Below are 51,409 nucleotides of genomic sequence, written 5' to 3'. Positions count from 1 at the left end.
CTCTGCTGTGCATCCACAGCGCAGCGCAGACCCACCTCCAACCTACCGCATGGGAACAGCTGTACAATTTCACACACTCAAGTATTCATCCAAGCAAGAACTTGTAGGCATTAATCCTTATCCAAAGATCGGGGAATTTCCACTCTGAAATTCTGCTATTACCACCTAGTTATGCAGAGCTGACAAGGCCTCAGCCCTGCTGTGTGACTTCTCACTTGGTCACCGCACGACAGAAGCATCACTGGCTCAGCAGAGGTGATCTGACAGCAGAAGCAAGTAAATACCTGCTCACTCCCTTCACTAAGCATCTGTCACTTACAAGGACTAACCCACCTGCCTGACAAGTTCCATTTTCCTCTCAAGCACAAACTGACAGTAATTTGTCTTAACGAACCTGGGAACCGACAGTGAAAAACTGAACCTTGTGTCCCATGGCACCAGCCCTATTTCACTACCAGCTGTGCATGAAACAAACTGGCAGCCTCTAGACCTCTCTACATAGAGAGAAGACAATGAGGAAGAATGGAGGGGACAAAAGGAAACAGAAGGTAACTTCTACCAGCACCACCTTTTGGAACGGCCCAGCGTCTGTTGTGCCAACCCCACTCCTGCTGGGGGTCTGTGCTCCTCCTGCTTCCTGTGACAGCCCAGCCTGCAAACAGCAGTCAGTAGGAACACGCACAGGGGACCAGACACAAGGACACGTGGGTCTTTTTTCCCCAAAGAAATTTTATTTGAAAAACAAACAAACAAACAAAAAGATCAAAAAATCCCCCAACCAAGCAGTCATTACAAGGTCAGTCCCAAAGAGCCCCCCACAGCCGTTCCCCACAACCACACCAGCACAGTGAGGATCAATGCGCAGCACTGCAACGATGGTACCGTAACAGTCAGCTGGGGAACTTAAGGCTTCACCACCGTCTTCGAGAAAAAGGTATCTTTGTGTTGTGCTGAGGACGGGGAGGGATGTGATCGTCAATCAGGGAGGGGAAGCCCCTCGTGTGGCTCATCTTTTCAGCTCGTAGAAAAACAAAAATCAAAAACCAGACCGAAAGGCTTCAAACTGTAAGACCCAAAGCTACCTCCAAACGACTTGTAATTCAGACCTGTGGCTTCGCTGCTCATCTGCACTGTAACAGCTTCCAAAACTGTGCAAGGATAGTGCACATAGGAAGGAAAATAGGAGGAAAAGGGAGAGGAGCGGACTTGGATTCCTAACGTGGATTTATTAAAAAAACACTAAAAGCAATAGAAGCACTTGCCAGTAGATCTAACAACTCCAGGATCTCAGCCGGGGCAAAGAGGTGATGAAGCACTGACTTATTCAGACGCCTGTATGTCATCTTTTCACCCTCTTTCCCACAGCTTCACCCTGCACAACTGTTTCTCTCCTGGTAATCGATCAGATTCAAGTTATAAATCGTGAATGCTTTTTTGTTTTTGCTTTTTCCTTTTTAAAACGTGGTAAGCTGGGCCCAGGGCTGCGATAACCTTTTGCCATGCCAGAAGGGTTGAGGCACCTGAGACCAAAAGCTGCGCTGCCAAACCGTTTGCTCTGAAGGAATGAAGTGAAGGCTTAAGAGCTTTTAATCAGTGCCTAAAAGCTGCAGCACGCAAGTCCAGGAAGTTAACCTGCCTGTTTTTCCTCAGCCTTGCTTGTTCAACGTAAGTGCATCTGGACAGCTGAGAAGCTACGAATGGCTGCGTGCTCTCACTGCGGTACCACAGGGAGTAACAGCTGTGCAGAGGGCACAGTTCAGACACCCCTCAGATGCACCATTAACGTATTCCCACTCTGCACTGCTTTTCAAGTTCATTCACGTCCTTCCAACAACTCCTCTGCCAACCTGCAAAGCTACCCTTGCATCCTCAGACCTTAAAGCAGGGTATAGGCCTTTATGCTGCACAACAGTGACAACAGCCCACCTTGCTTTGATGTCTCAGAAAATGAGGCTCAGTCACCTGCCTGCTGAATAAATGTTATACTGCTGGATGAGAAAAGTCTCCGGCTCAATTTAAGATCGAGTTTCTTATCATAACCTGCTCCAATCTGCTCTGTGACTGTATCTAACTGAGGCTTCTTCCCTGCACAAAAGGTCACCAGTGATCACAGCTTTCAGAAAAACTGCCACATCGTTTTGGAACAAGAGAGGCAAAACCAACACAAACACATGGAATAAGGACAGGACCAAGGCCGGACTGACAATTTGAGCAAAGCAGACTTCTCCTTTCCAAGCTCAAACACGTTACTAAGCCCTCCTTCCAAGGCACCCCTTCCTCCAGACTCAGTTATCACATGCTTAAGTGCCTCGGCCCACCAGCATAAAAATTCCAGCTCCCACAGAAAGAAACACCGATGTCCATGACAGGGACCAAACCCTGGACCTTCCTCCAACCTCAGACCCTGCTGGAATGATGAACCTATTGTTTTACACTCACCTTTATCTGCAGGAGGCTCAGATCTCAGCTGGTCAGAACAGGGAATCCCCAGCAATGCCCTGGTGCTAGCTGCAGGGCACCTAATGCGCTCAGCTGGATCAGGTGGCTCAAAGTAACACTACAGTCACAGACAGATGGGAGACATCACCAAGCCAAGATTATAAGAGGAGAACAGACAGTGCAAGAGCTCGCTGCAGCTGTCATAGAAAAATCATTTTTATTTAATCGCTGCCCCAGGAACCCCCAACCCATCACAAGCTCCCCCACCCTTAATATCCAACAGGATTTCTGAAGTCCCCAGTTGCTTCCAATATTTACGCTCCCCTCCCCTTTTTGGGTTCAAGTTCCTGCAGAATAGCTCCAGTCAGTAGGTGTCATCTGTGAGATGGCTCTGGGAGGATGCGGCTGGGTTCCAGCGGTGTCCAGCTGGGGCTGTGAAGAGGGGGAGGAGGACTTGTTCCTTTATTCAATCAGTTTCTTGGCCTTGAAGAAACGACGCAGATAGAATACCTGCCAGGTGGCCAGTCCAATGAGACAACACATGGAGAAGATGCTGAAGTACAGAACCCGGGTGTTTGTTGATTCTGAAACACACAAAGAAGCCATCACGTGGGAGTCTGACATCATTAAACGCTCTCTAGGAGGGCAACATTCCCAGGATTTTCCCTCCCCACCTCTGCAAACCTTCAGAGACAAGATATCGAATGACGTAAAGTCACAGTTTCCCAAGCACCAGCAATACGCGAGAACAAATGCAGAGGGAACAAGGTAAAATTATGGTTAAAGGGCAACACTTAATAGTACAGAATAATTCACATTATGAACAAAGAAAAAAAGACAAGCTTTCTAGAAGTGGGCCACACAGGACTAGGTGACTGCTTCAGGAGAAATATCACAGCATTTTTCCTTACTAGAAACAAAATAGGCAGAGACCACTGTAATTGCTTGGATTCCAAATGCTATCCGTGTAACACATTCAGTGGAAGTGAGGGTCTTAGAGCTCCAGCTCTCTGAAGGAACACACTGGCTCTTACCATTCGTGTCCCTCATTTCCTCTTCTCGTTTCTTCATATAGGCAAAGTCATTAACAATGGACTCTGAAAGATCCTCCAGGCGTCTCAGTTCTACTTCTAGAGGCTTCAACTTCTCCACTTTAGCAATCTAGAAAACAAGATAGTCAGACAGTCACTAAGCCAAAAACGAAAACTCCCACATGAGCTCTCACTGCCAGTTTGAACCACTCCTTCTCACATACTCCAGATCTGGGGCATCCTTCCCCTTAGGGTAACACCTCTGTGAGCCAGAAACTACCATTGCATAAAACACTACCACTTCTCCCACCTGTTCTTAAGAGCACACTTAGGTCTACCCCTCCTACTCAATGGAGGAGCACAGTACGCATACATGCACGTTGCTTCCTTATTCAGCCTACAGTTATTCACAGTTTGTTTTTGATGAGTGGGTAGAAGAGCCTGCCACATGGCTAAACCTCTAGTGAACAGAACACACAGACCAAGATACAAGTGACTGTCACTTGCATGCGTGTGCAGCATAGTTACACGTGCACGCTGCATATTAGCAGTGCCAAAGTCAGGGCAGCCTGACTCCTGACAGCAGCGGTTCGATTACATCCACAGGCACTGAGGGCTTTTGTAGTTTATCCTGTTAGCCTCCAGGCCAGCAGCATACACCCTGAGCAGAGATCAGGCAACCACAATGTACTCCGCCAGATGACGCTGTTGGAATACGTACGAGATGGGCTCCATTTAAGCCAGTTAAAAAAACTAAAAAGCTTCCCCTCATAAAATCTGGTTTTATAGGACATTGTATTTGTGCAGATCACGCAACCTGCAAGTTACAGACTCATATCTAAGAGAAAAATCAACAGGAAATTCAATCAGCACAGCCCACAACAGTACCTATTTGAAATGTAATGTGTAAGTTCATCTCTGTCCCAGTCGTGGCCATCGCCTGACTAAACCTTAGGTAAAAGTGGTGACACAAGCACAGCACAAAGAGCAGCTAACTGCAGACCCTGAAACTGCTACAATGTCTGCTTTGGATAACCCTGTTTTTTGTGTAGAATTTGTCACTACTTATGGATGCCCCCACCGTGTCATAACATAACACAGTGCAAGAAAGACAGGCTACAGAAAATGAACGAAGTACGTTTGGATCAGACTGGCTCTGAAGCACTGGTCTCACCACCACGACTCAGAAATGAGGCCAGGATGGCATCTCTCAGTGGTGCAGACACTCGCAGGCAGGCAATAGATGGCGCTCAGGGAGCAGGCATCCCAAAACGTTGCTGCTGGAAACAGTCCCAGGCTTCAGAACCGATCTGAAGAGACACTCACCACCAGGACACTGCGAGCTAATCAGACACTCCACTGAAGGGTCTACAAATGACACATGGAACTTGGGAAGCAGCAGGCCCTCAAGCAGTCATCTGAGTATTTTTATGCTGAGGTGAGCCATATATTACAGTTCTGCCAGCTCAGCAGTATCAATTTGGAGTGCATGTATGAGGAAGTAGTAAGAAATGGTAGGTTAAAATCCTCCTAATCCTGTTCTCAAGTCAAGAGGCTGTACAGATAAAACTCTGTGGCCTGGATTCATATCTGTTAGCCGAAGTTTGTTTAAGAGCCAGCACTCGCAGAAGGATGCCTATGGCCTAGACTCTGCTGACACAGCTCTAGCAGCAGGCCTGCAGTATCCAGAAGGCCTCAGGCATCACTGCTGACAAAGTCAAGAGTGGACTGGCTCTGTTTTCATCTCAGATGTTGCTCTTCCATGTTCACAGAAGGCTAGAAAGGCCCACTGGGAGAAACACGGCTTATGTGTTCATCCTGCATTCCCTTCAGCTACTCCTAATATATATAGGTAGAAACACTGGATAGCTAATTTCGGTACTCTCAGATACAGCCAATGTGCATGCACAGCTGCTCCAAGAGTTTGTAAGAAGCCCCCCAAGCCCTGTGATGGTGAAACACCACCCAGGAAGGCACAAGAACATCTGAGCCAGCGTAACAACTGAGGCAACAATGCCACCGAGCTTCTCAGTGGGGCCACTTAAATATGCAAAGTCTAGCTCTTTCCCTAGTGTAGACAGAAACCATAGGCAAGTATCAGCAACAAGTTGCAGACCTGCAAAAGAACCTCAATCCCCAGGCATTCCTGGTGTTCTCTTAAGAGACCTTTCACTTTTTCCTACCCTCATTTCTACATACTGAATGGAGAAGATTATGTTTCCTTATCCCAGAGAGCTAAGGTCTGGCACTGTCATGCAGCAGGTCATTAAGATTTCCTAACCTTAACATCTCCAAGTTGCTTTGCCCCAAGAGTATCTCCACCTATAAAAGCTTATGAAGCCAGAGTGGGACACTATCCCTCCTCCCACTGCCTATATCCATACACAAGCAGGTCAGCATTGCTGACCCTCAATCAACTCTTCATCAACTCTTCTTGTTGCAGTTCAGCAAGAGGAACTGAAGGGGAAGGCAGATCACTGGCACGTTAATGGACACAAACATCATAAGCAAGAGGCCCCAGAAAGACAGCAATTCCAGGAAAGAACTTTGGGCAACAGTCCTCCCCGAAACCTTATAACAACCTGTCAAGTTAAAAAGCACAGACACTACAGCAGCCTGGGGGGGGGCAGAGGATGAGACAAACACACTGCATAACAGTGTGACTACATCAGTAGCAGTTATACAAACACTAGATGAGTCTGAGTCCCTCGCAGACACACTGCTCAACAAGGCTTGGGACAGTCTGTCACCCAAAGGTCCTCAAAAATCAAGAATGTGTGCTAGCAACGTCTAGACCTGACATCAATTGGGACTGCAAATCTAAATTCTTCTTTTCCCATGTTTGTCCCTGGACCTTTACCTTTGGTATAATTACACTGGAAACAAGCGTAACGCACACTTGCTTTTACGCAAAGACAGTTTTATCAGTATAGCCAGTAAGTTGTACTGAGTTGTTCCAAAGAAAACCATTCTGAGTTGGAACAATGCTTCTAGGTAACACTCCTCCTCCTTAATGAGGACTGCCCTAATGTACCTCAAGAGGTACGTTACACCACCTTAATGTAACTCAAGAGTATGCCGCAGGGTTGATTTAAAGAGATTCTGTAAATGCAGTCACCAGAATCTTCCCAGTTACTCTCAGGGGTCACCCTGTAAGATTTCAACATCTTATAATACTTCAACAGCTGGTTTAGCCAGGCAGCTGGCCCAATGATTACTGTGCTCTTTCCTGACCCCAAGCAGTTTTTATTCTTCATGTAGGATGGGCTCCAACCATGGGTGACCAGCTACTCCAAAACACAAAAGGATATAAAAACTCCTGCACGACCATCTGAGAAATCCATTCATTTTCTAATGGTTCCCATATGCAGCCTCCTTTGCTACCAGCTTTCTTCTCTTAAACATCTCTCAGGCTGTTTTAAGCACTGAGCATAGCGATCATTCGCAGGAACTTCTCTCCACTAACAAACAACTCTAATTTCCTCAGGCACAGGCTCTTCTGGAAGCTTATTGACCCCAAATTCCAGCAAGCAAAAAACACAGCAGCAGTCATCAAAATTCAGCATCCAAACCAGCCAGAGACTGTCCCAGCCATAAAGCAATTGCTATTCTGCACAGCTGCTCCTGAGTCTAAGAAAGCTATGTCCTGCTAAGATGGAAACATTTCAGTTCTTATGCCTGTTCCCAATGTCACACCTTCAAACCAAACACCCATCTCACACCAACTACTGCTCTGCCAAATACCTTCACATTGATGCACTGCCAGTTCTTACAGATGCACGAGTATCACTTCAGGGCTGTCAAGCCAGTACATCTTACAGCGAGGAAGGTAACGACAGTAACAAAGCAACCTGACCTTTAAGAGGATCTGATATTAACCTAAAATGCTCTCCGATGCTGGGGCAGGGAACACTGCACTGCACATCTCAGTATCTCATTGCTTCTAAACCTATGCCCAGAAGCTGGGTCACACTGTCCTGGCAAAAATATTCACATATCAGGCTCCAGTTCACAGAGCACTGAACGAATTTTAGCTGATGTTTGTCTTTTTTTTTTCCTCTTCCTCTTGCACACAAAGCTTCACTAGAACAGTAGGTTGTAGACAAGCTTTCATCACCGCTGGGAAAACAGCTTCCCATCATGAGCCCCAGAGCCACAAATAGCACCACATGAGTGCTGGGAAAGGGGAGTTTGAAGAGCAGGCAGCCAGGGGACATACCTCCTCGTAGTTCTTTGCTTCAACTCCATGCTTCATATCCAGAATCACGAGCTGGTCCGGCATCCTCCCTGTTCCTGGAAGCATAATGAAAGGATTCATTGTGCGAAACAGTCTGCCTGCCAGGAAATCACCAGCTCTCCCCAGCGCTGAGAAAGGACTCTCAACATCCCGCCCCTCCATGTCTGCAACTAACTGCGGAGGCAGCACAGTCCAGCCTAAAAATACAGAGACTTCAGAATAAATCCTGGCAGAAAGAGAGCCTCCCAAAGATAATGGGAACAAGCTGTAACCAAAAGTGCTAAGTATGTGTAGGACGCAGGTTGCTGTAAAAACTGCAGAGGATTAGAAGAGCAATATCAGCTGCTATGAGACAGCCTGGTTAAAGGTAAGTCACTGGGGGACTGATATCCAGCTGGGAAGCCCACGTTCTTCCTTGCAGGAAGTGCACCAATAACTTATCAAGGTTACTGGAGTTGTAAATGATTTTACATTTAGACCAGAAGGAAGAAAGCTTCTTTAATGGAGGAACGTGGCATATGAGGACTACTGACCTCCTCATGCTGCAGCATTGCAGAGATTAAGGCAGTATCTTTTCCAAAATGTCTTTTCAGGAAAAGAACTGACTAGATGTCTTAAGATCCACATTGCTAATGCAAATCCCAAGATGTCAGGAGACTAATTAGGGTTGCAGTCAACAGCACAACAGGTTAACTTTTGAGGCTGGGGAAGCCTATATCTAATAGCTTTTTTCTTTGTTTAAATGTCTACAAACCATAGTATCTGAGAATACTCACAGGAAAGAAAAATAGAAGAGAGGCTATGCATTGAAGATACTCTAAAGAATGTAGCACATCAGCTGACCTGAGAATCATATTCCACTATACCACCCACCTAGGAAACGTCTGTACATAACACATTCCCAAATCCTAGCACTTTGAGGTATATGGTTGTCCTCAGTTAGCTGTCAGAACAGCACAATGTGCGAATTCACTCACACTACAAACTTCAGAGCCCTTATCCAGGAGCACATCCAATACCCACACTGCCTCAGGTGACTGCCAGGTGGCAAATCTCTCAGTTCACAAACAAATTCAAAGTACAAGTTACACAGGGTCACTTCAGTCAGAGCCAGGAACGTATCCCAGACCTTCAGTACAGCACCTCTACTCACTAAACAGCTCTTCCGACACCAGAGTGGAATCACCTCCATGTTCTACCACTACCAGCACATGGAATAATCTCCCAGCAACATGGCCCATATCAACTACAAACTATTTCTTAGATTTCCTAAGGGATACCGCAACCCAAAAGTCAAACTCAGCTACATAAGAGACTAATGGATAAACTAGGAGTAGGATGGAACTTTCCGGTTTTCTTATTCAAGGTCAGTTACTGCAAGAACAAACCTAAAACCCAGCACTGTTCTTTAGCAGACACGTTGACTACAACCACCCAGCGCTCCTCTCCAGCCAACAAGCTTTGACTACCTATGCCTTATATCAGCATGCCTGGAGTCTGGTAGGCAGGGTGGCCAACAGTAGCTGCAGAAAAAAAATGCAAAGCACACAGTTCAGTGAGAGGGGGTTTTTTTATGTTTAAATTACAGCAACTTGAGTGAACAGCTGGAGCTTCCAGGAAGGGATGAGAAAGATTAAAAGGGCAGCAAGCAGGAGAACAGAACTGGAAGGGTTCAGTTGTCAGGCTGGAAGGCAGAGATGCCAAGAGGCAGAAAGAAAGCAGATAAAATGAGAGCTGCTGGGTGCAAAGGGATGGAAAGGAGACATTCTGCATTGTCAGGGATTGTCCTGGAAAAACTGAGGCTGCACTTCTAGAAGTGCTCTGAGTATAAGGCACAAGAAGAAGCTTCCTTTAAGCTCATCAGATCGTCAGTAACTCCCTGCTCCTCCTGCAGCTGGACCTCACCAGAGCAAAGCAGAATCAGGAGCAAAGGAAAAACAAACAGTAACTATCAGAGATCTTGAACTAAACTATCCAGCTGATACCCACATCTCCCACTTCAGGGTCCTCAAGAGGCCATCTCAAACAAGCACAGAACTGTTTCCTGGGAGACTAAGGCAGTTCCTAATGTACCCAGTCGAAGGATAAACAAGATAGTCGAACTGGATGTAAAAAATGTTTTGCAGAGAAATGGCAGAAATAAGTCATAACTGCGAGGTTGGGAAGCTAAGGATTACAGAATGAACAAAAAATTAAAGATGGAGAAGGCCTCTTTACCCTGAAGCGTAGTGACAGGACAAGGAGTAACGGCTTTGAACCAGAAGAGGGTAAGTTTGGATTCAAGAAACACCCTAAGACCTCCTGCACTCTCATAATATGTGCCATCTATGCAGCATCTCCTTCTCACTTCCTCTTCCTTATTTCTGTGGTTAAGGATTGAGTAATCCCAGTTGCTTAGATCCCTCAGGGCCCAACGGCTCCAGGCTTCCTCTATCAACAGTTCTCTTCCAGTACTCCACCAACATCCTCCTTAGCTGGAGCACTAAAATCCTGATTGCCTACTTGAAGAAACTATGAAAAAATAAAAGCTTTTGAAGAGAAACATGGGGAGAAGAGACATCTCAGTCAGCCGCCTCATTCCCTTGCTCACATTGTAAAGGAACAAGGTACTTCTTGTAACACGGCCACTTCCTCCTCCTAATCAACTTAAACGTCCTGCAGATGGTCAGGCCTTACTGTGCCACCACACTCACTTCAACATTTTTGTTATATCCAACACAGGCATGGAAAATCTGGAGATCTCTGTCATGCAGTATGTATCATTAGCAAGGATTATGGCCTCCCCCAGGTCCAAAAAAGAAACCAGTAGCTCAGAGGGACCTAAAGAGAAAGCCTTTGGAACAGGATCCAGCTGCTGAACTGAACAGCTCTAGATTCTGGTACTCTGATCCCCCAGTGGTCACCAAGTAGAAGGTGGACTTAGAAATATTTTATCCTCATTGGTGCCAACAGCTTTAATATAAACTTGCAACAAGACAAGGGAGCCAAAGAACAAACATTCCATAGAATCAAAAGAGCCGTTAAGAAGCTCAGTCTAGGCAAGAAACCCCTGGTTACAAACACTGAAATAAAAGAGTCTAGACACAGCTAAAGAAAGAAGCTTTTCCCACTTCATTGTGTGATTACACAGAAGCAAGAAAGGATTTATTGGTCCATCCGGAGACCTCCCAAACACCCAGGTGTAGGACAATACAGAGCAGAAGTGACTCTCCCACATGAGTCACTAGTACCTGCATGTCTTGATGTGTTAAGGAGCATTCAGAAGCCCTACCTTCACAGTGAAATAGAAGCAGAACCCTGAGCATTTAGAGTCACTGTTTTATCTGAAAAACATGATAGAAGAGGTGCTACAAGCCAGATGCCTCTTAATAAAGATACGTTTCTGTTTCTGAGAAGTTCTCTTCAGTTTGCAAACTATTTGCATATTATAAATGGAGCACAACAGCAAAATAGATAATGCATTTCAAGAGTTAGGAGGAATGCTGCTAATGACTGCTCCATAAAGAACTTTGAGATCTTCCAAGGTAAGACATGGAAGAAGTGGCTCCAGGAAGCAGAACTCTGACAGTTACTGTGAGAAGATGCAAGCACCTAAAACTTGCACTGGAGCCTATGTCAGCTGCTTTCAGCACATCTGTCCTGAAGTTGAGCCCAGCCACTCAAAGAAGCACATGTGTCACGCTCAAAGGAAACGAGCCTCAGTGCTCGTTAGGCAACCATCCCTGCAGCACAAAGGCAATACTGACGTCCTGCTCATTTCCTCTTCCCTTTATTGACCACTCGGCAGTTATGGGTGCAAACTAAGGCCATGCTCTTTTGTACACACACAGGAACTCCAGAAAACAGTTGCTATCCTAACAGGACCGCTGCAAAGTACTCATTCTATTGAGATTACATTCCACCAAAGGAGGGGAGTGGGTCAACAGGACAGAAAAGCTATGTCCTGGAGATGAGGGTATTCTGCTTTGTCTTTGCTTGACTGCAGGATGGCAAGAACCATGAAAAGAACAAGAGAGGTGCGTTTTGCTCCTTGCTACCACCATTCATAGCAACTGTGGTAACCTGTGTAGGAGGAACACACAATTCCTCTTTCTTCTGCCTGTAACAGAAGAAACCTGAGCACTCTATACAACAGCCACAGAGGAATACTTAACTTCCAAATGCAACACAGACAGCAGATATTCTGCACTGCAGAAAATACACACAAACTCATGAAACACGGCTTTAGAAACCAAGATGTTCTGCAGACTATGCTCAGAATGACTTCACACATACCACTAATTCAAACATCCACATCTACACAAACTTCATCAGAAGGTGAAGGCAACCAATGGTTCTTTCACTTACCCACAGGAAGCTTGCTCTCAAAGCAGGCCTCAAACATGTCATAGTCTTCAGTGGTGAAGGCAAACTTGCCCTTGGTGGCATCCTCTTTAGCATACAGGATGTGTCCCGCTGAGTCAGTTATCTGTAAGAGAGATAACAAGGGTAAGATATGCAGGGTTTCACTGCTGTAGGTTCACACTACTGAGTTTAGGCAGCACGAGAAGAGTTCTCTTAGCCTCCCTTTTGGATCAGATACTTTGCTTTTCACAGTTTTCCTCCTTCCTGGCAACTACATCAAATCCTCTCCTACTCATCCTCAGTGAGCTGACAAAGTCAGAGTGCCTCTCAGGCAATCACTGACTGTTACGTTAAAACAAATATAGAAAACAGACAAAAAGAAACATAACCAAAAAAAGAAAACCAACCCCAAACTGAAAACCACACTAATTTCTTTTTCTCTTATGACATCTGAATACAGACAACATTTAGGAACTCTAGATGTATGACGTGTCAACTACTGCCTTCGTTTTGCAAGCAAAATGTATAAATTTCCATAGTAACAAATACAGAGAAGCCCTATGGGACAAGAAAGACTAATTCCCCACAAGATGAGATGGAGGAAGGCACATCTACCTCTCTAGAAATGAATGAGCAGTGCAGCCCTGAGTTACGCAAGGTCTGGGTGCCAACATCCATCAAAGTGGCCACTTCCAGGACAATCCAGGACAATTCAGACTGCACAGACAGAATAATGACTGCTCTGCACCACGTCTATGAAACTACTAAGAACAGGTACAAACAGCAGGTCTACAAAAACGCTTCAACCAAGAGTAAAAAAAAGACACACATTACATGGCACAGGATCGAGAATTATTGCGCTCAATTAGAAGGTCGAATCAGTTGAAATACACTGACCAAAAAGTTGGGTCAAAAAAATGAAGGTATTACAAAACTGTGTGAAAATCAACAGCACGTTTTCCACTGGAATGGATCCCAGTTTCCCCAGACAGATACGGTTGAAAAGCCTGGAAGTCATTTCCAAAGTACTGAAGACAGAGGCACACGAAGTATTGTGTGTACAAGGAAGATAGGTCGGCCATTCTCCTTCCCTCCACCTTAAGCAGAAAAATAACCATGCAATCTAACATCTTGTTTGCCCACAAGGAAGAAGATAAAACCAAACCATACAGAAAGGCTACATACCTAACATGATTTTCAGGAAACGCTCCTGTTTTCCTATCCGAGCACCTAATTAACTCCCCAGAGGATCCCACTGAGGCCTACCACCTACGAGGATGCAGAACCTTCTGATGGATAATGAGAGCTGCTACACCAGACAAAAAAAAAACAAAAAATAGATATAAACCCTCAAGCCTTTGGGTATAACACAGTAGGACAAAACTTCCTTTACATACAGAGTATTCTATATTTGTCTGTTACGGGTTTTGCTGTAGCTTCCCCTGCACCATGTGGTATTTGTCAGCACCTAAGAACACGGAGCACTGCTGTGCTGCAATACTGCAGTTCCTTTCCAGAGCTCTACCCGTATTGAAGCAGTATGCAGATACACATCCACCCAATGCAGGTAGGCACAGGCAGCTGTGCTGCTGCTCTCCCTGCAGCTGGACACGGGCCGTATCCTATTTGGAAGCCGCCAAACTACTAGAAGCATTCAGTTCCAGTGAGCAGGTTCTGCTGCAGTGCAGGACTGCCTGCATTTGGCCATGGCAAGAGAGCTTGGATTTGGTCACTGCACAGCGCTCAGCAGTGTAGTCCCGATTAACCATGATACTGATGGTGCATCTGGGCTGATACTGTATCATCTGCACATTGGGTTCTCAGTCCCAAGAAAGGGCAACAAGGACACAGTAAAGAAAGCTTTCAAATGACCCCATTATGTTGCTCCCCTGGGGCTTTCTATGAACCAGAGCTAATCTTTAGCTAGAGGATATTGCGCAGCTTGATCAGTTTCTGTCCCTTATAGGTCCAGCAGCAGTCTGTTCATAAACAGAATTTCAGATAGCCAAAGCTCTGCTATCTGCTTCCATCAATACTGAATGCCGTTACCCAAATCATCCAAATGCCCATTGAGCTGGGTGTGCGGGGGTGCGAGAAGCTGCTAATAGCCCAGCCAGAACACTTGAGGGGGAGAGGCTGACCTGAATAGGATTGTTCATGATATTCAAACGTTATTTACAGTAACACAACCCTCCACAGACACGGCATTGTTCGCCCTTGACAAACAGCCCAGCAATTCCCCAAGCCACCAGTCCCAACAATGGGACTGACGCACGTGACCGGGCCTGAGCGAGACGTCAGCCACCCATGGGCCTCCCTCCTGGAGCCAGCTGGCAGATTGCGCAGATTCCTCCCAAACAGAGGGTGCCACTGTTAGTGTTGGAGCATCACAAACACAAAGCTCAGCCCATGGACAGGAACCGTACCGAGCACAGCCAAAATTAACTACCAGCCTCCTACGCTCCATGGCCAATCCAGAGACTGCAGACAGCTGTACAGTGTGGGGGGAGCAAGACCACCTGCAAGTAGGATGCCCACAGCTAACCTTCCCACAGGACAAAGACAAAGCAGCTACCCCAGGGACTGCAGTACTTCCAGCTGGCCCAGTGTGCAGGGAGCCATCACAGACATACCTGAGCCATAAGAAGGGGAGCAGGAATAGCATGGACCCCTATTTCTCCTTTGTAGCTTTCTGGAATAGTGCAGGACATCTATTTATTTTACATCAAATTGATTTTAGAACTCCTTTTGTGAGCACTATTTGGATACCTGCTTCAGCAGCAAAGCCAGACCCCAGTGCAGAATTAACTGCCTTGCCACCTGCCAAGATCTTAACAGGTAAACATTAGAGCAAGGTTGTAAAGCATTACAGCTGCACGACTGGCTATACACAGATTTCCTCTTACAAATGATGTAAGATGCAGAAAAGTACTTTTTCTTTTTTAAAAGGCTTCCGAAGTGGCCTGCTCTGTCCATAATCAAGCACAGCAGCCAACCTCGCAATGCCTCCAAGCATCTGAGTGCAATGCTGAAGAGGCAGCCTGATTTCAGCAGCTCTCCCACTCTCACCGTGTAACACCCACACTTCTGGGCCCTGAGCAGCCCACCCTGTCACCGAGTGCTGTGTGCTAACTTCTAAGGCTTTGGGAGCTTTGACAAAGACGAAAGGCAGACAGAGAGCTGTTAACAACCGATGAGGGAGCAACAGGCCTCACACAACTAGCTGGGAAATCTGAAGAAATGCAGATTGAAGGCAGCAAATACTCAAGGTGTGTTTCAGTAGCTGCATGTCACATCGACAGGCACATTCCCAATGCTACCCCCCCCTACGCTGTAGAAGGGTTCTTCAGGCTGTACCCGGGTACCTCCTTCCGCCGTGCCACAGTACGTCACTAAGCGCCGTGAGCCACCAGGATAAGCTCAGCACAGCCTCACATAAGGCGTTCCAGACCCCCTCCCCGCTGCTCCCTGCCCACGCAGCACAGCACGAGGCAGCTCCGCGAGAGCCACGTCACTGCAGTCCTTCCCTCCGCCTGGTGCCAATCAGTGCCGGCCCGGCAAGGCCTAGCGCAGCACACAGCGCAGCACACACACAGCGCAGCACTCAGCCCCGCGGCCCGGCCCGGGCCCCGCTCGCGCCACGCCGCCGCCCCGGGAGCGAAGCGCTGTCCGGACAAGGCCTCCCCGCCGCCCCAAACCAGCGTGTCAGCGCAGCGCGCCCGGCCCGGCCCGGCGGATCGGGGCGGAGCCTCCACGCCGCCCTCCGCCCGCCCGTCCCGCCCGCCCCCGGCCCGCTCCCTCGGGCGTCGCCGCGGCCGCACCTTGAGGTTGGCGGAGGGGCCGCTGGAGGAGCCCGGCGGGGCGCCGATCTCGTACTCGCCCGTGACCAGCGTGTCGCGGTGGATCTCCTCTCGCAGGCACTTCCGCGCCTTGCCGGGCAGCTGGAAGGAGATGGGCCGCGCCGGGCCCGCCAGAAGCAGCAGCGCCAGCAGCGGGGCCAGCCTGAGGCGGGGGCGGCCGGGCGGCGGCAGAGGCATGGCGGCGGCTCCGGGTGCGACGGGCCGGCCTCCGCCACACGTGACCGCGCCGCCCGTGCGTCACGGCGGAGGCGCGCGGCGCGGGGCGGGGCCGGGCGGCCGTTGGCGTTCGAATCTGCCCCGCGCGTGAACGCTGAGGCGCTGTGGGGGGGTCGGGGTCCGGCGCTCGGGCACGAGTCCCGTCAGCGGCGGTGTGGGGACATCGCGGTTCCGTGCTGACTTGCGGAACCAAACTGCATAGCCATCACGTAATTATAAAGCAGGTGTGTTTGTGAGTGATGCGCATACCATACAGTGATGATTTTCAAATGACTTGGAGGTTCTTTTCCTCCCTCTCCAGCATAAGGTCGGTCCTACTCTTATTATTCTGATGTCATGTAGGCAGCACTAGGTAACCCAGCAGCTGCACTAGGCCGAGCCCACAGCTTTGGGCTGCTGCTCCCCTCCCCCAGCACCCCCTGCACACTGGCACCTCGGGAAGGAAGAAATGAATAGTTGGTTGCTAGGAATTAAACAGACAAAACTCGCTTATTTCTATTCACTTGACTAAGGAAAAAAATACAGGTTTGTTTTTTACTTCTGTATCCTAAATGTTGCTTCTTCCTCTCTGAGCAGAATTTGTCTTTAGCAACAAGCAGTAATCAAGAATCACTGCAAATCTCAATCTTAAGAGGCTTAAACCAGTGGACTGCATGCCTCAGTGTTTACATGCAGATCAGGATAAGCCAAGCCTTGCCCACAGTGTTTTAAAGAACAGCTCCGCTCTCTTGCATCCATAGGCTCCTGTTTACTGAGGCAGTACGATGAAGCTCTCCATGTGATGAAATGGAACTGCAGATAGTGCAGTATTAGCAATAGCAAACAGAACCCTCATGAATAGCCTCTCTTAAGCTTCATTTAAACAGTATTTTAGGGGAACACAATTTTTCCTTAGCATAGGACGTATCTTTTATGTGAAGATGGGCTGTGCTCAAATATTCAGTCCATTACTTCATGATCAAGAAATGGGATCTCTGGTTATTTGTTGCACATTTCAATACATCACTGTTTCTTTTAATCAGTTTGCAAACCTTTCCCAACTTGGACAGTTGCATTAGTTTGAAGTTCAACTTACAAATAAAGAAATGTTTAGCTGTTTCTGCAGTATGTCAAAGTATCTTTGCACAATGAAAACATTCCTTCCATTGCAGCACTCGAGGCAGAAATAGATACTATTTCACAAGCTTTAAGAAATAGAGACTACTAGAATCTGGAGATATGAAATGTTGTAATGTGTTACCCCCAAATTCCCAATGAGACGCACGCAGCACAACAAATCTCTCCGTGCTGAACATTCCTTATACCAATGGTATGCCCACAGCCTTCTAGCAAGTTTAAAACGTTCAATAACATCTTACTTGCTGGGGCAAATACTGGGGAAATTGTCTCATTCATGTTGAAGTAACCTCATTTTCTAAAGCCAAAATGTGAAGTCAGCTACTGACGAGAAAATATTTAACAATCCCTTCCTATTGTGTCCATTTCATCATGGCACATTTTTAGATGAGTTACATCTATGACTGACAAATTTCTCATCGTTTCTGTTTGAGCTTCTCACGTATTAATGCATTATGTTTTATAGTGCCATATACACATTCAGTTCTAATTATAAAAGCATATCATATGTGGTTTAGTGCATTAGCATGTTGCGAAAGTAGTCCCTGTTCCTTGCAGGGGAGTTGGACTAGATGACCTTTAAGGGTCCCTTCCAGTACAGTTGTATGATTCTATGAACTGTTGAAAGTCTCTTTAAAATCCCCACTTCCTCACCCTCTAACTGCTTAAAAATGCAGTGGGGCAATCTTCAGTTTGTGCGCAAAGTAACTTATAGCAGATGGAAAGCATTTTAAGATCCTTTCAGCTACAGGTTTAGAAATAACAGTCTTGCAGGGACATGCCTTAACATTTCCACATATTCGAAGCTGGCAAAATGTAATACTTCCTGTAATTCTGAAACACTTAACAGATGAAAAGAAGAGATTGATAACTCATTACACAACCTTCAGGATGAAGCGATGACCTATTTTAGTGCAATTTGCTGTGTTACACATTGTATGAGCTCGGCAATTATGTAAAAGCAGGTATCATTTCTCACTACCATTCACCTATAGACAAATGAGTGTAAACCCAAAGAAAGCATTACCTTATTGTCTACCAACATGACATAGTGACAAAACTGAAACCATATTTTTATGGTATTCCTTTTACATTTTTAAATATCCCTAATACTGCTTCATTGCTGTCTTGGAAGGAATTAAGAAAGCAATGAATTATTTGGCTTTCAACCCTGAACTCACAAAGAAGTATTGGGAGAAAATCAGCATTTCTGTAGTTTGAAGGTTAGTGAGAAAATACAGCATTTCCCACAACATTTGTAATTGTTCTCTCAGCTGAAAAAGAAGTTAACAGATTGTTGGCAATAAGCTTATTATTATTATTATTATTATTATTATTATTATTACTACTATTACTATTATTATTATTATTATTTTGCCGTAATTAAATATTCTTTTATCCATGGTGAACTGCAGTTGCAATGTGCACAAATGAGGCAATTAGTCTTTTTTTCCTGCTCTGTGTCGGCTGCTTTGGCATCTCAGCATTATTTTGTTTTTCACAGTGAGAAGTCAAGTTTTCTTCTTAAAAACTACTCTACACTTGTACACTCTTGCATTCTACCTTGCACCCAGCAACCTACCACCAGCTACTGAGAAACTTCTGTAAACCATTCCGTGTTTTAGTTAAACATGCAAAATTGTTCACTCACTTCTGGAAAGTGCAAGGCTTCTTCCTTTAAGGGGCCGTATTTGAATCCAGTGCCAAGATGTAACCATCACAGGCACCATCATGGTCACAATCCAGATAGCGACATAATCCAATCAACTAAAAATAAAGCAGCAGCTAAACAGCCATAAATCTCCACTGCACTGCTCTGCCTGCCCAGTAATCTGTCCCACAGGCTTCAAATACGGTGCCCGGATCTTATAGCTAAAGAAATAACATTTTGATGAGAGGCATGGGGAAAAATAACCATTAGACGTCAGTAGGAGGAGCACATGTGGTAATTCTAGCTGCATTTTGTATGAAGATACAAGCTATTGTTACAACATATTTATACACATCTGTTTCCATTTCACTGACTTTTGCTTGAAATAATCGATGTGAGACTTAATCTAAAACACGAGTTTGTTTGCGGAAGTGAAACATCCTTCATCAAAGATAGTGCAGATTCAATCACGCACCAACCACTTTGAGGAACCAAGCACTCACAGTACTTCTCATTTGCTCCCTGCTCCTAGCTGGCTCCAGTCAGGTTTCCAGCAATAGCTGCAGCACGGGCCTGTGAGGCTCCTTCTGGGCTTTTTGAGGAAATCCTCACTTTACTTCCTGGGAACTTTGACCCACTGCCCTCCTGAAGTTCAGTACTGTTCCTCTTTCCATTTCCAAGCCCCGTTTCTCCAGCCACCTCAGCACAGGAGCTTACAGGCAGCACCAGCTTCAGGGGAAACTTCTGCAGAACCAATGTGCAGCCCACCTAGAGGACTCCACGCTCTCCAGGCCTGGTTCTGTCCTCCTTTATCCTGTACAAGGAACGTGCCTGCTGCTCAGGAGGGAGTGAAACTGCTGTTTACAGAGACTTTTAAGAAGCTGTACAAAGCATTGCATGCAATTCAGTTACGTAAGCCTCAACTCTGAAAAACGAGAGGCTTGGGGTACCGTCACGTTTTAGCAGGCAAACCCTCTAGTGTTATGTCACACACTAATTTTGTTTCATTTGTGGAGTCTGGTGCAGTCTCAGGACAAGAGCCCTACTTTTTCTTTAAAATCTAGAGCTGAGTTTTTTCTGGTCTCTGTATGTGATGGAGCCTGAGGCTGTAGCCCCCTTCCAAGAGATGGAGATAAAGATTTTATTCTGGATACGAGAATCTCACCCTGACCCAGACATCTAAAACTGAAGGGAATAAATACCACCTTAGGCTTCTTCAAACCAAACTTATGCTGAAAACAAAGTTTGATCAACTCTTTTATTTCGTGCTGCTGCTCTGCACAAATTGGAGCAGTATCCTCAGCCATGAAACAAAGGAGTGGAATAAAAACACCCCACGTCTCAACAGCACCTTAAATAAGGTGGTGGGTTGTTGGCTGTGCTAGTTGGGCACAAAACTTGCCCTTCAGTTGTTCCTGATGGGAACGCTGCCAAAAGTGCACTCAAGGAAGATGGCTGTCCAAGGTGTGGGGAAACAGCAACCGACAGGAATACATGAGCAGGTACGAGGAAAGGCTCGTGTCTGAGTGTGTTTAAAAATACCTCTTCCCAAATGATCCCCAACTAAGACAAGCTGTGACTTGAGTAGTATTCTTAAAAGAACAGTTCTGAATGGAATTGTTCACATAGCCTCCCAGAGAAACAATCGCGTCAAAAGGATCGTAAAAAATAGCCAGAACTTAAGAAATAAATATTCTTGTGTAGGCTTTGCACATGAGAGCAGTAAACATTTACTGTGTAGGAAGCTTGAAGTCTTTATTCTATTATGGTGATGATTAAATGTCAAAAAAAGTTTGTTAACAGAGGCTGTACTTCTTCAAGGGCTGACTTTGATAATTCTTAGCTTCTCAGCTATTTAACATTTGCATCTGATTGTTCTCAGATCTTTCCTCCTTATATGTAGCAAGTGAGCGCAAGAACGTTGGGAAAGAAACACCAAGATAGGAGAGAGCATGAAGCCCTATTTTAGACACAGAACTAATCTCGGCTCTAACTATGGAGCCACTGTTTCTCAATGATAATATCCCTGTATCACCTGGTAACAATAAACAGAGGACATTTATACACAGGGCTGCTATATATTTTAAATATATTTTCACACTTGGGACAAATGAGGTGCAGTGGACAACACCAATCCTGGCCCTCAACCTAATGAATTCTTCCAGACTGACATGATCTCTTCATGGTCAGAGCAGCCTTGCTGGTTATTTGAAGATTACATGAAGAAAATGCAATTCATGTAAGTGATCAGCATCTAACTGAGGGTTTAAAAAACAGTCAAATATATCAACAGTAGAACAGTTGAATGCCACTCAAATCACCAGAGCTTGGAAACAGGCTTGGCAGCAAAGAAGGCAGTTAGATGGGATGTTTATTGGATGGCTTCCATCAGCTGCACTGTGTGGTGGCTTGAGTGCTGGATTATAAATATTTCCCCTTGTGAAAAGGAGAAGCTGGCTGGATGAACACTGAATCAGCAGGACATATTCTTATCCTCGGCAGAGATTGGTTTGTAAGAAAGCAGGAATGGGAAGCATTGAATTAGGCCTGGGAAGTCCCTTCTCTCCACAGGCACATGAGAAGAGCACTTATCCTTGGAAGCTAGTCAGCATGGCACGTGGGCAATGGGAATATTAATAACTTCTAAGGCAAGACTTCTGTGGAGCAGGATGGCTCACCAAAACCACAACCTCTGTAGCCACTTGGTGCAGATGGGCAACTTCTGCATTGCAGAGTTCCTTTTGTGAGGCCAAGTTGGGCAACCAGACTGGATGTGGGTGCACGAGGCATCTCAAAACCAAGGTGGGAGATACCTCAAGGGTACTGATTTTCTCACAGATTTACACAGGCAAAAAGTCCCTCCTAAAGGTTACACCAAAAACTGATGGGCCTTGCTAGCCCTGTCAGTGGGCTGGGCTTAGTGAGCCCCGAAGACATCGATGACCATTGCGTGCAGCACCTGAGATGGAAAAAGACTGTTCACATATAGGCCTTTTGGTGAGCAGTGCAAGGCCTTCCGGCCAGAGGGAAGAGAAAACCAGGTGACTTAGATGGATAGGAAGTGCAGGATAGTTCTCATCCATGCTGCAGCATGGCTGGGGATAACTGATAAGGGTCAAGTGAGGGAGCAGTGGAAATTTCCTTTGCCCTGCAGTGTGCATGAGAAGACCCCCCAGCAGCTTCCTATGAGGAGTGGGATACAGGAGAGATGTCAGGTTGTGGGACAGTTCTGGTACTGGTGCTACTTTTGTGCAAGTGGCTGTGAGTCACCACGGCAATTCTGGACCAGGGGAGTTTCCAGGAGCCCAAGGCTGAAATCCCCAAGGATGTAAGTCTAGACAGGGTGCTCTTCCCTTTGACCTCATTGGGGGCATCAGCTTCCTCTTTATGCAAGTAACACCAACTACCAGGACAGGTTATTTTGAGCTACAGAACAGTTATGAAAGAGCATTGTGCTGAAGGTTTGAGGGAAAAGATGCTCTTGCTGTAAGCATCCTTTTCAGACCACTTTTGTGCTAGGCTGTTCCTTGCCACTGCTAGGAAAGAATCTGTATTCCTAAAAGTCTTCTAAGGAGACTCAAATAGCCAGAGAAAGGCTCCTTGACTGACGCCAGGCAAGAGCTCGTTAAATAAACTCTAATTCCCTCAGGATAACTGGAGGGAAATCCCATCATTAAGTATTCCATCAAGTGACGTAAAAAGGATTGCAAATTAATCCTGCTCCCCATTCATCTGATTGCAGCTGAAAGCATAGCAATAAATACCAGCCCCCTGAGCAGCTCTGGGGGAATCCCAGTCCCTATTGCCTGCTCTCCCGGTCTTTTTAACTAGTGCCAGGATACTCGGTGTTCACATGTTACTTCTCTTGTCTCTCAAGAGCTGGTGTGCAGGTTGAGGCATGGACAAGCGGAGGAGTGCAGTGGGAGCTACAGCTGAAAACATCGCATGCATCCTGCGTTCACTCTTTTGAATCAAGGGGCTGTGGGTGCTGCAGAAGTAACACGGACTTCAGCACCAACCCACAGAAGGTGGGATTTGGTATACAGTCACATGAAGGCTCTTGATTCCCAGGCACCCCTTTTGAACTGCTTCAGTGTACACAAAGATGTCCCGTGCCGCTTCTTAAACCCCAGTGTGCCTGTGCACATGCATACTTCCCTTGGTCTTACACGAGCCAAAGGAGAAACAGATAAGAGAGCAGAGAGCAATGTGCTGATTGTTTTGCATGGCCTTGTTTGACCCCTGGATTCCAGCATAATTCCTCAGAGAGCCCAGCTATCAGTGAGATAAGATAACAGGCATAAGCACAGAGACTTAGCAAAGAATGTCCCTGAGAAAACCAAGCAGCTCCCAGGTGGGCTTGGCAGTCCTGTCGGCAGTCCCCAGACAGGACGGTGTGAAGAAGGATCCACCATGTAGAACAGGTACCCTCCTCTCATCTCACTATTTCTCCCTTTGTTTCCACTGAGATGTTCAACTCCAGGAGCTCATGTGGAAGATGAGCAGATTTCATTTGCTCTGTGTGTGCCTTGGGGTATTTTTGATCCCAGAGCGAGGAGCTGCTGCTGTTGCTGCCTGACTTGCTCCTTGCTGAGCTGCTATTTATAACTGCAAGGCCTGCCTTGAGAAGCTGGCTGGGATCGGAGGCACCTCTCTGAGCAGAGGTACCCAGTGTGCTGTGTGATAGAGCTGGGGGGGAAGGACTCCAGAGGACAGGGTGTAAATTAACTTCATGAGTGGGCCAGGAATTTTAAACCTTTGTCCTTTTTTGTTGTCGTTTCCCCGTAAATAATATTTAACACAGAGACTTTCTCCAGAGCTGACGTTGTCTTCAGAGTGTCCAACAAATATCAACTAACCCACCTTCCCAAATCCTTCCCCTGTCAGCTGGAGGAGGATGAAATTAGCCCCGAGAGTGGGATTCTAAAGCATCCACACGAACATCAGGGAAAGATGTGCCCAAGGTCACAGACTGGGTGGGCAATGTCTCTGCGGGGCAGACAGCTGCGTTCCTGGCTCCCTTCCCTGCTTTCAAATCAGTAAACCAAACAAGAAAAGTCTCAATTGCAGTTTCTCTTGTGATGGGTGAAGGGCTCAGGCCTTATCTGGGTATGCAAGCTCAGATGTTGGCAGTAGTTTTGCAGGCTCTCACCTAGCTTTTTGGCTTGGTTCTTTTTTCAGGTTCATTTCTCAGAGGACCTGAGCCTCCAGGCACGTTTTCTGAATCAGCACTACAGAGCCGGGGGGCTCCCCGGAGCTGCACAGCCTCCAGAGGCACAGCACGGCCGGCCCATGCAGGTCACCCTCAGGGAACAGCAGCTCTGACTGCTGGCTCTCCAAGGAACGTGAAAAGCTCTCAGAGAAGTGCCCCTGCTGCAGCACCCCCTACTTAGGGTCAGCCTGTGTCCAGGCGTTTGGGCTGCCCTAAAAGGGGTGAGGCATGAAGCCAGGCCCTTGCCACCACCTCCGCATCCATACATCTGTCCCTGCAGCCAACCCGGTGGGTGGATTTTACTTGAAAGCTCTGGCAGCCCGTGCCACTGATGGCAGAGCCCTGAGCCGTCTCCCTCTGTCTCCCTGGAGTCCCTGTGCAGACGTAGGCACACGTCACCGCCTGCTCTAATTTTATCCACGTTTGATGGAAGAGACTAACTGAGCAGTGGGGAGGCAGCTATTTTGGTTTTCTCTGTGGCTCTGGGTTATATAAAGCATCCTGCCATGACCTGCATTGCTCGGGAGCTGCTTTTCTTTCCCCACCGCAGCTGCCACCAAACATCAGCTCGGGTGCTCCCCTCAGTTCCCACGGCACCCATGCACGGGGCATGCAGCTGTGCATGTGTACAGCATCCAGATGTGCCACACACGTGGCATCCAGCTGTCACACGCGTGGCACCCAGCTGTGTCCCACGCGTGCAGAGGGAGCCTGTGGCAGTGAGATTCACATCTGCAGGAGGAGATGGGCTGTTTGCTCTTCTGTGTGGCTTTCACAAGTGTGACGTGCACTCGGGTCCCCCTGTGCTGACGCCTGCGGTACAGGCAGTACCCACACAGCAGCACTCTGTGTGGGCACCACCATCGTCCCCCCACGTGGTGTGGGAGCAGCTCCGTTAGGTAGCGGCAGCAGCGGCACCTCCAATGTGCAATCCCCAGGGCTTTTCCAGTAGCTTGGTTCCCCTACGTCATGCGTGGTGTGGGGGGATCCCGGCACTCACAGCAGCACCTGGCCCCACGCAGAGGCTGTTTCCCAACCGCAGGGAGCCAAGCGTGGTTTTGTCAGTGATGCTCCGGTGCCTGAGGCTGGGAGGAAGCAGAGGGGGCAGGAGGCTTGCTGGGTTTGGAATTTTTGGAAGGAAGCAACGTGACTGGGACTCCCTTCTCCTCCCTTCTCTGGCACAGGCAGGTCTGCCAACATCTGGGTTATGCGCTGGAGGGAGTGTTGGGGAATGCCTCTTGTTTTTGTTTCTTGCGCAATCAGCAAATTTAATAGCACAATGCAGAATTGGAAGCTAAAGTAAATATGATGTGTCACGATGCAGTTGCAAACAGCCCATTAGCCGTCACTCGTGCCCTTCCCCAGCTCCAAATATGCCCCCTGATCCCATTCCCCCCTGAAAACAGCTGAGCTCTGCTTTCCTCAGTGAGCTCCCCGAAGTTTTGTGCTCCCCTCTGCAGCTACTTTGCCTCCAACTACCTTCTCCTTAATGACCCCTGAGCTCAGGCCGTGGCACCCCTTGCTCCCACACAGTTCCCGCACTGCCGGACGCGCTCACTTCCTAAAGAGTCACCTCCTGGAAGGCAGCCGAGCCTCCGCGCCTGACACAGTCACTGCCGGGGCAAGTCAACCTGCAGGGCGTGGGGCTGTGCCACCCCCATCACACCACGTACCCATGGAGAGATGACAGCAGAGCTGCCCTGTTGGGCACTGGGACCCGTGTCCACCTTGCATGTCCCTCATCCACGCTGGTGGCAGCAGCTCATCAGCTTCGAGGTCACTTCCCTCTGGCACGTGCTCCCTGGGCAGTATCTCCAGTGGCCCAGGGAAACCACCGGGGGCCACAGCCACCACCAGGCGTGCATGTGGCAGCGTGCATGTGTGCACGTCAGCAAGGAGGAGGGAAGGATCTGAGTGCTGCAGGCACTGTGAGTGGCCAGTACGGGCTGGCAGGCAGGGATGCCGCTCCAGTAAGGAAGTACAGCTGTTTCACAGTAGTCACAACAGTGCAGAGTCCCCTTAATGGGGTGGGGCGGAGGGAGAGAAAAGTTGAAGCAAGAAGGATGGGTGCTGCCCAGCCTGCAAGGTGGGTGGCTTGGCTGCGTGAGCTCATGGCCAGGTAGTGTCACCTCGGGTGAAGCTGCTGTGCACCATGTAGGGGTCACTGAAAACACCAGAACCAGCACTGAGTGAACAGGAGCTGCTCAAAAATAACCACCTAAAATGCTCCAGGAAGTGAAAATATTACAGGATCTGGATAAACGTGAATAGGAGAACAGCCGGTCACTGTCCCCTGTCAGCTCTGTCTGCCACTGTCAGTGTGCCCAGATATGCAGAAGGGAGAGGAAAACAGCGCCGTGCCCCCCACTACCTCATATCCAGCACTCAGTAACATCTGTCACAGCAAGGCAGTTCAGCACAGAATAGCACCAGGCGTGGACTAACAAAGGCTCCGCATATAATTCGAGACCCATTAACTTGCAGCTTCTGTGTGGCCATGGTTACACCATTTTGGTGCTCTTTGAAGTGGTCAGAGAGATCCTAACTCCTCAGCACTCATTCACGCCCTCCCCACGGTGCTGGCTCAAGAGCTCATGTACCTGTGTGGCAAGCTAGTTCCTGGAGCTGATGAAGCAGAAAAGGGACTGGGTTCTGTTGCTGTAGAGCTGCACTCCTGCAGGAGCAGCTCACCACTGGGCTGCGGGGCACTGCCACACTCCCCAGCTCCTCCCTGACCTGCGGCAGCTGATGTGGGCCCAGGCAGCTACCAGCACCTTGGTGGCCCAGGGCTGGCTGCTGCAGGCGCGCTCATTCCAGCACTTTGGCACGGCACCCTGCCACCTCCTGACGTCGCTGTGAGCCGTTTCACCTTTCTCAAATGGCAAGGTGCTAACTGACAGCAGCAAGGGGTTTTCTGCTGAGGTGGCACAACGGAGCAACTTTGTGTGGGGAGCGCTGGAGGCTGGGCCAGAGAAGGGACTCTCGCAGCTGCCCTTGCTGGCAAGTAACTTGGCAAAAGACTGTGTTCAGTTTTCAGCCAGGCAGCAACTTGTCCTCCTGTGGGCAGCACAAGGAAGGGGTGGAAATACACAGCTCGGGCAGGAGGGCTGCAGGGGGACACTAGGCTGCAAGGCTGAATCAGAGCTGTGGGGCGCCCCGTCCCCCTGAGCCTCTCTCTACACGTCACAGCCCAGCTGGCCCACATGCTGCAGGGCAGGGTGAGCCCAGGAGCCAGCAGCCAGGGCAGGGCTGGGCTTGAAGTGGCACTGCAAGGTGAGCCCCGTTCTTTGCCCTGGGTGAGGCCCTGTGGCTGAGAGGGCTGCAACATGGCAGCTACGTGGGGTCACCAACGGACAGAGGGCACAGCGCGGCTACGCAGCTGACAGGGATGGGGCTCGAGGCAATGCGCACCGAGCTGATTGGCCTCTCCGGCAAGCACCTATGCTGACAGCCGCATTGCCTGCACGCCAATCCTGCTGCATTAACTGCAGGCCACCTCAGTGCCGCTCCTGCCTTTGGCCACCCACCCTCTGCATTTCCACATGGCGGCCATGACCACGCGGAGCTCTTCGCACGCACAGCACTGGCCTGACGGAAGGCAGCACCACGGGCCTGCCCCTGGGAAGCAAACACTAATTGCAGCCCCACCCTTTCCTGCCCCGGGCGGCAAGGCGAGGGGATCCTCAATGTACACCGTGTTCACAGACACGGGCGTGGGACAGGAACCAGAGCTCATAAAATGGCTGGGGTTGAACCCGCTGCCCTCCACCTGCCAAAACAAACAGAGCTGATGCAAAGCCAACAGCGGTGACAGCAGCCTGGCTGCTAGCGAGGGCTGGGCCGACAACTGCCTTCCAGTTTGCTGGCCTCAGCAGATCAGGGCAGGAGCGGGTGCTGGGAGTTCCCAGCCCCGGGGGTGCCCGCTGCCGTGGTCGGGCAGCCCAGCGGTTCCCTCCTACAGCTTTCCTTGTGCAACACCCGGCGCCGACGCAGCACTCGGGCCTCAGGGCAGACCCTAACTGGCGTCAGCGCCCGCCTGGCCCAGGTGCTCGGGGAAATGCCTGTGGGCGGGCGTCCCCGGCGCGGGGCTTCACCTCTCAGGGCTTCGGTTGCTGTGCGGTGTAGGGGAGGAAGCTGATGTCAGAGGGAAGGGCAGCTGGCACCCTGCGGCTGGGAGGGGGCTGCCGGGACCGCTCAGTGCCCGGGAAGGAGCCTGGGCTCCGGTGGGCACCTGCACAACACCCGGAGCAACACCGCACCGGGGTGCTGAGCAAAGCGTGCCTGGCAGCTGTGGAGGCTTTGCAGGGGGCAGCACGAGGAGGGCAGGGAAGGGAGATCTACCCCTCAGGATCAGACAGGGCTGTCGTGAGTCATAGGGCACGGTCTGGTTTCCCCCTTTCACTTTGTGGCTGTTTCTGGGGTTCTCTTGGCCACATAGCTCACACCCGCGCAGCACAGGCTGGGTGATGGGTACCGCCGAGCTGCTGCAGCCCGCCGCCAGGCCGAACACCTCACCCGGCTTAAAAATAAACACGGTTTTTCAGCAGGATTATTTTCACCCCGGGCCCGTTTCCCCCGACGCGGCCGTTCAGGCTAAGGGTGAACTCCCCGCCCGTGCACGCACCGGCCCCAGGCGGCCGAGGCACCGCGGTTCTCCCGCCCCGGGGCCGAGCCAAGCGGGGGGAAAGCCCTGCCGGGAGCCGAGGACCGCCCGGGCAGAGCGCCCGTTGGAGCCCAGGCCGCCGCGAGCTGCCGCCCGGCCCCGGCCGCCGCCTCCCAAACAAACAACAGCCGCTCCCGCCGCCATGGCGACCGAACCTCTCCCTCCCCCGCTGCCATGGCGACGCGGCTCCGCCCCTCCCGCAGCGGCTGACGCCGCCGTCTGCGTCGCCCGCGAGCTTCGGCGGGGGGGGGCCGAGGGCTCGATGACGTCCCCGGTCCGTTACTACGGAAACCACGCACCGACGTCAACAGGTTTGTGTGTTTTCAACGTTCCGCCGTCTCCCGGGCAACGTCAGGCGGTCGGCGCGGCCCCAGCAACAGGGCCGGGATTGGCCGGGAGGAGCGACGGGCGGGGCCGGAGCGGCGGTCCCGCCCCCTCCCTTGGCGGCCCCGGGCCTGCGGGCGGGTGCCCGGCGCCAGGCGGGGCGGGGCCGAGGCGGCGGGCGGCTCGTCGGGTCGCGCTGCCGTCCGACCGCCGCTGCGCCGCGGCCTGGGTGGGCCTCGGGGAGGGCGGCCGAGTGCGAGGCCTCGTGCCCGAGGCGGAGCGACCGCGGCTCTCCCCGCGGGGTCGCTCGGTGCCCCCGGACCGACGGGAGTCCCCCGGTTCCCGGAGGAAGGCCGGGGAAGCCCTGTGCCTTGGAAGCGCGGCGGCGCTCCCGGTGAGGAGCTGGAGCCGGGCCCGACCGCTTGTTTGTAGGGGTGTATTTCTATCTGACCTTGCTGACGGACGTGCCTGGGTAATGGCGAGTGCCCCTGTCCTCCACCGGGAGTGACGAGCAGCGCTTGGGCCTCTGCTTGCTGTGCAGAGATTGAGCAGAGCACCTCAGCCAAACTGCTCATCTCCTGTGCTTGGTAGTTGTTGCACTCATGGCGATGTAGGCCTGAGCTCACACAAAGGGTTCCTCCTCTCAGCAGCAGCCCCCCCAGCCAGGCCAAACTGCAGGGCAAGCCAGGGTCCCGGGGAGGATCAAACCTCAGGCCAAGCTGCTCACATGCATCTCTTACTGGAGCTGTTAACCCCAAACCCTGTAATTATGTTGAATTTTGTACTCAATACATTACTTAAATACCCCCTGAGGAACCTCACTCTCCTGGGGTTTTCCCCGTATTTTCTCCTTCAGGCAGAGGAGGACAAACCCCTCATGGCTTGTTCTTGTGCTTCATTCCTGGGGTCTCCCCCTGCAATAGCCAGGCACTGCAGGAGCTGAGGTCTTTCTGGGCCCGAAGAGGTTGTGTTTGAGGTGACAGGTTTGTCCTGTGGAGCAGCCCCCCCTGTGCTGCTCTCTGGCACCCAAGTAGCACTGGGAAAGGCGATGTGGGGCCCTCCTCCTCCAGAACAGGGCTGTTTCAATGGGTGGTGGTAAAGCCTCTGGCTCCTTTTGCCTTCCTCCAGGCTATCTTCAGCCTGGTGATTCCCTGTCCTGGAAGTCCCTTTGAGCTATTCCCCCCGAGCACTCTCCAGTCAAAACAATTAGAGGGTTTCTCTCTGTCCTGAGCCAAACAATCCCCAACATCCTGTCCCTTTCCGTGAGTCGGGTTTGTTTGCTCTCCGCCCAAAGCAAAACCTCCCTTTTCTCCTTGATCTCAGTACTTCCTCCTTCACATTTGTCCTAGTTCCCTCCAGAGCCACAGTGCCAGCTGCACACGGAAGGGCCCCCGGCCCTACCCAGCCTCCTCGCCCCCTGTGTGAGCACCACGACCTCTTGGTCCTGCAGGGAAGAGGAGCTTTCACTGCAGAGGCTTCACTTCCAAATACTAGGCAGTTCCCCAGGTGTCTGCTCACTTTGTTCTAGGTGTTCTTCCCTCCTCGAGGTGGAATGGTGCCCTGGGGTGATAACTGCGGGACGCGCCTGTCGCCTTTGCCTCCCAGACGGCGCGGAGATAAGGGGTCACGTTGTGCCAACTCTGTGCAGGCAGGCAGCACGAGGAGCCGAGGGACCTTTGTGCTTAAGGTGTTCCAGGCTATAAAATGCTACTCTTGGGGTCACAGCTGCCAGGGGCCGAGCCAAGGGCTGTCGGGGCACAGGGCAGCATGGTGATGGGCAAACTGCCACTCAGCTTCACCATCCGTGAGCAAGGTGCAGCCTTGTCAGCACTTGGAATGGGCTTGGGTGCCCAGCATTGCAGCCAGCACAGTGCAGGGAAAGGCGCCGTGCAGAGCGATGGGGCCAGGTGGGAGAGATCAATGGCACAGCCTGCGGTAACTGGCAGCTGATGGCATGGGGCTGTGCGACCACAAGATGCCGGGATGTCTCCACTCACAGTGTTTATTCTTCAGGACGTCCCCGTCACACACCTAGCTGCTGAGATTATTAATTACTATTTGTAATTTGCTTTGGGTATGCGCTGCAATAAAGGTGGGAGCCTCCTGGCAGCTCCCAGGCTGGGTGGCGGGGCCACAGCTCCGGCACAACTGGGGCTTGGCTGCCCAATGAGTAGGAGGCCCCATCACTGCCCCATTAGACTTCCCATTACTGCTCTCCCATTGAGACTGCTCCAGAGCCCTGCAGCCTCTGCCCAAGCCAGGCAGGTGGAGAGGGGATTCCTTATGCTGTGCTGGTGGCACATGCAGTGAGCAAGGGCACCAGCAATGACAACATTACGGCCCATTAAGTCCATTCTGCAGCGGGCGTTCCGGTGGTCATGTGGATTGTCTGATGGTGCGGGCATGCTTTGCTGCCCAAAGCGGTGTCCCTATTGCTGGGTTCCCTCCATGCTGCCTATAGCACAGAACAAGCCGTGGAGCCACTGCATGCTTTGTGCTGTGGGCAGGGGTGGGTCAGAGCTGTCGGCTGGCTTCCAAAGGGCTGCACTGCGACATGAACTTTCCTCTGGTGAACAGCCAGATGTGGGCACGGCTGCCACCTGCCCCAGGAGGTGGTGTGGGCTGCGCGGGTTGCACTGTCCCACGTGTCCCAGGCACTTCTGTGCCGTGACTTCCCAAGCCCAAGCTGTCACAGCCCTGCTTAGGGTGGGGTGTGGAAGTGGGCACAAGATCCTGTGTGGTGTCTGGGACTAGGGCACGGGGAGCAGCTTGCCAGGGGGCAGGCAGATGGGTTCCCCCGGGTACGCAGGGCCAGATCCCCTCTGGGTGCATGTGATGCCCACGCGGAGCCACGGCCATGACCCGGGCAAAGGGCTCGTGCCTCGCCTGCATGCAGCCCTGTGGTACCACTTGCTTCCTCTTTTTTTTTTCACACTAGCTGCGGAGACACTGTGTGTGCGCACCCCACGTCTGGAGCAAATAACAAACCCACGTCATGTGTTTTCAGTTTCTCTGTTTCCTTGCCTCAGCGGCACGTGCTGGAGATGCACAGCAGCACCTGGGTGCTTTCCGTTTGGAACAGAGTGCCCCGGGTCACCGGTAGATACGGCAACAACACGCTGTTTGCACGGGCACCCAAAACCATTCGGGGCTGTCGGTGGAGCGGGTACCCCCTGCTTTCCAGAAACTTCCTTCTCGGTGCGGTTTGGCCAGAGGGACACGGGACGGTTTGTGGCGCGTTGCCCCTGGCCCTGCCTGGGACGCGGCAGCGATGCTGGGGTCGCGGCATCGCCTGTTTGCCGCGCGTCCCTCCTGCGGCAGCGCCGAGGGCGGCCCTCCGAGCCGCGGCCGGAGCGAGGGGCGGGGGTCTGGGCCGGTCCCGGGGAGGGAGCAGCCCTGGCAGGGCCAGAGCCGGTGAGAGCAGCGCCGGCCCATCGGCCCCTCGCCCGGGAACGGCGGAGCCGTGCGCTGCGGCAGTCCTTGGCTGTCCCCTCCGCGCTGACGGGCAGCGCAGAAATAGCAGCTGGCCCAGTTCTCCCGCCCCCGTGGCCCAGATCTCTAAGAACGGAGGTTGCTCGCGCAGCAACAGCGGCAGCGGCATCAGGAGCTGCATTTAGCCTGTGAGCTCAAAGAGCGGGAGAGGCTGCCAGCAGGATCCCAGCCTGCCCGGGTGACGCTCCTGCTTGGAGACTGCGCTGCGGGCTCTGTTTGTTGCTGTAAACACGCTGCCGCTGCAGCTTCCCTGTTACTATCTATAGCCGCGATCTCTTGGCTCCCGTGCGAGGCGAGGCTGCGGTCTGGCCGCCGGCTCTGCCTGCCCCGAGCCAGGGCTGCCGACATCCCCGCCGTGGGTGGGTGTCTCCGGGCTTCGCCGCGACGGGGATCAAAACAAAACCCAAACTGGAGGAAAGGACGGGCCTCGCCCTCGCCGCTCCCCCTACGCCCCCCGCCCGTGCCCCCGTCCCGACGCCCGGGGGGGCTTCCCCGAGGGCTACCCGGCCCCGGGGCCGCCCCGCGCTCCTTCCCGGCCCTCCGCTGTGCGTGACCCCGCCGGGGGGACGCGTCCTCGCCGCGCGCGGCACCCGCCCGCCGCAGGGCACGGGGGACGAAGGGCGCCGCGCCCCTCCGCACCCCTCGCGTGGCCGCGCCCGGCTCCGATAGCACCAAGCCCCCGCCGGGCCGCTCGGGGCGGGGGGTGCCGGCCGCGGGGGAGCGCAGCGAGGGGGGGAGGGGAGCCGGGGCGGCCCCGTCCCACCGCGTCCCGTCCCGCGCCGCACTTGGCCGCAGCCTGGAGCGCTTCCCGTCAGTCACGCCCCCTCGGACAGGATGTATCCCATATAAGGATATCTGCGTCAGTGGGTTCCCGAGACCGGCCGTACCACTCCGCGAGGGGGGGGGAAGCCCGGAGCTGCTCCTCCCGCCCGTCCCGCCGCGCTCCCCTCGCCCCGCCGAGCTCCCCAAGCACCGCCGCGCTTCCCCCGAGGAGGAGGAGGTCGTTCCCCGCGCTTGGCGGCGGAGCGGGGCGGGCGGCGGGGCCGGACGGGGGTTACGAGGCGGACGCGGGCAGAGCGGCCCCCCCGCGAGAGGGCTTGGTGCGTCCCACGTGACGTAGGAGACTCACGCGGCGGCAGGGTATAAAGAGGCGCCGCCGAGCGATACTCCAGCGGCAGAGGCAGCTCCGGCAGCGGGCAGAGAGACGCGCGGTGCAGACCGGGCACAGGGACGCAGCCGGCCCCTCTTTGCGTTCTGCCGCGAGGCGCTCCGCTAGCACCGCAAGGCCTCCGCACGGTCACGCAAACAGCCGACATGATGTACCAGGGCTTCGCTGGGGAGTACGAGGCGCCCTCCTCCCGCTGCAGCAGCGCTTCCCCGGCCGGGGACAGCCTCACCTACTACCCGTCCCCGGCGGACTCCTTTTCCAGCATGGGTTCCCCCGTCAACTCGCAGGTGAGGGCCGTTGCGCGGCCGCCGCGGGGCTCGGTGCTGGGAGTGCCGGGGAGGAGATGGGGGCGGCGGGGCGCGCCTCGGGCCGGGTCGGGGCGGCGCGGGACCCGAGGGGTGCGGTTGGCTTCAACCGGGCCGGGGGGCGGCGTGGGGAGCGGCCGCGACGCCGCCGTGGGGCGGGCGGGGGGGGGGAGCTGGGGTCCGGGCTGCGCGTTGCGGCGGGTGTGTAAAGCGGCTTCATTGATAAAACGCGAGTTCATTGAGGAGACTCCGGAGCGGCGCCTGCGTCAGCGCGGACGTCAGAGATATTTATATCGGGCCGCTCTCGTGCGGAGCGGCGCTGGCGGCGCGGCCCCGGGGGCGGCGGGGAGCGGCTCGGAGGGGAGTGTCGGTCGCAGCCCCCCGCTCACCGCCCCCCCCCCCACGCTGTGTCCCGCAGGATTTCTGCACCGACCTGGCCGTGTCCAGCGCCAACTTCGTGCCCACCGTGACGGCCATCTCCACCAGTCCCGACCTGCAGTGGCTGGTGCAGCCCACCCTCATCTCCTCGGTCGCCCCCTCCCAGAACCGCGGGCACCCCTACGGCGTTCCGGCGCCCGCTCCCCCCGCCGCCTATTCCCGCCCCGCCGTGCTGAAGGCGCCGGGCGGCCGCGGGCAAAGCATCGGACGAAGGGGCAAAGTCGAGCAGGTGAGCGGGGCTAAGGGGAAGAGGAGGGGGTGGAAATGGGGGGGGCCGGGCGCGGGGCCGGGACGCGGGGAAAGGCGGGAGGGGTCTGGCGGACGCGCTGACCGCCCCGTGTGTCCGCAGCTGTCCCCGGAGGAGGAGGAAAAGAGGAGGATCCGCAGGGAGAGGAACAAGATGGCAGCGGCCAAGTGCCGCAACCGGCGGCGGGAGCTCACCGACACGCTGCAGGCGGTGAGTGCTGCTCCGGGATCCCGGGGGCTGCGGGGCGGGACCCCCTGCAGGTGGGGGCGGGCGGGTGAGGTTGGCTCCGGCTGACGGGCTGCTGTCTGCTTCCGCAGGAGACGGACCAGCTGGAGGAGGAGAAGTCCGCTCTGCAGGCGGAGATCGCTAACCTGCTGAAGGAGAAAGAGAAGCTGGAGTTCATCCTGGCGGCGCACCGGCCCGCCTGCAAGATGCCCGAGGAGCTGCGCTTCTCCGAGGAGCTGGCGGCCGCCACCGCGCTGGACCTGGGCGCACCCAGCCCCGCCGCGGCCGAGGAGGCCTTCGCCCTGCCGCTAATGACCGAGGCGCCGCCGGCCGTGCCGCCCAAGGAGCCCAGCGGCAGCGGGCTGGAGCTGAAGGCCGAGCCGTTCGACGAGCTGCTTTTCTCCACGGGGCCGCGGGAGGCCTCCCGCTCCGTGCCGGACATGGACCTGCCCGGGGCCTCCTCCTTCTACGCGTCGGACTGGGAGCCGCTGGGCGCCGGGAGCAGCGGGGAGCTGGAGCCCCTCTGCACCCCCGTGGTGACCTGCACCCCGTGCCCTAGCACCTACACCTCCACCTTCGTCTTCACCTACCCCGAGGCGGACGCCTTCCCCAGCTGCGCTGCCGCACACCGGAAGGGCAGCAGCAGCAACGAGCCCTCGTCTGACTCCCTCAGCTCCCCCACCCTGCTGGCCTTGTGAGGGGCTCGCCCCGCACTGACTGACCTGCCGGGCCCCCTCCCCTGCCCACGCACCCCCACGGACTCACCATGCCCCCCGGGGCTCCCGGGCCTGGGGAGGGCACTGCCGCCGCCACCCCCACCCCCCCCCCATCCATCTGAGGCCCGGGGCCTGATGGAGTGCCTGGGCCCATACCTCCTCCAGAGATGTAGCAAACCGCATGGAGTTTGTCTTGTCCCCAACGGCCCATCTGTGAGAGCTGGTAGTCTGTAGCATGTCCCACATGGCTGGGTTGGTGACTCCCCCCCTCCTTAGTATCACTAGCATTAACTAATTAATCCCTTGGTTTTAAATGATTGGAATTAACCTGGTGCTGGGTATCTCCGACTTGTATCTAGTGCAGCTGATTAACAATAACTACTGTGTTCCTGGCAATATCGTGTTCTTAGCAACGACCCATCTTATGTGGGGGGGAAAGAGACTCTATTTTATTTTCTAGTAGGTAGATGAGTAGCTATATCCATGTACTGTAGTTCTACATCGATGTTCATTGTAACTTTACTGATCATGCGTTGTTGAGGTGGTCTGAATGTTCTGACATAAGTTTTCCATGAAAACGTTTTTATTGTGTTTTTAATTTATTTATTATTAAGATGGATTCTCAGATATTTATATTTTTATTTTATTTTTTTCTACCTTGAGGTCTTTTTTGACATGTGGAAAGTGAATTTGGATGAAACTTAAGCATTGTTTGCTTATTATTGTTCAGAGACATTGTCAATAAAAGCATTTAAGTTGAGTGCTGGATCTGTCCTCGCTTTACCTTTTGTGTTACTCCCTCTGACCCCAGTGGGGCTCTGTGTGGGGTTGGGCCTTACCGAAATCTGACTGCCATAAGCGTAGGGTGCGTTGGGGTGGGAAAACCATTAAGTGCAGATCTGTCATTGCCCTGATGTGTTAGTCAGCCCTGGCTGTGCCTATGCCCTTCCCACCCACTGGTGGGGCCACCCCTCCCCTGGCCTTCCGCCTGCCGTGGGTTGGTGCACCTCTGCATGTTGCCTGCTGTGGCCTTTCTGCAATAAACCAGAGGCATTGAAAAGGAACGGAGACTAGGAGGGGTCTCACCCCTGAACTTCCAAGGCCATCTCCATGCTGGGGTCTGCTCTGTCACTTGCATGTGGCTGGCAGCCTGATTTCTTCCTGCATGGGGAGGGGTGGGACTGTAGCCTTGCTCTGTGTGTCCTGGGCTTGCTCCTGCAGGAGCAGCTACTGAATATCTTCTTGTGACACACACATCTCTTTGAACAAAATAACATATGGCAAAATACATTTCCCCAGTGTTTTGTATTGGTTCTCTTAGTCCTTGAATGAATGCAAGCTATGGCAAGCAACTTATGAGCTCTCTCCCCATCAGGGTCTTGTCTGTGCAGCCTGAACTCTGGTTCATGTGAAGAGGCTGCTACTCTCTTTTTCTCCTGCTGCCTGCACAGCAAAACATTTTCCTTTGGTAGGCAAGTGTCTCTGTGTGCAGGAGGCTCTTCTGCTCTCAGCTCTTGATCAAGAATGTCATTTCCAAGATGATGGCAAAGATGCCACCTGTGCTGGCACGTGCAGCTGGCCGAGGGTTGCTTTTTCCTTTGAGGAAAACATTACTTTGAGGGTGACAGAGTACAGGGATGAGCTGACCAGAGAGGTGCCTGACATCTTTCTCTGGAGATATTCAAGACCTGCCTGGATGCCTACCTGCATGACCTGCTGTAGGGAATCTGCTTTAGCACAGGAGGTGAACTCAATGATCCTCAAGAGGCCCCTTCCAACTCCTACAGTTCTGGGATCCTGTGACAGCATGCTCAGGAAATCTCCGCAGAACTCTGGAGGTCACTGGCATTCAGGGCTGGGTTTGTGCAACTGGAGGCTTCCTGGTTATGGCTGCAAGCTCTGCTTTCTTCACCCCTTCCCAACCAGAACACGCACAGGATGTACCTCATCTCAGCAGTGCATATTGCACTGCTTGGGGCTTGCTCAACACCGCCCGCACAGTGCAAAGGCAAGCATCACTTGTGCTGCTTCCGTCTTTCAACACACGGCTGGAGGCAGCAGTGACAGCTGACAAGGAATGACCCTGGTTGCCACTGAGATGCCACCTGCTCAGCAGCAGCCGCTTTTGCAGCGTCGCTCTAATTTACAAGGACAATACCCAGGCTCAGCAAACACACAGTGGCACTGACCCCAGAAGTCATGTAGGTGTAGTTACAAGAGACAAGTGACTCGGTGAAGTCAGGAAATCTGGAATCACAACTTGTCTGCTGTTGAAAAGACCATCGTGCTCCTAGCTGGAGAATTCAGTGAGCTGCATGTTCAACAGAGGAAAAAGAAGCGGACACAAAATACCAAGCAATCCCCTGGAGGCAAGTGGGGTGATCCTGGCCTTACCGCCTCTCCCCATTACTGGGCAGATCCTTGGGCCGTGTTCCACTCTCTGGTCCTCCTGCAGCCTCTCTGAGGTTTGCTCCTTCCAGCAGCTGTGACAGTGACCACCATGTGCCAGTGTCAGTGCAGCCCATGAGATGCACTCCTTTAATCCCAGGCTCTCACCCTGTTCTCTGCCTTATCACAGAGTCACAGAAAGGCTTGGATTGGAAGGGACTGCAAAGCTTACCCAGTCCGAGCCCCTGCCATGTGCAGGGCTGCCCCCCACCAGCTCAAGTTGCCCAGGGCCCCCTTCCAGCTTGGTCTTCAGCATCTCCAGGGATGGGGCACCACAGCTTCTGGGCAGCCTGCACCAGGGCCTCACCACTCTCTCAGTGTAAAATATCCCCAACATTTAAGTCTCTCCTCTTTTATTTTAAACCATCCCTCCTATTACTATCTGCCTGTGTAAAAAGTCACTCTCTCTTCCATTTTTAAGCTCCCTTGAAGTACTGGAAGGCCACAACGTGCTCACCCTGGAACATCCTATTGTCCAGGCTGAAGAAGCCCATCTCCCTCAGCTTGTCTTCATAAGACAAGTGCTCCTGCTGTCTGAGCATCTTTGTGGCTCCCTCTGCACCCAGCAGCTCCGCACCCTTCCCGCTCTGGGGGGCCCTAGGCTTGGACACAGTACTCCAGATGGAGCCTTACAGGGGTAGAGCAGAAGGGGATGACGAGTCGCCTTGCCCTGCTGCCATCCCTTTTTGATGCAGCCCAGGGGCAGTGCAGAAGTCAGGCTGTGTTGGGTATGGCTTGTCACTGGGTTGCTGTATCCATTTCCCGGTATTGAGGACCGAGGAGCAAAACTGGCACAGATCGTGCCACTGCCTTCAGCAGAGCCATGAGAGGGAGCCGTGCAGCAGCCTGCGCTTGGGATAGATTAAATGCAAATGCAGGTGCCTCAATTGCGGGCTGTATCTGATGGATCACCGAGATACCGGCACGCAGCTGGGCGAAACAAAACAATGGGCACGATGTAAAGACGAGCGAGTAACACAGGCGTTAGTTCCGACTCCTGCCGTGCTGCCGATCCCACCGAGGGCAGCGGCGCGATGAGCTCTGAGAAGCGAAGCCGCAATGCGAGGAAAAGCGGAACCGCAGTTAGGAGCGGCAAGAGGCAGAGCCGAACCACGGCACGGGCGGCCCGCAACCTTCTGCAGGACAGCACGGCTCAGGTCACCCGGGCTGGGGGGGGCGGGACGGGAATCCCCTCAGCCCCGCCGCGCCTCCCCCCGTGCGAGGCCGGGCCGCTCCCGCCGGCACCGACACCGGCACCGGCACCGGCACCGGCACCGGCAGCCCACCCGGCGGCACCGCGGGGTCCCCGGAGCCACGGCCCGGACAGGGGCTGCGGGCCGCTCACCCCGCACACAGCGCGGCGCCCCATCCCGGCCCGACGGCGCGGCGGGGAACGCCGGCACCCGGCCCCGGAGCCGCACCGCGCCTGCGCGGAGCCGCCGTGTTTACTGTTTGGTTGCCAGGGCGCCGCGCGGCGGGCGCGTCAGGGACGTGACGTGACGTCCCGCTCCCCGCGGAGACGCTACGAGCCAGCGCCGTGACGCAACTGCTTCCGGCCGTGCCCATATATGGCAAAGCGGCCGCGCCGACTTCCCCTCGCGGGCGCTGGACGTTGGGCAGCGCGTGCGGCCCCGCGGCGGGAAGGTTCCAGAAGGGCGAGATGTTGCCATAGTAACGGCTCCGTGTCGCTATGGGCTCCGGGCCCGGCGCCCTGTTTGATGCAGTTCTGCCTGTTGTAAATTCCTGGGGCTCTGGGGGATGTTCCAGGGGCGCAGCATCGCACCTTACCTTGTGCTCGCAGCCTGCTTTGGGTGCCTGCTTCAGCCGGTGGCGGAATCCTGTGTGTGGCAGCAGAACAGAACCAGAGAAAGGGCAACTCTGTCTGTGTGACCCTGTCTGGTCCCTATTGTTTGGTAAGCAGTCAGCTGCACTTTCGCTCTGACTCTGTGCTTCCTTTTTGGGGCAGTATCTGCCATTGGTATAAGTTGTTACAAGAGGTGATCTCATGTGTGCACGGTTTTCATCTGCTCAGATCCTTTGCTGATAAAGGTGTTGTTGTGGCGAGCTTTCCAGCTGTAGTGGGTGAGCTGGTGACCTGGTGAGATGCTGAAGTGAAACCAACAACACGTATTCTCTGATATGGAAACAGCGGATATCCACAAGGGACCTCAGTGCTGTATCAACAGGATACCGCAGGAAAACAAAAGAAGGTCATAACTAACATGTGGGCAATACAGCACCTTTATTACTTCCAAGTATGGAGCTCTTGTTCCTTTTTCCCCCCCCGCATCTTTGGCTTGCAATACAACAGATCTTCAGTTCCTATTCACTGACTGGGTTTTGTTTTTGTGCAGATATTTTGTAACTTTTTTTCCTGTTGGCAAAAAACCAACCAGGTTCAACTTCAAAGCAGTCTGAATTCTCACTACATCGCACCTTACCTTTAGTGAGAATGTAGCTCCCTTTAATGAGCTCGGCTTGAGTTTTCCCCCGCTAGGGGTTAAGGGAAGTGAAACAACCTCATAATGCAGTATTTATCTGTTTTTGTTTGCGAAACTAAGTATTTGTTTTGAATGAGTAGCGGTATTGCAAGGGCTACAGAGTAGCAGTGTCAGGCCTGAGGCGTATCCTCTACATTCTACGGGACTCCTCTGATAGTTGCGGGTTGTTAGGGTTTGGATTAAGGCATCACTTTGGCACAGCTCTGAAGTGCAGTGGGTGTTTCTGCATAAGAATGTTGATCCTGCTGTGGAGTGTTTGAACTCCTAATTGTAGGAGGAATTGCTGGTAACTCACAGTTGAGAGAAGGGCAAGCACTGTTACAGCATGTAAGCGTGCTGTATGGCGATGCAACTAAACAGTAACGTGACCTAATCATGTTGCGTCACTAACCTCGAGGACACAGGGGAAGATAAACTAACTTGCTGCCATTACATAAGAGTTGAGTACAAAGCCGAGAAGGAGGTTTCAGCACAGATAAGGATTTCACTCTGAAACTTTCAAAGAATTCAGGCCTTCACAGCTTTATTCATAGGAATTGCAGGTCCTCCCCGCTGCAGTTTGCCAGCAAGTTCCTGGTAATCAGGTGCCAAAGCCTGGGTTCCTTACCTGTGCCTGGGATTAGGTAAAAAGCGTGAGCATGGGATTGCTTGCTGACTGTTACACAGTGAGAATGCTGGTACTTGAAATGGTTTTGGCCTGTGTTGACTAGCACTCTCCGGGATGGTGTGTGGGCATGGTTCAGGGCGTAGAGTGCCTCCAAAGAGGAGTGTGAGAAGGCTGGGTGAGGCTGGGCTACCCCCACGCTCCATGGTCATACTGCAGCGTCTGAGCTGGTTTCTTACTGCATTTCCTACTTCATGACAAGTCCTTTACTTATGTTATTGCATTGGTCAGGTAAAGTGTTTGGTGTTCCAAGATGAATCCCAGTGTCTAGGGTTTGCTAAAATTCCCTGGTGGTGGGAATTTCAGGGAAACACAAACTGATTTATTTCACCAAAGGTAGGTAGATAGCTGTGTTTGGAAACAAATATGATGAACTAACCAAACAAGAAAACACACCACTATATCTGACTATCTTCAAGTTCTTTGTTTCAGCCTGAAGGCTGAGCTGAGGGGCACGGCAAGCTGCTGGGGTGGGTTCTACAGCTATTAGATCTGCACAGTGGCACTCAAACAAGCTCCCTTCCCCACAAGGCATGTTTCTGGTTAGGAACGCTTACTTGAGAAGAGCTTTATGTATATTTTATACATCTCTATGTGCCTTCTGAGGGCAGATGCCTCACTGAGTGTCGGTTCTGGCTCCTAATCCCAGTATGTTTGGTCAAGACCTGAATTTGTAATGGCCTTGGTAATGAAACACCATTTGTCGTAGCTCAACTCCTTGTTGTGCAAAGGCATGACAGGAGCACAATGTTCTTGCTCCTTATACCTGGACAGGATTAATGTGGCTTCTTGATAAGCCTGTCGCTGTAATATATAAATAAATAGTGTTTGCCAAGAGGGCTTTAGCACTTCAGAGTAGAAGTATTTTATTTTTCCTCTTAATTTTTATTACCTCTAATATGAGAAACAGTTCACAAATACTTTCACAGCAAAAGTAAATACAGTTTATTTGCTGATTAGTTCTAGAGAACGGCTATGAATAAAACAGTCAGCGTCCCTGTGTTTGTGATCAAAGTGCAAACCAAGTCCATTTGTTAGATACACGGAATTGAGTATAATGTCCTGTGATCAAAACCCAGCAAAATCTCCTACCAAACCACTTTAGGATCAAAATCCACATTATTTTTTCCTCTGTATGCCATATTTTTTACTTACTGTTGTATCAGACACAGCTAAAGGACTGAACTGTTGCATGTGTGTGAGAATGGTGACCGTAGCTAATTTAATGCACGTGTATTTGCATGAGGTAATGACCTCACAGCTTCAGTCTTGTCATAGGAACAACTTAATTATTGGTTATAGAATGACAGACTGTGTCCTGCAGATGATCAGACATGGAATGTGCTGAAGACCAGTCTGACTCTTAACTAAGGGTTTGTATTTCCTTTTAAGATACATCATGCACTGAAATAATCATCTGTATTAATGAGGACAAAGTATTATATAACGATTTCCTCCTGGGGATCACTTAGCCTCCTTATGGGCCCTGATGATAGAAGGGTTCTGTTCTGTCTTACCATGAGATGTTTCGGTGTAGCATTCAAGTACTTTCCCATTAACCTCAAATGAGACTAATACACAAATGCGTGCTTTGTTCCCATCTCCCCACACTGGGTTGCTTTGTGCTTGTGGTACAGGTGGGAAGAATCATGCCCTGCAGTCTGGGGCATCTGGTACTGGAGGGTCCTTTGGTTGCTAAGGTGTTCATTCTCCAGGTTTGGGCAGGTCCCTGGAAAATGGGGTCTCTCACACAGGCAAGAGTGACCTTTTTGCTAAGTCCATTTGTGCCACAGGGTTGTGTTTGCTGAGTACGGTCTGTCTTGGTGTTTCAGGTGGCTTCCTGCTTTTCGATGTGCTGGTGCCAGGCCTTAAGGGTAAGAACCAATTTTAATTCTGCTGTTGTCAGAACCATATGAAGGGGGGTGAGGAGTGCGATGCCTCATTAACAGCCAGGTAAGTTAAAGCACTCAACAGCAGTTTGGGCAAAGTTAAAATCAACCTTCATGGATGTTCCAGCCATTACCTCTGCTCTGTTATTCTCTTTCCTTCCTGGCTTCTTCATAGTTACTTGCCTGAAGTAGTTCAAGAATTTACACTGGCACAAGAAATGTTTTCATATGGAGAGGTTAAATTCCAGCTGAGTTTGGTCCCTAACCAAAGTTAGTACAGAATCAGTCCAATGTTAATACCAGAGCAGTGCAAGAGGCAAATCCTGCAGCTTTGGGCTGGGCTGTACAGCCTCCAGAAACCCCAATCAACTGATGTGATGCATTGTGTCTGATCAGTAGGATCAGCTGGATCGGGAGGAACACAGGAGTAATGTGGTGGTGATGTGAAAACAACCCAATGGTAATGAGGGACTAATCCAGAGATGTTAAACTTCACCTGTGTGTGAGTGCCTCTAAAATCAGGATTATGTACTCTGATAGAGCTATCCGTAGCAGTTTGAAATATAATCTTTGCTCTTTGAAGTGAGTTGATAACTTTCTTAGGTGACAGGACTCTGTGCTGTGCCATCCACAATCCTGTTGGGTAACCAAGGGACTATGGGCAGGGGCACGGTTCCCAAGTGCCAAGTGACAAAGGGATTTCATCATTAGACCTGTAACGTTTTTGTGCATTTCTTAAAGCCAGAGTGCCTGGAGTCATGTGGTTATGTAAGAACTTAAATGTCATTTTTTGTTAGGCGTATGGTTAGATCTCGAGGTTGGGGAACATTGAGCAATATGGACTCAGCAGACACAGGTACTGGAAGTAAGGAGCAGCGTTCAGCGTCTACAGCAGCGAGGCTCTCTCGGAGTCGCCGTGGCTCTGGCCGTGTGCACGCAGGCGGGCACCAGCGCTGACTGCTGGGGTTATAGAGGACCCTTTCTCTCCGCGCCGCAGCCCCGCCGTGTCGCGCAGTGCCCTCTGTTGGCTGCCCGGCTCCTGGCCGCTGCTCGGGGCTGGGCGCCCCGGCTGCCCCGCAAGAATGCTGCCGAGCCAGTGCGTAACTTCGCCTTTCGCTGCTCCCTGCTGCTGCCGAGGAAGCTGAGCGCTGACGGAGGAAGGCAGAGGTAACTCACCGTGTGTGGGTGCTATCGAATCATAGCGCTGCGAGCCCGGTCGCCGATTCCCAGCCCTGTGCTCAGAGCAGCTGGTTCAGGAGTGGGTTGCACAGGGAGCTGGGTTGGACTTTGAATATCTCTAACAGTGGAGTTTCCACAGCCTGGTTGGGCAACTTAGTCCAGTGTCCAACCCTGCTTATGGTGCTTACGATAAAAGATAGGGTACTGGGAACATGCTTTGAAGAGCCTGTATTTCTCCACTGCATTCCCAAACTTCTTCAAATTCCCATAGGTGCTTCCTCCGGGCAGGACCAGGTAGAGGCAGGTAGGGTTTTTTGTAGAAAGGGCAGGTTGCTGATACATGGCCAGACTTGCCCTTGGAGTTCTTTGCGTGGCTGTGCATCAGCTGTGCAGTCTGAAAACTGACATAATTTCTGATGAGATCTCTTGTTTTTAATCCTCTCAAATATGTGTATGCGCTGATCTTGGGTGTAGTTTATCTAATGAAGCTTTGGATAAGATGATCCCGTAAACGTCATGTAGATACAGGGGCCCAGCAGCCTCCTATCAGATTTTGCCTTAGGAAATGGTAAGTTTGTGAGAAAGATGATGGGGCTGGGATCTGGCACCTGGGAGAGGTGCTGAAGGGGCTTGTACTCCCACCAGCTGTGCTAAGCAGGGGAAGAGATTTGCTTTTGCTTGACTTACCAAGTGTGTTTTTTGACTCTCTGAACCTTCTGCAGGAAGGACTTAAAGAGATGCTGGGCCAGGGACAGAGCCCATAGCTGGAAGCATCTGTATGCTGGCAGAGAGGTGTTCAGGTGACACTCAGGTTGAACAGCTGCTTGGTATGGAGGAGGCTGTTGTGCTCGCATATAAGCTAGGGGTGACTTCTAAAGTAAAAAAAAAGTAGGAAAACATAGTCCTGCAGGAAGGAACCTCAACGCTTTTTGCACTGCCAGTAAGTTATTTGTGTCATTTCTGCAAAATGGATATAGAGAGAATATGTATGTCTACATATGGCTCATGATATTATATCTAATCTTATGAACATGGAATGAAAATCCTTGTGTGGCAATAAGTGGAGTTAGGAGTAAGACATGAGTAAGAGTTTGGGTCAGTGTACAGTAGAGCTTGCTGCTCTGTGAGCAGCAGCTCTGCAGCCAGTTCAGAGTAAGTAACTTGCCTTTACTTCTTTCACACGAGGGGAGGCACACTGCAGCGCTTCTGAGCCCAGCACTGGCCTGTTGCTGCTGCCACCACAGATGGCTGGGACTTTTATGTGGGTGAAGAGCAGGCAGGGGACAGACACAGTGCAACTTGGGAGTAGCCGTGGAGGGCAGAGGAGGTGAGGCTGTGCCAAGCTTTGAATAGTAACCTCCTGAAATTGCTAAAGTCCGTCCAAAGCCAATTGACTGCAGTATGATACACATTGGTGCTTTGTCAGGTCTGTAATTGCTACAGTGTACTCTAGTACATTCTGGTCTCTGCTCTCAATGAAGACACATAGACAGGCACTGATCTGATCTCTTGGCTTCCTTTGTACCTGACAGTCTCCTACATCCAGTTTCTCACTGTGCAGGTCAGAGGACCAAGACAGTGTAGACTGAGATGCATCCACTTTGTTGTACTTGCTTGGATTGTTGGATCATCGGTGTTCTGAGCTGCCCACGGAGGTCTCCCCTCAGAAACAGTGTAATTCATTATTTCATGGTTTTCTCAAAGGGGAGAAGGCTAAAACTCAGCATGTGGAAAGCAGAGCATCGGGAGCCCTGGTGCTTGCTGTCAGCTGTGCAATGGTGATGGCCAGTGTTGAGCTCATGATGATGGTTAATACCCTGGGTTCCAAAGGAAAGAGCCTAGCAATTGTGTAACTGTAGAGTCCTGCCTTGTCCTACATGCCTTGCTCTGTCTGATCTGAAGACCTTCAGAAGAGTACTGGCAGTAACAGTCAGCATCTCTTGTTCAGTTCCTCCTGGGAGCAGTGGCCTTTTGCTGTGTTGAGTTCCTTGTGAGTGAAGGGTGTTAGTCCTGGGGAAGCTGTCCTTCTCCAAAGACTGTCAAACGCTACCCTTGCATTTGGTGGGAGCCCTGACCTTGGAGCTGCAGAGCTGTAGATGATTTCTGCAGAGTGATCTTAATAATGTGACGTTACTTAGAAGGTTTAACAGCTAAAATACCCGGGGAGCCTCTCCTTTTGCTCAGCCTTCCCTGTAAGATCCCTCTGCTAATGTCTCTGCCTGAATCCTCTGGTACCCGAGCGGCTCCTGTCAGACTGAGGGGCTGGACCCCCCAGGTGTTTGGCTGATGCTTCACAGGGAACAAGTTTCTTATTTGCTTCCCTCTGCACAGCAGTCTTTCTGCTGGCAGGTGAGATGTTCAAGCAAAAGCTTCATAGCCATCCCTGATTCTATCTTGCACATTTATCTTTTCCTTGGAAGCCTTACGTGCAAAGTCTTGCACTGTGCCTTTCAGCTCAGGCTCCAGATCAAGTCTTGCACAGATTGGATGCAGCGGCAAGGCTCCTGGGGGGTATTTTATCCTCACATCAGATAAAGTCGGGGCAAAAATAAATAAATAAGAAAGGTAAATCACAGAGCCAGCAACTTTCCTGGTGTCTCTGGGATGGCGGCTCCTCCTGCCCCCCCGGCCTTCCAAAATGTATCCAGCAGAGCTGCCCGCATAGCAAAACAAATGCATCCCAAACCAAAACAAACAGATTTGTGTGTTGGTGGTGAATGGGCCAACATCTTGTGCTGGCGTCATCTCTGCCCACTGCCAGCATGTTGTCATAGGAACAGCTGGATTATTTTACAATCCAGCTGTGGAGCCAATTCTCTAAAGGAATAGCCTGGAGGGAGGAGAGGGGCGGGAAAAAGGGAGCATTGCTGCATTTTCTGGTAAGTGAAGGGAGGAGGAGTATTAATGGAGAGAGGAAGGGAGGGATTACAAGTGAGTGCCATCTATCATAGCCTGCAACCACAACCAGTCATTTCCAGATAACTGACTCTGTACTGTTAGCTGGATCTGGGAAGTAAGAGCTGCTCCGTGGGAGAAGAGGTGAGGAAAAAAAGGACATCTTTTGTGTGCTAAGACGTGGAGAGCTTCTCAGAACACATTGTCCTGCTGTGGCCATGGCTCACAGCTGTGCGGTGTGCTGTGCACCTGCACTGTGCCCCACCACCCCAGAAGGTTAAGATGATTAATGGCTTCTTGCTCACCCAGAAAAAGATTCATGGCCATTTCTCTTGTGCTCTCGGAGCATTTGGTGCTGTGCTTCTTCCCTGTGAGCTCCTTTGATTGTGTTTGGAGCCAGCGGAGCACCGAGGGCATTGTAAGATACCTGAGCAGAGGCTTAGTCTTGGTGCTCGTGAGAGCTGTCGTAACAAAAGAGAACTCTCTTGGGCTGATGGCAGGAGGTCTGCCCTTCAACTGAGCTCTGGACCTCGTGATTCAGCAAGTCCCGCTGCTCTTCCCAGAACCGCAGGGGTCGGAAGGGATCTCTGAAGATCATCGAGTCCGGCGGCGGCCGGTAGGTGGTGCGGCCGAGCTCCGCGCCGCTTCTTGATGCCTGTGCCGGGCGCCGGCGCAGCTCGCCGCCTCACCCGAGGACACCCGCGGCGGCCGCTGCCTCCCGACCGCCCCAACGCTTCGCTCCGCAGCCTGACCCTGCTCTGTGCCAGGGCTCTGGGGACACGTTTCGCCAGAACTGGAAGGGACGGTCCTTTTTCATCTCTTAGCTTTGAAGCGATGACAGCAAGGATCAGGGGAGCGACAGGGAGCTCGGAAACCCTGCCACTGAGATGTTACCCAAGTGCAGAAAGAGCGCAGAGCTGTTTTCTGTACTTCACCTGACGTTTTTCTCTTTGTCTGTTATGAACAGGTTGATGCTGCATTTGCAGACTTGGGGCTGAGGACAGACTCTTAACGGTTCCCCTTGGTCTGTTCTGTATGTTGCGTTTTACACTCGAAAATAAATCTGGGCACCGCAGTGCCTTCCTCCTCCCTCCTGCTTCTCCCTTCTCCCGGCGGTTTCTGCTGACCGTGCTGCCAAAGCCCCTTGCAGGGGACAGTTAGCAGAGCTCTGAGTGCTCACCTCCAGCCAAGCTTTACCGGGGCTCCAGTGGGGCTGGCGGCCTTATGCAATTTGCAGGAACTGGGCATACTTGTACAGACATCTGTTTGACAAACTCGGCTCTTTTGGTGGTGCGGTTCTGCACCTGCCCCCTGTGTTGGAGGAGTTACCTACAGATGAAAATAACACTGGAGAAGAGGTCGGAGTTTGGCTCACAAAATGTACAAAGGGGTTTCTTTGCTTGGCATCTAAACTGCCGCTGCAGTTATTTCCACGTTTGCAAAGAGGTGCCGAGATTCCTCTTTTTCTTGTTGTATTTTCAGTCTCTGCTGCTTTGGGGAGATGTCTGAGGAGGCAAGCTGCAGGCAGTGACTAATGAAGTGTCTCAGATGCCTTTCCATGATGAGACAGCTGCCACTATGGAAAATGCTGCTCTTTCTGGGGGAAAATTTATTTCTAGCTGCCCGTTATAGGGAACCCACTCGTGTTCTTTGTTTTAGCTTTTAGAGAAGAGGGAAGGGGTTTTCAGGCAGGTCAGCACGAGCTGTTTTTCTAGAGCTTCAGCAGATTCTCAGGGCTGTGATTCTCAGGTTACTTTGTTTCCAGTTTACTGGAGACTGTTACAAATGTACCCGGCATGGCCTCCCCACGAAGTGAGCCATCTGCTGAGCAGAGGGGGCTGTCCAGAGCTGTGCCTCCAAGGGGCATGGAGAAGCCATGACAGCGGCCGTCCTCAGCCTGCTGGTAACTGGGACATGCGGGCAGGTGCCTGTTGCCAGTGCGTGGATTGGCTCTTGTGATGTACAAGACTGTTGGTCCCCAGATTGTGCTCGTACGTGTTGTAGGATCTCTTGTTCCTTGTGATCGAACTGTCTGTGGCTTTCGTTCTCCAAAAGCTTTGTTTTGATGGACAGCAAGACTGCCCATCAGCAGAAAGTACTGAAGACTAAGTGTGGAAGCTGGGGCAGGATGTGGGAAGGAAGAAGAGAAAAGAGACAATGAGATCTTGTAGGAAAGCAGGGCACGTTTGTCACTGGCTTGTATGGGGAGCAGTGTGGGTCTGGGGAGAAGCAGGTAGTTGAGAATATCACTGTTTGGTGGGATTACTCAGCTTGCTGTGCTCAGTGCTGTATCCCCATAGATCAGCAGCCCAGCCTCCTCCGGACATCTGCATGTAGACAAACACTAGGAAAGGCTGATTTTGTTTTATTTTTTGCTGCTGCCTGGTTGGCTCTCGCTCTCAGAAAGGCATTAGCTTTGAATCCTGGCAATTAACAGTCAATTGCATGTTGCTTTAGAGAGCTGTGGCTATTTTGGCCATTGGACAAGTGGGATGAAAGCAGAAATTCAACTCAGTGCTGTAACTATTTGTTACTGTCCCTTTTATTATCCTTGCTCCCTTTGATGTGGAAATGTTGGCCACCCTTGCCCTCTGGAATGGTGCTCAGGTGTAATAATGCAGGACATCTGTCTGCTCTGAGCCCGCGCTGCTCATCACCTGCTTGTCAGCATGAGGTTTTGTATGTGTTCACAAAGCCAGTGCTCAGCTGCACGTTCAGGCAAAGCTGCTTCAGGCACTGCAGTGAATGCTGAGATTGTTTGTGCAGATTTTCCCAAATCTCCTGTGCTTGGGGATATCCTGCAAGGAGCCCAAATACTTTTACTAGAAAAGGATCATTAACAGCCAGTCCTTAAGAGATCCTGGATGTGTTTGTTACCTTGAGCTGGAGCCACAGATCAGAGTAGTGTTGCTGGCCCTGGCATTTGGTACTTCTCCAGTCTATTATATCACTGGCACTTGAGGAGTGGGTATTAGAAAGTAATTCTGTAACATGCCAGCATTGATTCCCTGTGGAAAAAAAGAGCTGCTCTGCTTGCAAGCTTTTCAATCTCATAAGCTAGATGTCAGCTGTAATAATTGTATATGGCTTTTTTGAAAGGAAATATGACCGTGTTGGCTTTGGTGCTCCAGTTTAGGCTTTATGTAATAAGAAACTCACAGGAATCACTTGATCTAACAACAACAAAGTCAAGTGAAGACTTTCTCCAGAAAAAAGCAAACATGCCTTTGCCCATTGTGCTTTCAGCCGTGGCGCTGCTGCCATGAAATCCTGCAAAAGAGATGGGCTTAAAAGCATGGACAAAAATGTGAAACTAATTAGCTCGGTGTCCTTGTCCAAGCTGAATGAAGTGCTGAAAGAAAATAAACATTTGCAATGAAACACAGCGTGGATCTAAACAAATTCTTTCAGCTTTAGTAATAATCTGTAGCACTTCCTTGGTAAATGAATGACTGGGGAATTTTTTGTGTTAGAGCTGCAATTGTACTCTGACACCATTACCACCAAGCCTGCACCGGGCTGTGGGGACCTGCATTTCCAAAGGCTTTTGCCACAGTGCTGGGCCGGGCTCTTTCTCTCACTGGTATCAAAGTGTTTGTTTCTGCAGGCAATCAGGGTAGCTGGATGTGTCAACAAAGCATGCAGCTGCACGCACGGTTTTTCCTGTTGCTTTGGACTCCTGCCTCTTAGAGATCAGGCCGTGAATTATGATGTCTTTTAAATTTGCTTTGCAGCTAGTATCCCTGAGAGTGCCTTAGTTTCCAGAAGTAGCTACCCAATGGATTTCTCTTCAGATAAAGGCTTTTCTGTACTCTGCCCTGCGTGGAGCTTGGTGGCTGTAGGGAGGATCATTGCCGCAGTTACGTCTGCTGTGAAATTCCCAAGATTCTCATCACCACTCTCATTTAAACATCCCCCAGCCCTGCTATAAACAAGTGAGAGACACTCACCCTGCTCACTGGCTGGGGGCCAAGGGTACAGGGCGCTCCAGCTGGAGACACGAAGGGAGCACAGAAAATAGTGTCAAGTCATGAATCATCTCAGTGAGGACTGACAGCCACCATCAACAGAACCAGACAGACCTGGGGCTCGTTGCTGAGTTAAGCAGTTTATTTCTCATCAAAGTGACAATGCACAGGCGGGCTGGAA

The 51,409-nt window shown here is 51.7% G+C and overlaps 2 protein-coding genes and 1 long non-coding RNA gene across 4 annotated transcripts; 2 read left to right on the top strand and 1 right to left on the bottom strand.

The window, feature by feature from the left end:
* Positions 1-709: 709 nt before the first annotated feature.
* On the bottom strand, positions 710-16,144 carry TMED10 (transmembrane p24 trafficking protein 10). Its single transcript, XM_072338415.1, has 5 exons — positions 15,873-16,144; positions 12,055-12,175; positions 7,690-7,763; positions 3,474-3,600; positions 710-3,023 (listed from the first exon to the last, which is right to left on the bottom strand). Exons 1-5 carry the CDS (start codon positions 16,086-16,088, stop codon positions 2,902-2,904), a joined length of 660 nt encoding a protein of 219 aa, XP_072194516.1. The 5' UTR covers positions 16,089-16,144; the 3' UTR covers positions 710-2,901.
* Positions 16,145-33,732: 17,588 nt separating this feature from the next.
* On the top strand, positions 33,733-36,450 carry FOS (Fos proto-oncogene, AP-1 transcription factor subunit). Its single transcript, XM_072337679.1, has 4 exons — positions 33,733-34,040; positions 34,477-34,725; positions 34,846-34,953; positions 35,061-36,450. The coding sequence occupies exons 1-4, from the start codon at positions 33,900-33,902 to the stop codon at positions 35,664-35,666; spliced, it is 1,104 nt and encodes a 367-aa protein (XP_072193780.1). The 5' UTR covers positions 33,733-33,899; the 3' UTR covers positions 35,667-36,450.
* Positions 36,451-39,743: 3,293 nt separating this feature from the next.
* LOC140253426 (uncharacterized) lies at positions 39,744-44,347 on the top strand. Of its 2 annotated transcripts, none has more exons than XR_011903851.1 (3): positions 39,744-40,045; positions 43,130-43,171; positions 43,984-44,347. It is a non-coding gene; the product is annotated as an uncharacterized lncRNA (long non-coding RNA). The 2 variants fall into 2 exon arrangements; XR_011903850.1 differs by having other exon boundaries at positions 43,130-43,250.
* The last annotated feature ends 7,062 nt before the right edge of the window (positions 44,348-51,409 follow it).

Source organism: Excalfactoria chinensis, chromosome 5, assembly GCF_039878825.1.
Source record: "Excalfactoria chinensis isolate bCotChi1 chromosome 5, bCotChi1.hap2, whole genome shotgun sequence".
NCBI classification, from domain to species: domain Eukaryota; kingdom Metazoa; phylum Chordata; class Aves; order Galliformes; family Phasianidae; genus Excalfactoria; species Excalfactoria chinensis.
This window is presented reverse-complemented; position numbering and strand designations above follow the sequence as displayed.

What these genes read in the sequence shown, in the direction of transcription:
- FOS (XM_072337679.1), top strand. Translation starts at nt 33,900, where the DNA reads ATGATGTACCAGGGCTTCGCTGGGGAGTACGAGGCGCCCTCCTCCCGC. An exon ending in GAAGGGGCAAAGTCGAGCAG is followed by an intron (nt 34,726 to 34,845) that starts GTGAGCGGGGCT and finishes GTGTGTCCGCAG; the next exon opens with CTGTCCCCGGAGGAGGAGGA. An exon ending in TCACCGACACGCTGCAGGCG is followed by an intron (nt 34,954 to 35,060) that starts GTGAGTGCTGCT and finishes CTGCTTCCGCAG; the next exon opens with GAGACGGACCAGCTGGAGGA.
- TMED10 (XM_072338415.1), bottom strand. Translation starts at nt 16,088, where the DNA reads ATGCCTCTGCCGCCGCCCGGCCGCCCCCGCCTCAGGCTGGCCCCGCTG. An exon ending in GCCCCTCCGCCAACCTCAAG is followed by an intron (nt 12,176 to 15,872) that starts GTGCGGCCGCGG and finishes TCTCTCTTACAG; the next exon opens with ATAACTGACTCAGCGGGACA. An exon ending in AAGCAAAGAACTACGAGGAG is followed by an intron (nt 3,601 to 7,689) that starts GTATGTCCCCTG and finishes CTTGTTTTCTAG; the next exon opens with ATTGCTAAAGTGGAGAAGTT.